The sequence below is a fragment of the Temnothorax curvispinosus genome, unplaced genomic scaffold (genome assembly GCF_003070985.1).
Source record: "Temnothorax curvispinosus isolate PA1 unplaced genomic scaffold, ASM307098v1 QBEX01004747.1, whole genome shotgun sequence".
NCBI classification, from domain to species: Eukaryota; Metazoa; Arthropoda; class Insecta; order Hymenoptera; family Formicidae; genus Temnothorax; species Temnothorax curvispinosus.
In genome coordinates, this window is record NW_020214527.1 from 614523 (window position 1) to 686611 (window position 72089).

General features: G+C 42.2%; 1 protein-coding gene across 1 annotated transcript; it reads left to right on the forward strand.

Moving 5' to 3' along the window:
• The first annotated feature begins 312 nt into the window (after window positions 1-312).
• On the forward strand, window positions 313-52972 carry LOC112453872 (toll-like receptor 6). Its single transcript, XM_025014874.1, has 3 exons — window positions 313-4969; window positions 51101-51164; window positions 51598-52972. The coding sequence occupies exon 1, from the start codon at window positions 1282-1284 to the stop codon at window positions 4951-4953; it is 3672 nt and encodes a 1223-aa protein (XP_024870642.1). The 5' UTR covers window positions 313-1281; the 3' UTR covers window positions 4954-4969; window positions 51101-51164; window positions 51598-52972.
• Window positions 52973-72089: the final 19117 nt, after the last annotated feature.

A 72089-nucleotide genomic window follows, 5' to 3' on the forward strand; every position in this document is an offset into this window, starting at 1 on the left:
GCTCGTCGCACATCGCACGTCCGTACGTCGATCGCGTGTAATGGTAACGTGGCGTTCGCCCGTGTGCGTGCGTTACACCGTAGGGCGCGCGTATACGCGCAAGAAAGACGCTGCGCTTCGCGTACGAAACGCAGGACGTCCTCGTCCTACCCCGAGGTCCTGCGGTAGGCGCGTGCTCACTCCACTTGGGTGCCGCCGCTCGCCGCCGCTATGTGTGAGTGCTGCCGCCACCGGTCTCGGTGGGGGTAGAAACGATTGGTGGACGCTGCGTCGAGTTAGATGCCGAGGAGATCTCGCTCGTCAGTCGTGCGGTGGCCGTCGTACCGAGTGTTACGGTCTCCGTCGTCGTAGGGAGACGATTTCTACTCCGATCTCTATCCTTCTGTCTGCTCATCGCGTCGTCTTCGTTACCGCGGATTGCTTGGGTCGCGAAATCGTCGATCGTTTTCTCTTATCGTTCCTTCTTTCCCCCGTCGACAGCTCTCTCATTTTTTGGAATCTCGGGGCCTGACTAATTTTTCAATGGACCCTGATCGAGAAACGGAGCGCTTTTACCTCGACACCGACATCGAGGAAGTAATGTAATGTGCGGGATCTTGTAATGGTACATCTCGGGACGCGATTCGAGAAGTTTGTACGAGACGTCAATGTCGCGCGGATAACAGGGCACGTCCCCCTCGTCCAAATGCGGGATGTCGTAGCGAGACGCGACATCAGTTTGTCAGCGAACCACCGTAAGCGGATAACATTCTGATACAGGGTTGATGCCTGTTAAGCGACTTGGACGTGACGTGGCTCGGTAATCACTGTCGATCGTTCTGAAGAACTGAGTCCGAGTCGAATGCGGAATTTAGAGAAGACCGCGAACAATAGAATAGCTTATTTTTGTCTGTAAGGAAACGTATATTATACGGAGCACCCGTGCCGCGTCGAACAAGTCACCGACGCTTTAAATCAAGTGATGTCATAGTGTAAACAATCTTGGATATAATTTAAAGTGTCACTACGTGATAATAGTTGCGATTTCGAGATCACGTTGACGAACCGACTATTGTTGATTTATTGTGGGCATTCGACGTCCGTAAACGCTCACCGCTAATCGGATCGGAGTGAATCTTGTTGTTGAGCGACGGAGCGAGTGGTTTTAGTGACACGTCTCGACCAGGCTTGCATGAATAGACGCGCAGTGGGCAATAACCGGTAACGTGACGCGGTGTCGCGGCGTGTGATGATTAGGAGACAGAGAACCGGTACCAAGCGCAGGCAACGAGTTCACTAAAGATGCGTGGGCTCGTCGGTCGGCACGAAGGTCCCGGGAGAAGATCGCTGTCGCTGTCATTGGCCTATTACTGCCTGCTCGTGCCAGTGTACCACGTGCTCGCCGTGACCAGCGAGCTACCGCCGAGGCTCGATTTGCCCGACTATTGTTCGTGGGATTCGCGCCAGGATGGCGCGCTCACCTGCGTGCATCGTTACACGGGCAACGACTCGCTCAAGACGAATTTTTCTCAGGCCACGAGCGAGTACGTGACCTCCATGAACATCGTCTGCGAGGATTCCGATCTGGAAGACGACAGTGGCGTACTCAGCGTGGACAGCTTCCTTCACCTATGGCGGCTGCGGTCGTTGAAACTAACTGGATGCAAGTTGGTGCATTGGCCGGCCAAGTTACTCAGCAGTCTACGCGATCTTCGTAATCTGACCGTTAGAACGCTGAACGGGCACAAAACCAACTACAATCTGGAGTTGGAAAAGGGCGCTTTCGACAATATGCCGCAAATCGAAAAACTCGATCTATCATGGAACAACATCTGGCAAATACCACATCCCCTGTTCTGTTCCTTATCAAACTTGGTAACTTTGAACATCTCGTGGAATTTGCTGAAGGACATCACGGAACTCGGATTTCAAGATGTCAGTGAAGAGAAAGTATCCGAGAAGCATCCGAGACGTCAACTGGAGTCCACGTCGGCCCGTCCCTCGTGTTCCCTGGACGTGCAGTCATTGGACATGTCGAACAATCAAATCTCCGTACTGCCAATCAACGGATTTTCATCGTTGAAACGTCTCAGAGTATTGAATTTGTCCAGCAACGCGATCTCCATGGTAGCAGACGAGGCTCTGCACGGACTCAGGTCCCTCGAGAGCCTCGACCTATCTGGGAACAAAATCGTCGCTTTGCCGGCGGCGTTGTTCCGAGATGCGACCAAGTCGTTGAAGGAGCTGATATTGCAAAACAACTCTATCAGTGCGCTGCCGGGTTTAGTGACCGATATGAATCAACTAGTCACTCTCGACTTGTCAAGAAACGTCTTGACTAGCATGTGGTTGAACGCGGAGACATTTTCCGGATTGATACGCCTCGTACTCCTGAATCTATCGTACAATCGGATTAGCAGGCTCGATCCGGCAATCTTCAAAGACCTCTATACTTTGCAGATTTTAAATCTCCAATTCAACGAGATAGCAACGATATCAGCGGACACTTTCTCGCCGATGAGCAATCTACACACCCTAGAATTAGCTCACAATCGTTTGACTTATCTTGATGCTTACTCCCTGAACGGATTATTCGCGCTGTCGCTGCTGGCCTTGGACTCCAACTTGCTCGAGGGAATTCATCCGGACGCCTTTCGGAACTGCTCAAGCATGCAAGATTTAAACCTGTCCGGCAACAATCTCGACAGCATACCGGTGGCGCTAAAAGACATGAGGATATTGCGGACCCTCGATCTGGGCGAGAATCAGATCAGAAGTCTGAATAAGCCCGGTTTCCGAGGAATGTCAAGTCTGTATGGACTAAGAATGATCGGCAACGAGATCACTAACATCACGCAAGAGGATCTCGTGGAATTGCCGGCGCTACAGATCTTAAATCTGGCCAGGAACAGAATCGAATTCGTGGAGGACGGTGCGTTCGCTGCCAATCCGGCGCTTCAAGCGATTCGACTCGACTCAAATTTGTTGCAGGATATGTCCGGCATTTTTGCAAGCGCGCCCGGTCTTTTGTATCTGAACATGTCTGACAACATGATCACGCAGTTTGATTACAGCTATCTGCCTGAAAAATTACAGTGGATGGATCTACATAAAAATCTTATTACGGATCTTGGCGTCGCGCCACGGAATATGAGATTGCAGACGCTCGATATGTCGTTTAACCGGCTAACAAGGATACATTCTCGGTCGATCCCGGATTCCATCGAGCTACTGTTCGTCAACAATAATTTGATATCTGCCGTGGAGCCGCAAACATTCTTCGCCAAGACGAATCTCACTCGAGTGGATCTCTATGCGAATCTGATCGTCAAGATGAACCTCTCGGCGTTCCAACTTACTCCGGTGCCATCTAACAGGCAACTTCCGGCGTTCTACATTGGCGGAAATCCCTTTATATGCGACTGCACCACGGAGTGGTTGCAGAGGATCAATTCGCTTACGCTGAGACAGCATCCAAGGGTGATGGATCTCGAGTCCGTTTACTGTAGATTACCTTACGATCGTCACAAGTCGTTTATACCGCTGCTGGAAGCCAAATCCTCGCAATTCTTATGCACTTACAAGGCGCACTGCTTCGCTCTCTGCCATTGCTGCGACTTCGACGCTTGCGACTGCGAGATGACATGCCCGACGAACTGCACGTGTTATCACGATCAATCCTGGTCGGCGAATGTCGTCGACTGTTCCAGCTCGGGCTATAAAACTTTGCCGGGTCGATTACCGATGGATGCGACGGAGGTTTATCTCGACGGGAACAATTTCGGGGAACTGAATTCTCATTCGTTCATTGGCCGGAAGAACTTGCAGATTCTTTACGCGAACGATAGCAACATCATCGCGATCCGCAATCACACTTTCAGTGGTTTGAAGCGGCTGCTTGTGCTACATTTGGAAAACAACAAGATAAGCGTGCTTAACGGCGTGGAACTGATGCCGTTGGAAAATTTGAAGGAGCTGTATCTGCAGAATAATCTGTTGACATATATCGATAACGGTACATTCTTGCCACTGCGTCAGCTAGAGGTCTTGCGTCTGGAGAACAATCGACTCGGCACTTTCGCCCTCTGGCAACTGGGCCAGAATCCATATCTAGTCGACATCGGTTTGTCCAGTAATCCGTGGAACTGCGAGTGCTCGTATTTAGATCGCGTACGGGAGTGGATGTCCCGTAACCGGGCGAAAATCAACGACTGGCGTAGCGTCACCTGTTCTCTCGGTGTGCCCATAACTCTCCCAGCGAACGGATCGGTCATAAATTGCGCGGCATTAACGGGCACGACTTCCGTCGTCGAGGCGCATCCGCTCGAGGCTTATCTGCCGCTGCTGCTCGCCACAGTCGTGCTGATTTTCGCAGCAGTCGCTTTGGTGTGCGGGGCAATCAGACATCGTCGTACTCTGAGAACCTGGGCCGCCAGCAGATGCGGTCTGCGGGCGTGCTACAAGACCGCAGCCTTCGAGGATCAGGAGAAACCGTTCGACGCCTACATCTCCTATTCTGCGGTCGACGAGGCCTTCGTCTCGACGATTCTCGTACCGGGTCTTGAAACTTCGTATAGGCTGTGCTTACATTATCGAGATCTCGGTGCCGGCAGCAACGTCGCCGACGCCGTAGCCGAAGCCGCCGACTCATCAAGGCGCACTATTCTCGTATTGTCGAAGAACTTTCTGCACGGCGAGTGGTCCAGGTTCGAATTCAAGGCGGCCCTGAGGGACGCTCTCAAGGGAAAGGGCCGTTCGGTAATTTTGCTTCTGGTGGGCGGTGTGTGCCCACGGGATCTCGACGCCGATCTTAAAAAGAGAATCTCGTCGCACACCGTGCTGGTATGGGGAGACAAGTTGTTCTGGCAGAAGCTGAGGTTCGCCATGCCGGACGTGTCTCCCGTTCCCGTTTTAGAGAGACCCCTGCCGTTGCCGCCGCCGCCGCCACCTCCGGTGCATCATCAATGGACGTAGAGCTGCCGTTATTTAGGTGAGAGAGAAAGAAAAAAAATATGTTCTGTCGTTTTTAGAGTAGTATATGCGCTAGTGTTCGTCATATAACAGCATCTCTTTCATAAATTCGTACTACGCGTTTATATTCATATACTAGAAAAAAAAACAATACCCCGAAAAGTTTTATAATATTAAACTTCGTACGCTTAATTCATGAAACAAGATTTTATCAAGATTCGATAAAGAATAGACTCGATATTACAAATTTAGAAATGGTTTTACAATAATTTCGAATTGATCTTCCACATAGTATACATATCTGATGAATATTTACATATGAATATCTATTGCATCGTCCAGCAGATTTCGAAATATCCGATAGTGCAATTATTGTTTATTACTGTACGAAAGAACTTTTATACAAAAGTTGTGATGTTATGTGATATAGAAATGGAATATTAAATAACATTCATTTGAATGAGGTAATTTGGGAGAAAAATAAATATAACATAATGTTTGAAATGCATTATACCATATTTTCTCTTGGACGGTTTTCCTAAACGAACAATAATTTATTCACAATTATTATATATTTGTGATCGAATATATGATATTCGTAATTGTGAATTTTTTTATATCTTTATATCTTTTAGCTACTGCAATTCTAGAATTCGCATACAATAAATTATACCGTATCGTTTAGATACACGAATTTCTGATAACATGACAGCAAGTATTATCTTGCTGAAGTATAATCTTTCTCGATGAAAGATCGTGTACATAACGCACCTTTGTGTCCCAAAATGGGAGTAACGTTGCTTCCGGTTGCTGAATACTTATACGATAGAAAGTTGGCTAAGTACAAAGTCGTTCGTCGTTAACCCAATAGAATTCATAATCGATGTTCGCGTGCCCATAAAAGCGCTGAGCGCGTGGTACGTATATAATGGTAACGGTTCAAATTATATATAATTCCTAAACGACAGGCTAACGAGGCGGTAGTCGTGCCATTGAACGCGCTTCTAGGCGACCTGTAGCCCATTTAACGGCGACACATTTCACGCTATTGTGATCGGGGGCATGAATGAGGTCATCTTTCGGCGGTCGGTTTTGCACGAACATATGGGTCGACGAGAAATATACGAAAAGTCGCATTAAATCCGTCGTTACATGTCCGCCAGAGGCCAGCGAATTAGGAAAGTCCATCAATCGTCCGGACCATTTGTGCTCTCATAACTATTCTCACTCAATTAGCGATTAAGTTCGCTTTGTTCGAATCCTGTCCCCTGCCAGAAGCACAGGAGACCGTAAACCCGCAATCGTTCATTCTTAAATGTCGATTCCGCAATCAATCTGACGAAAAGTCCTGCATGTTGTACGATTGACGCAATTATAATGAATTTATTTGCATTTTCACACACTATTAATATAAATAGATTAATAAATTGCAATAACATTATATAATGGATTCATTTAATTATAATTTACTTTTGATAATGTTGTTTTATCGGCCTCTAAATTATATGTGGTACTAGTAATAAAATTGTGGAATTATTTATATTCAAGGAAATTGTATAATGTGATTTTAAGATAACATCATAAAAGAATAATACAATAAACTTTGTCTTCGTATAGCCACAGAATTGCTAGATTAGGATATAAGAAACTCTTGTTAAGTTTTGCTATTCTTCTCGAATACTTTAACTCAGGACACATCATATTCATAAGAAATAATATCAGCAAGTTGGGGACACAATATTTTTTGACACAGTTAAAGAAAAGATCGCATTGTGTGCATTTTTAGGCTCCGAAAAAGTTTGAAGTCTAAAAATATAAAGTTAAAGGCGTGAGCACAAGTCTAAAAATATAGGTTTCATATTTAGAAAACGTTGGAAAACAAAACATCTTGCTCATTTATTATTGTCAGCTTTTCTATATTACTATAAAATATGAAAAGCGTTGCGAAATTGTGCAACGTGCAATAGTGTTAGTCATCAGAATTTACAGTTACAAAAATAGAGATGTGGCAAATACGTAGGTACGTTATTGCGTTTCTATACTGTAATAAGTGTATCTACTGTATTTATTATTTTGCTTTATTTTGCTACAATAATGAACAGTAACAGCAAATAGTAAATGCAACAGTAACAACAAATAGTAAAACATTTACTAGAGTTAAAACTGGAATTTATCTAATACGCATATATGAAGTTAAATAAATTAATTAACTCATCTAAGTCCTAGGAGATCCTACATGCATTTTTGTTTTAAATCCTTATAGCTCGGATTCTAAACAAAATTTTTAGACTACAATTGATATTTAGAAATAAAAAGAGTTGTTCTTTCTGAAAATCTAGTCGACGATAGGGTGTGATATCTGAAAAAAAAAAGACAAAGTTGAAAGTGCAGGAAAAACGTAATGACCCCTGCTTTTTTACTGACAAATGTTCAAATAATTTTGTCTTTTTGAATAGAGTTTTTGTTATTATTATATAGGTACTAGAATAAATTGATATAGGTATTTATTTTATTTGAGTAATCTATAACAAAAATTTTACTTAAAAAGGTAGAGTAGGAATCATTTACTAGTTAAATATTTGTCAGTAAAAGGCAGCGATCACTTATGCTTTTTTTTACCTTCACTTTTTTAACATATCTTTTTCTTTTCAGATATCTTACATATTTCATTGCCGACTAGATTTTCGGAAAAAAAATTTTTTTTTTTTTAATGCCAATTGTCTAAAAATTTTGAACAGGATCCGAGTTACAAGGATTTAAAACAGAAAAGCGCGTAGAGACCTCCTAGGACTTAATAGGTTAAGGAACTTGAACTTTCGCTTTTTACCAATTTCTAAAAATTTTGAATAAGATCCGAGTACAAGGATTCAAAAGAAAAAGCGCATAGAGACCTCCTAGGACTAAATGGGTTAAGAAACTTTCACTATTAAATCTACTTAAATATTTTTTTTCCCAATATTTTTGTAACAAAGCCTTCTGTCTTTATCATAAATGACAAAAATCTCTCTTTTTCGCTTTAAGTTAATGATAATTAAATTATATTTTATTCTCTTTGTTTTCACGTATTCTCTGAAAGAAAATTTTAACCGCAATTATTTAGTGGTAATAATGTAATAATTGTCTAAAATAACTCATTATTGCACATTTAACAGCAATTTTATTTCGCATTCTGTTCTCCCGCATCGGGAAATGACGAACAATTTCGTGATCCGCCTATTCGTCCGCCCGACTCGTGCCTTTGTAATCACCAGCCGAATAGAATTATCTCTGTCACGCAGATCGGCAACGTGGAAAAGGGAGGCCGAATGCGACGGACGTTACATTAATGCCAGCGCGACGCGCGGGAAAATTAGGAAAGTCAATTGATCGTCCGATTCCCCGCAATCCCGCAACAATGCCTTTCTCCCCTGACCACAGACTGCCAGACAGGCTCTCGATTTTCTTTGTATCAGGTGACCGACCATTCGCCGCGTTAACTTTCCGCGACACGCTTCAGTTTCAGCTGTTACCCGAGAGCTCCGCGCGAAATGGTGGTCATGGCTCGAAAGGGCGAGCTGAAAATACGAGAGGGGCTGGGGAGAGAAGTCCGGAAGGGCCCTTTTTACCCCATAAACTTTCAGGTTTAGACCAGGCGCCTGCGTGGTCGACGCCTCCATTAAAAGCTAAGCCGCCGATAAGCCGCATCGATATCAGCTCTCTTACTCTCTTCCTCTTTTTCTCTCTTTCTCTCTTTTTCTCTCTCTTTCTTTCCCTCCCAACGGGATTACGTAAAGAAGTTATTTAGCCGGAACACGGAAATGCTTATTGTCACGTTAGCTCGCGAGTGCAGCGGCCCGTCTATTCTCACAATAGTGTGCCGTAGCCGTTCTTTCTGCCGGATAGACCGCAAATGGATGCGATTTGCAAAATCTCGAGACACTTGCGCGGAGAAGTCGAACGGAGAATCTCACGTTTTTTTATCGTGATTTATCGCGTCCTATACGCCTACCGTTAAAGTCGGGATTTTGTTGTCAGTTTTCGGTTTCGAGTATGATGATGTACGACGCGGACGTCGCGGCTGGAAACAACTTTTTATCGATTGAGCTATCATATGGTAGTCCGTAACGAGCTAAGCACCCGTCGCGCGGCAATTTGACGTTCGTCGTGCCATCGTCGTCGAATTCAGCCCCTTTTCTCGACTTCGGACGGAAACTTACGGCCATGTAGAATAGGACTCGTTAAGGGTAGTTTCTCGCGTATTTTCGGTGATGGAATTTCCGAACGTTCGCGACCTTTTCCCCCTTCCCGTGCGATCCTTCGGGGAAACCATTTAACTGCTCGTCGCGCGATAACGTCATCGCAAAGGCAGGGCCACGGAGCTTTTCAATCTTCGTAGAGAAAAAAGCGCCAGGCGGTCGCAAAGTAAAACGCCTTAATAGAACTCCCGTCGACGGAAGAGCGTACTCGAATTGTCTACGAAAGAGCAGGTAGAATCTTCGATCGTAGGTATACCTGCCTGCGCCATTCGTTCTTGTACTTGACAAGGGCGCGCCCGAGTCCAGAAGACAAATGGGTTGGCTGTCGACCTTGCATACTCTCTTGGAGAAAACGAACAAGAAATTGAAAAGTGATTTGTATACTAATTCGTTTCTCGCACGCACGTTGGTGGGCGAGCATATATTTCGGTGTTCTAGGCGTACCTCCGGCGCGAGATGGTCGTTCATTACGCTCTCCATACACGCCACGTCTTAGTCATATTAGGGAAACAAGTGTAGCTGAAATATGCTCTCAACTTCCACCTAAGCGCGTGTCTCCTAATGGGATCTCGTTTAAAATCGTGGGAACGAGACAGGAATGTTCCGAATAATTTTGGATCAGATTGTATCATGAATATAATATAAGAAAAAACATATACATATTTCAATATAGCACATGTTAAGCCATCTTATTTAGAACGGCGCCTAGAAAAACCGAAAAAACTACATGTCGTGGCTAATGTCTGCGCGCTGACTTCGCGTTGATTTTTGCAACAGCACGATCTCCACGCTTCGTTACATGCCTTATCCGAAATAGCGCTCGCATACGTAATCTAATGGATTACGTGTCTAAAAGTCACGCATCGTGAAAGGAAATAAGAGTGACGGCGGGTCTGTTCGAGTAGTTGAGCGCGCGAGTTTTTCGTACGTGCGATGCAAGTAAATAAGCGTAAGCTAGACCTGCAGACTGGTAATCGATGCTCAGGAATTCCTGCGAGAAAATGTATCGCGAGAGACGAGATCTAACGATGGGAATGGCCAACCATCCGGGGATGCCAAGTTTCTTAATTATTAGTTTCATAATTACGCCCGAGTTAATTGTAATATCGCGAGCTCGGTGTATATATATATATTTTTTTTTCTTCGTCTGGATCGATTACTTATTCGTGCGCGTCTGAAAGCATCGCGCCTCCAAATTAATTACAGTAGATGCTACGTCTTTAGTATACCTTCGCTCATTATAATTTTCTACACGTTGTACAAACTACGCGATAAACTTTATGGCACGTATTACGAGGAAGATTATATCTGAGCGTCAATTATGAACGCGTTGAGAAAGAGTTGCATCGTTAATCAAAATGTGAAGATCACAGCAGCTTACACCAAACAGACGAAATCGAAAAAAAATTGATTAATGGAACGAGATAGAGGATTCTAAAAACAGAATAGTAATAAGCCATACTGCTAAGATTAGCGAAAATTCTGTATCAACGAAATTAAAATGGAGTATTAAATTATCTCACGGTTCTACTTCGAGTTATAATTCTGTATTAATATTTCTTGGCCTTGAATCAAAAATATTTTAAATTTATTCACGTTATATTATTGCTCATCTGTCTCATTATTTTCATATATCATGTTGTTAACCAGATTCATTAATATTACAGCTAAATGGGTTATCAATGAAAATCTATTATGATAATTGTCATCCATTTCCATTAGCCTCTAAATTATTAACTTGCTTAAATTGATTAAATTTTAACATAAAGAAATAAAAATAGAATTTCTAATAATTGTGTCAAATACAACATCTGTCCTTATTCAATTTTTCCATTTACACAAATGCTTGATAATAGCAGATTATCTTAGCATGATGTAAACTACTAAAAATTTGTAATTCTTTGTAACTTAATACTTTTAGTTAAAATTGCGTGTACTTTTGTTTTATCTGTGCATACAAAAATTGAAGTATATAGCCTAAATATCTAAAATACTTTCAATCATCTTCAGTGTTTAGTGCTTTCCAACTAGCAATTTTAAAAATTGATTTTATAAGTTAATCAAAAACTCTAGATTTAATTTAAGTTAAAGAAATTTATATTTATTAATTTAATTTAATGTAAAAGATATGTACTGTTTTTAATGACATTTATTTGATTATCTTTTAGAAGCAACTGAATTGATATAGATAAAAAATAATAAGTGTCAATCGATATTATAAAATCAGAAGGTATTGGCAAAATTCATCTCATTGTAGACTGTTCGTTCACGCGTGTGTACGCGACTCGCAAAAGAATCGATTCTCACAGACACAGAAGGTCGTGCAGGCGTATACTGACATCCTCAGAGTATGAGTCAATGATCCGGAAGACTTGTTCCCGGTGATTCTGGAAAGAGCGACTGACGAGGGACGACGAGGGTTTTCGCGTATCGACGCGAGTACGGTATTACATTTCCGAGATTGGCATATCGCTCGCCAATACACCGCGGGTGCATTGTCCATCGTCGTTGTCGTCGTCATCGTCGTACCCGGCAAAATGCACCTCGGAAGCGTCCCCGAGCCCTCTTGCCCTTTCATTGTCGGTTCGACGCGCGGTGTTTTACGGCGAGCTTCCCCGTTCTTCCGCCAATGCATTCCGAATTGTACGCCCCGTTGTCGTATACCTTCGGGAGGTCCTATTCTCTCTCCGGCTGTTCACCATTGTGCCCGCCTTTAGTGCGGGCTGCCGTCGGAAGCCGGTGGAAATGTAACTCGTGATGCCCGCGCACGAAACGAGTCAAATAAGCCGGCGACGAGTGCACCTTCTTCACAATACCCGGGAAAACTCCCGAGAGCGTCCAACGTTGACATTTCAAGCGAACGGGGCCGCTCGTAAAAGTATAGTACGCAGTCGGAAGATCGGTTTCGGGTTTCACATTCGGTGACAGACGAAACGCGTTATCGACATTCAACGTTATCGGCATGCAATGTTACCGGATTAACCATCACTGTGGAATGGAGAAGTAATGATCAAGTTCGTGAGACTGATATGCGAGTATTTCAATCTATAATATCGCGAATAATGTATCATTCTGTATCAGATACATTTATAACTAATTAAGAAATCTCTGAAGTTTCGTTTTTTAATTATGACTATCATATGACAGGTTATTATGCAATCAGATGTATCTTCTTACTTCCAAGTAGAAGTTTAAATTAGTATTATACTGGATTAACTTATTTCGTCTCTAGAATCTTATCTTGTTACATAGTTCAGAAACTACTGATATCTCGACGTTTTATTTAAGGAAAGAGCGATTCTAATTTAGTCGAGAAATCTGTTAAAGATAAAATCGGAAATTTCAAAATAGTTTGCACATCGCGCCTAAGGAATTTAAAAGAGAAGGCTTAGAAAGAAGCTGGAAATTCATGGCTGTAATGTTTTCAAAATGAGATGCGTGACGGATTCGTTCGTTCCGGAGACGGTGACGTGGCGCGCGAAGTTATGCGGTTTTATGACGACGGCTCGCTATACGGTTGCTTCTTAGAATCTTCTTCACTAATCTTATCGAGTGCTGCCGGTATGCCCATAAAACACCTGCATCCGTGCGACATTTGAGGAGGTCGCGGAACGCTTTTATAGTGCTTTTAGCTCGACTTGTACTCGCGGCACTGTCATCGTCACTTCGCGGCTTTTCTCTCAAGCCCGGCGCGCGCGACGCGGAAGAACAGCGGGACAGCTTCCCAGTAAAGCCGTTAAACGACTTATCTGTCGGTGTATTTGGTCAATTTGGAGAGCATCTTTTCCCTTTAGCACCCCACGATTTTCTACGGTCGCGAATACCGCACCACGCCCCGGTATATAGCCTTTATCCGAGTTTCCCCCGCGTCTCACTTAAGCACCACTCCGACTTTTAATTCGTGCTGCTTTTCATCTTATCGCGCGACGCTTCTCTCCCTCCTTTTTATTAGCGTTTCTGACTCGCCCTTTGCGTTCTTCGAGGCTCTTTCCCTTGAACAATGGAAAACGGGCGACAGCTCGCGCGGCATGACGATGCGACTCGAGGGGAGTGCTCTTGAAAAAATTTACGCGGCCCTCCTTAGACACTCCGCGCGATTTGTATACTTTATTTCGAGCCCCTTCAGCTTTTGCTCAGCCACGGCTCGCGAATCTTAATAGCAAAATATTTGTCGTATTAATGGATTCTTCTTGTACGGCGCTGAAAACCGTATTACCGATATATTTATACTCGTAAAGATACGCATGAATGTATAATGGCGCTCCGCGCACGCGATTACACGCGATCGATGCGGCGCGGAATGGAGCGGTTATGATATAAATGCCAGCACCATAAAATATGGTTACATTGACTACTTTTTTTTCTCTCTCGGTGTACTTACGAGCCACTCAGTGGTATATCAACGGATATAACGTTTGGGTGCGTTTTCCCCTCGCGAGTCGTCGCCGACTTAGTGCCGAAGGAACCGATGTGACTCACCGCAAGGGACCAGACGAATTTTCGGTGGATTCATAGCCACGCATAAATCGATACGCTTCCACCATAAGGTACTGGGCGGCGGCATGGGAGAGAACGAGATATATATATATATATAATTCTTTTTTGTACGCTACCTCACGTACGCGTCCCGCGAAAGCCGATTCCCCCGTACGTGATTTACAAATTTACGAGTTAGAGTTAATTTGCAATTTACGCGTTGCGGATCCGTGCCGGTTACAGCGCGCGAGGCAACGCGGTAACAAATATCGGAGTTAATTCGCTCTCGATTCTGCAATAAACGAAGTTAGCGCGCGGGCATGCCGGCGATACTCGGGCGAGAGGCCGGCCTTAACGCGAATACCGAGCGAGAAAAGGGTTTCGTATGTTATGAATGAAAACAACGCGCGGAGCTGCGCGCCACATGTATATATACCTACTACATACATACATACTGTTTTATTTCTAAAAGACTAGAATACTTTGCTGCGCCGCTGGCAAAATGAATCCCTTTCAGATGTCTTGTAGTCTTGTCCGCTTTTTGAGCGTCGCCACAAAAGTATCTCGATTTTCACCAAGGAAATATTTATAACTCCGCGTATAATACAGTATACAACTATTTTCATACCTTAAAAAGAGAACTTTTTAAGATGCGTTTTCTTGATACTGAGCTTTATTTTGAATAAGAAATATAAGGGAGTAATAATAAATTCCTCTCAACTTCGACACACAAGATTCTCAATTAACACATTCAACTGTTATGTTATTCAATTTTTATTTTACTCAAAACGTACAATTTAAAATAATAGCTAATTTGTCTCTGGCCACGTTATTATATAAACGTGCAATGACATAATATTAATATCTCTGAAATTTCATACGCGAAAGTTTTTGTAAGCAGCGCAATGAACTTGACTACGTAGTCTCAAGAGTTAATAAAGAGCTATAAATAATATCTATTATCGTGAACGTCTTAGCGCGATTCGAAGGGCGCACGCATGTTCGTTCACCCGCGGTTTTCCAAAGTGCTTACGCAGGTGACGCGAGACGCAATGCGACGATTTTCCGCTGCGCTGCCGCCGTCGTGTAATTAACACAACTGTAATGCCGCAACGTTGCGGCCGAAGTTTCAGAAATGTAGAAGGCGGGTCAAGTCTATTACGGCGCGCACAGCCGGCAATGGCAGACTAATTACTGAAGCTGCGAGCGGCTGACGCACGCGTTGCAACGTCGTCATCGTCATCGTCGTCGCCGTTGTCGTCGTCGTCGTCGTCGTTGGTTAGGCAAATGCCGCGCTGTGTCGGGATTATTACATATCTCGTTTAGTTTTAAGTAGGGCACACGTCTTTCCGCGATGTCAGGTCCGTGATCCAGAATTCCGACCGCAGAAAGGACGGATATTCTACGACGGGTGACGGGCAGTGGTGCGCGACATTAAGAAGAGGTGTAGTTCCGTACAAAATCATAACGGAGCGCACCGATGGAAATTCAGTCGAGCTGTACTAACAGCAGCTGCAACGCGCCGAAGAGAATTCCGAAACGCAATCAATTTATCAGCAGCGGGTGCGCGAACGTGACCAGACTTAAGTATATGGCCGATTTAACGACGTCGGGGCCGGGGAAAGGGATCCATGACTACTCTTAGCGCCGGGAGATTATGCGTTCACGCTGATCCTGGAATATATTTTCCACGTCCGACACAAAGCTGCGAGAACGAGAGAGAGAGAGAGAGAGAGAGAGAGAGAACGCGCGCGCGAAAGAGAGGAATGCCCCCAATTATGCACCGCACCAGCGACGAATTTGTTACGGCGCGCATTGTTAGCCGAACGTAACAATGAGGGACGTCGCACCTCCCTCTGCCGGCCACGTTCGATGGGGGTGGAAATTTTCGAATTACCCGACGTATTCCCATCCCTCCCATCGGGCTTGCGTCGGCTTTCACATCGGTTAGTCCCGTCCGAGCTTCGGCGATCAAATTTTCTGTATCGGTGATTTCACGATTTCGGAGGAGCGCGTGACTTTCGGCGTAACGAGTCACATGCGCATTTAAAAGTCAACGCGTTTTTTTTCTTTGTGTATCGATACAAAAGTCTGATTTACAGTATAAATAAAATAGGATAGACTGGAATTTTGGTTGGTATATTTTTGGAGTAAAAATTCTCCTAGGAATTTTACATATAAATTCACAAGAAAAAACACGCATATTAATAATAAATTGAAAGATAATACATATAATAAATGACGATAAAGTTAGATATATAAAGGTGGGACAAAAATGTAGTTTAAAATTGAACATTGTGATTATTTTATCGTCTTAGATTAGTTTTTGTTCATATTTATTTAGGAAAATATTTTTCCATTTTAAATATGAAAGAAAGTTAAAATAAACTTCCACTCGATAATTTTCCTCTTATTCGCAATTTCCATAATTAATAGTAATTAAAAAATTACAAGAATGCCGGTGTTGCGATGGCTGAAAAAGCTATGAAAGAAACTTATGAAAATGTCAGGTAGTTTGCCGTTCTAACGCTGAACAATCAAGCTGCTTAGAAAACGGCTTAGAAGTTACGAATAGGCTAATATTCGTGCGAAAGGATTCAATTGTATCGGATCTTGGCCACATTGTGAAATTGGTTTGAAAAGGGACAAATTTTTCGAGGACACTTCGCAATCATCGTATCTAGGACGGAAGACGGGTGGATTCTTTTCAAAGAAACTTCGGGATTCGCTCGGCAGAGCGGCCGCCACGTCGCTCGTTCTCATGCCGGCTTCCTCCTTAACGTTCTCTTGTTATTTCAATTGCCGTCTCTCTTACCTGTCACCGTAGCGTTAGTCTGGCCGAGATGCCTGAAAAGAGCAAGCGGGAAGCGGAGAATTTTCTGCGTCCATTGAAAGTAAGATAAGCGTGAGCGGGATCCGATGCCTCCGGGGGGTGGAAGCTCGACAAGGGAGAGCGAAAGAGAGACAGTGTGAGAGAGAGAAAGAGTCCGTCGTTCTCTTGCATGGTTTTCTCTTCTTGGGAATCCGCAAAATGGAGCGCGGTGCCTATCATAACATCCTCGTTTTACGGTAACAATGCAGAAGTAACAAGACATTCGCCGAAGGACATCGAGCGTGAAAAAATAACGCGAGCGGATGATTCGCGACGGAACGCTGGCGGACAGGAAAAACAGCCGCATAATTTTGCGGTCTGCACGGAGAGAGCTACATGAGCGGTGGAATAATTTTATAATATTACCGAATGTTTTCAGAATTTTTCTATGCTGGTGCTCGGCCGTGTCATATCAAAGCAAGAAATTTTCTATTTCGAGTTTCATTCGTTTTGCTTAAGTATATAAAAGGAAACGCGCAAAATATACAAGACTGCTCTTTCCAAAAATTACTAGCCTACATTTCCGCACGTCTCACGCGAGAATACAAATGACTCCCAGGCATAAAAATGTAGCGTACTTTTAGAGAAATAGAATTTTTACATATCCCATTTCCCATATTTTTTCCATGAAAATATCTTTGTTGTCTTGTTAGAAATTTGTAAAGTATAAGCATATATCGGTCTACGCTGTAGTTCTTTTTATTCTAGCGACTGCAACGTATTCAACACGAATAGCATAAGATAGGGACCAAACACAAAGCATTTGTCCGGTCTGTGCTAGAAAGGAAAAAAAAGTTACACGCAAAATAGCCATTTTCCCGGATATAATTTAAAAATACGGGAAATGTTTCGAAGGTATTTACGGGCGCAGAAGCAAACCGGGAAAAATTGCGACGGAAACGAAAAGTCGAAACACGATATGCTCGCGGTGGAACGAGTCATCATTAGGGTCTTTGAGCCCGCGGACGAAATTACGCTCGGATCTCCGTATGATCTGCGCTTTATTATATCCACTATGTAATTTTCATTCCATCCGTTCCACTTTGGACTGCATGCGTGCCTTCGGTCCGTTAGATGCTTTTTAACATGCATTTCCCGCGGCATTTTCTTCCCGATGTTTTCCTTGTACGCTGCTTTACGCATAGTCTTTGTTTTAGTATTCCCAGTTAATTGAATTGATACTCGATGTAAATGTCTAGTTTTAAACAAGGAGGACGAAGAAATGGAGAGAATATATTTAAATTCTAAAGATAATATGTTCAAATATCTCGCTAGTAGTAATAATATTAAAACGAAATAAAACTAGTGACGAGAGCGAATAAATTTGCAACGAAATTAAACGATTACGGAAGAGTGATGGAGAACTACGCGGATGGAGAGCTTCTCGATATTTCTTTTCTAGTTCGATAGTCCAGGCATGTAGCCGTAACGGAATTCTTAAGTACAAATTTAAGGAGCCTCAATGGTTCGCGCCGCGAACGAATAAAACCGTGGAAAGTTTCGATTGATTTTTCAAGCTGAATTCACAAGCACTCATAATCCAAAGTTTCGAGGGTTTTCAAGAGAGGAGGAAGAAAGTGCGAACCGAAATGAGATCCCGTGACGGAGATAGCCGCGTGGTGGGAACCGTGGAAACAAAACTAATGTCGTTAACGTAAATTTTAAAGAAAATAGAGGGGAAACTCTATTTCTCTTATGGGTCCGCTTTAATTAATAACTGAGTATATATTTGCGCGTTCGTTTGTACAAAGAGCTTGTACGCCGGGGAATAACATTTCACGTCTAATATATTTACTCTCTCGCTTTAAAGTACATTTACATTTATGGAAAATAAGTGTTCCGTGCAAATCCTCTTTGCTTAAGGATGAAGACGCTTGTCGTTCGATACTTTCAAGAGATTAAAATTAAACAATCATCTGATTCTTGTATTAGAAACGATTAGAAATAAAAACTGGAAATATTTCGATATTTACCGAGTAACCCGGTAATGTTCAGAACTAGACGCGTTCCGATCATTTGTTTCACTTTCGCGAATGTAAGTCAAGGGCCAATATGGCAATGGGATGATAAATAGGTTAAATTGGAATATTTAATGAGTACGCAATTCATCAATTGATCGCCGTAGAATCTTGTAGATTAATCTTTATTGAATAACAACTGTTTCAAGCGAGTCTCGAGATCCGTTCCGAGGCAAGCTATTGCACGATATTTACGCGGAAATACCGTCGTCGCGTCGTCGTCGCTAGCAATTGCCTTCCACGTTTTCATTCTCCCTTTGACATTAATTCCCGTGCTCGGGGAAATTAATTGGCGTTACACCGCGGGATATGCATGCCGAGTGCCGCCGTAATTAATAAGGCACAGTAACGGCATAGAAAACGAGCTAGTGGAAACCGGCTTGGCGGCGGATGATTAGCCCGGAGGAAATCACGGTGCGATAGCTCAAGATCTCGCGAAACAACGATCCGTCGTACTGGTTTTTACACGGTTTTGTCGCGCCGCGCCGCGCCGTTCTTTTTATTGTGGGTCGGCGCGACGAGAACCGTGCGTTCTGCGGAGAAGGAGAGAGAGGATGAAGAAGAGGAAGAGAGAAAAAAAGAGTGGGACGGGGTGAAAGACGGGGAACAGAAGCGGACGGACAACGAGGCATTGTTCGCCTCGCATGAGATTGGTGAAACAAGGATTACTTTACATGATGGTGTAGTGGTCGCGGGCATTAGGCAGGTGTTACGAGACAGTCTCGTAATCTCGTAACAGAGTTTCGCCCGGCGCAATAATCGTTAGAACCGCGCATAATTGCGACCATCGTACGCGCAGTTTGCATAGCATTTCGTTACGGAGAATCTCTCTGATTTTATGATCGCCGTCCGCGATGCTGCGCACGGTACCGTAAAAATAGTTCGCAGCTCAATGGAACTCGATTCTCGCGATTCTCTTTGGTAAGAGACGCAGGGTGAGCAGTCTCGTCAGAACGAAATTTTTGCGCTCTCGGCACCGCATTCGTTCGGTTCATTGGTGTCCATCGGTGAAGCCGCGATTGTATAGGTGGTCTAAGTTTGCTCGTGTAATCGCCTTGTTCGCGGTATCATTCTCCGTTCTCGCCGCCCACGCGGCCGAACTTTGCCATACACGGACGCCATAAAGCCACGTGTAATTGTGCAAACGCGTTGGCGGTATAATTGAAACAGGAGCCGGAACAGCGAGGCGGAAACAAACGCATCTCGACAGTTATTCGATTATTCGTGCGAAAAAATCGTAAATGCGCTAATTAACTTCGAAAGCATTACGTTACGTATGCGCGCATGAGCTTGGAAAAACGTATAATCTTAACTTTACAACGGTATTTTTGTAGCTTCCCTGGCATTTGCGCGGATACTGTGAGATATTTATTGCCGAGCTATAAAAAATCTTTCTACATATAAAGGACCGATATTGACCTGTATTTTTTTTTATTTATAAAAATGATATTTATTCTAGAGATGGGAAAACTAATGGGGAAAACGAATGAAATGTTAAAAAGAAGAATTTTATGTTTTATTATTTTCACATTTCTCGCTTATTTTTTATTTGAGCAAGTTAATATTGTTTAGTTCAGAAATTTTATACAAATTTGCTTTAAATGCTTTACGAAAAATGAAACGGGTGTATCTAAAATTAAGATTTAAAATAATCGGTATTGAGAGTATACGGAAGATATAATAATGTAAAAGAAGGAAATTTTATTTATTCAAATATATGATACTTAGAACTAAAAAACAATACATATATATACATTCATATATACATATACATCGTATCTTCCTATATGTTTCATAAAATTTATCTACAGCATTTATCGTGACATCAATCGAGTATACTCGTCATCGAGATACATGAAAATAGCTCTTTGTAAAATGGAATCCGATGCTTTCAATTGTGCGTAAATAATGGCGCCACTCATTAATGCGACAAACTCGCGCCATTATACACGAAACGCGAAACGTAACACGGTCAAAAATGAGCGATAATGAAGCTCGGCTTTAAACGTACTCGACGAAAACTCGATTACCGGTGCATAAATTCGCCGCGTCGGTTAAATTCGCGAGTACGCGCACATTAAAAAGTGGCTGAAATCGGAGGATTTATCTTCGCATTGAGATTCGACTGAACTTATAAAAAGGAAGGGTCAATTTTCCCGAGTATATATCTGAGAAGGTGAGAGTGGCCAATCTCTCATTTCCAACCTTTCGAAAGTAACGCGTACCATAACGTGTTTGCCATCGACTCTACGCTATCAGAGTGTACATCGGTCGGGCGAATGACATCTCTTTGCTTTTTTTCCCCCTCCTCGTTGCAACGACCGTCGAGGTTGTCCCGTGGCAGCAATATTTCGCGCGCATGATTGGACAAAAAGCAGCCTCGAGTGGTCTCGGGGAGTGGAAGCGGAGAGCGGGTGCATGCCGCGCGAAGAGGATCGGAGGGAGGGCAGATGCTCACTCCGCAGCCTCACGCCCCGATACAATGGGGCTGGATGTACGGGGAAAATAATGGCAGTAAACCTATGGACCGACTCAATAGGGTTCCACCTTTCTCCTTCTTTCCTCGCCGCTGCGCTCCATCGAGATATCTCTCTTCCTTTCGCTTTCCTCTTGTTCACCCACTCGTTTGGTCCTGCTCTTCCTTCGCCCTGTCTTTCTCTCTGTTTACGCCAAGAGAAATCCGAAATCGCTATATAATAGTATACGATCTGCACCCTGTGTGTACGATTTTTCCAGCAAACATTTATGCAGCTTTCGACAGACATAAAGTGATGGTAACACGTATAAAGAGCCGCAAGGATCTTTTGCACATTATTCGACTGCTATTGTATTAATTTATTTATTTCAAATCTTTGTAATGCTCATTTTTGTTATCAACATTTTTCTTTCACCTTTCACTTAATAATTTTCACGTGAAGTTAATGGTAATTGAAAATATAGGATCTTAAGTGATAACCCGCAAATAAGTATAAGATGAAAATACCGTTTAATTTATGTTGGCTTGATGATACTCTTTAGCCGATTATTTACTGATGCATCTATCCTGCTATAAAATCAAGCTCTACTATTATTATTTGCTCTCACCGCTCCGCCGCACATCGACCGTTTTTACCTCGTGCGTCATCAGCAAAAGCTACAAAAGTTGCACGGATGTAACAGATATCCACCTTCCTCGTCAAAGCGTCTCACCTTTCCTCGGATCTCTTTCAGTCCCGTACCTTTCCCCATCCCCTCCTTTCCCCTCTCGTATTGTCTTTTTCTTCCCATCTATCTCGCTCGCTCTCGCTCTCGCTCTCGCTCGTCGTTCCGTACTGTCTGCCAGGTCAGGAGAAGGCATACGCCCGGCATTGTGCTGATCCTGAGTTACGTCGCAGCGGCAATTGTGTCAAGTTTACGGTCGAGCGCTATTCCATTGACTGCGGCGTATGTATCTAATGCGTGTCGCGGCATGAGCGGCGACTCACTTAGAAAGGTAGAGTAGGGAAGGCGGCAGGGACGCCGAGAATGCAACGTGGTTCGCATCAAAGGAGGAATTACTGGGAACTAGTTTTCTATGGCCTATGTGCCGGCTTCCTTAGGTGAGGTAAGGTCAGAAGGATGATTCCATTATAAGTTTCGCCGGCTCATCGGGCTCTTTCTCCCCTCCCTTTTTCTCTCTCTCGCTCTGTCTCTCGTTCACAACGCTCTCTTCCCCGTCTTTTTCTCTCGTTTCCGTATCGCCGTCCGTTCGTTCGGCCGGCACGTCGGCTCCTACAAATTGCTGCGGCCATCGCACTCGGTAGCGCTTATTCCATCAGCGGTATGATTCATCTTTTTCCGGGGTATAATGTATTCCGTGTTTCCAGCCCTTCCGCTCTCGCTCCGCGTTTTATTTTCTCCGCCTTTCTGTCTTCCCGTTACATCTCTCGCCTTTCCTCCCCACTTTCTTTTCTTTCCGTCGCACGTCGCACCCCACGTCCTTCCCCGGCATATCCTCACGCGCATGTATAACGACGAAATTTCAACTGTCACGCCCGTATTTCCCGTCGCCCATTAATTAACAGCTATCTCGCGTTCGTTCGTTCGTTTGACATCCGGCGCCGGCAGCTCGCGACATTGCCGGGCAAAGAGTTGCCCGTCATGCACGAGACAACTCGAGATCGCGTGAGTTCCCTCGCATATCAAATGAAACCGGGATTGTCGGCGTCTTTGTGCACATCTGGTTTGCTGAATCGCAAGTTAATTCACCAGTTGTCATGCAACTTTTCAACGCGGGAATTAATACATTCGTGATCACATGTCGGTGGCAGGATTCACAACTTGTCGGATAGATTAAGGGAGGAGATTGGTACGTTTGATTGTGTCGGTATCAGAACTCGTTATATCCGAAAAATTTCGATATAGCGAAAATTTCTAATGGCTCATAGCTTGCAGTGGCAAAAATCACATGGCGGATCGTTTACCTTGTGTTTATCGATAAATCGAGCGTAGAATGGATAACATTGATGGTTTGATTCTCGTGACGGTTATATTATATTTTTATATTTTATATACCAAAATTGAACAAAAAAAAAAGAGATTTGTTTACTTAATAGTGTCTACCATTCGCCACTGCATTGTTTGTTTATTTTTTTCTGAACCAAGTAAATAAACTGCATGCATTATTTTTAATTTAATATGACTGACGTATAATTTTTGTTTTTAAACGCATAAAAAAAGATATTGATTTCATATTTTCTGATTCTACGAAATTTAACACTTTGAGTGCCAAGCGTTGAAGTTAATAAATCTAATATTATTTTAATATTTTACTACTTTAATGTCTTAATAAAATTTATAATATTATTTCTTTAATATCTTAAATATTTAGTAAAATTATTCTTAATTGGGTAAATAAGACCGTCGTTCACAAATGGATGACATGACATTCAAAGTGTTAATGGGGATAATCCGAGTTATGAAATAACTCAATGCAATCTTTCTAAATATTTAATGCAATTATTCGTAAGATTACATTGCACCAATAAATCTGGTGAAATAAATTTTGAGAAAAACTGCAACTTCTCAAAGCTCTTAATTGCAAACTTTTTATTTGAGGTTCCTATTAATAGTTCCTCATGAAAGAAACGTTACGTGAGAGTTCGCGACATCATGGCAATCGCAGTTTCTTCTGGTTCGGCTTCTATTATCTGTGGTTGCGCCATCCAGAAACGACGCGACGTCTGATACATCCTATACATAGATACCGGCGGTTATAGATGGCCTTGCGATTCTCGGGCAACAAATATTCGAGTATCTCTTTTCCTCCGAGGAAACGCGCCCAGGGGTCCAGACGGGACGTGACCAAGATAACGAAACGGGGAGGAGGCCCACGTTCTATTCCACTGGCTTCGCGTGGTGAAGTCGACGCCCGGCATTTTAGTGGCGCCGAAATCTTGAGACCACCGCGCATCTCAAACTTTCCGGTGTGCCCTACGTAGTATAGCGACCGATGTGGCGTGGTACCGGAGGATCCGTACCGACGGTAACGTTTTCTCGTTCGAGTATATCTTCCTTTTATGCGGCGCGATACGCCGCACGTGGTGCACATCGAGCATCGCCCGCCAAGAAATATTTATTAGACCATCCTCGCGCTGAATTCTTACGAGCTCGACGACGCGGCTTTCACACGAGGCGTAAGCGTAAACGTAAAAAGTATGCCGATGCACCGTGAAATTACGCACACGCCACGATATAAGATGAAAATTATGATCGCACCTACATAAATTGCCGACTGCGAGATACCGTAAAATGGAATTAGCTATAACTTTGCGTTGGTATAAAAAATGTTTTCAACGTAATATTCAAGGAAATTAATAAATAAAGGTTTTTGTGTAAATATTTAAAAAGGGAAAAACACACGCACACACACTAAGCTATGAAACATTTTCTTTTATATAAATAAAATAATAAAAAGAAACTTTTATTTATTATGACGTAAAATTACATGCTACATGCAATTACATTAGCAACGTAGAAACCATTCTTAATAATGCAATAACCTAATGGACACATCGCGTTATCATTCGCTCTGTATATTTAATTACACATAATCCGTACGTAAAAAATTATTATATTTATTTTTAGTTCTGTTATGGATATCCACTATCCGTACGCTTATATTATGTTCTACAGAACAATATGGTGACTCATTCGAGGCATCTCGCTGGTCCAGACTCCAGACACCCACACGCCATACTTATGCTCTTATGTAAATTTGTATGCGATGGGCTTTTACGCTCAGCATCCGCGGTACAGTTTTTTTCCTTCCGTCGCTTCCATGGCAACGCATTAAATCGATGAGGGATTGCGACGTTTTTGTCGTGCTTATTTCACGTCATTATTTATACGTTTGTTCTTGTACCGCGTGTAATTTCCGCACGTGAGCGGGAAAGTCTGGAAGGAAAAATCGATTAACGCGCGGCTGGGATCGTGCCAAATTTTAAGACGGCGCGCATATTCTGAATCTAATATTTCGAATCCAGGTATCGAGTACCTACTTAATTTTCGCGCCGAGAGCAATGTAAATTCGATTTATAAAACGATAGATAAGTATTAGATTTGAGAGCACAAGAGGAATTTAAAATATTCCATAATTCGCAGCAGATTAATGTAAATGTAAAGTTTGAAATATTTATATCGACGCAGACACATGATTGATAGCCAACTGATGTGATACAAAACTTGAATACGGATGTTTTTACTTTTTCGCACCTCAACCTTTCGCTTGGCGCGCATTCGCATCAGACATACCTATCACAAATGACAATACTTGAAATAGCATAACTGCTTTTTAATGGAAATATCTCAAACTTGCTGCGCAATCTATTCCTACCCGTTCCCTCTATTTTGTCAGCTCGCTCTCCAAAGTTACTGGTAGATATTGGTTTGAGCGCCATCGCTGTTACATCGTGCGGTCCGATGCGGGAGAAACCGCGCACGAAACTGCGGCACGGCATTTATCTAGCTAACCGAGCCGTGTCTGTCGCCTGGAATTGCGATTCGTGTCCCATTGTACTTAAACAGTCCGAAATGTCGCCGGTCGATTTAATTTCGGGATACGGCAACTATTTCCATTTACGAGATTTATGTTTACCGCCTCCGCGCCCCATCGCGCGCTGCCACGCGCGCAATTGCTTGTTCGCGGAAAATATCCGCGTCGGGAAATTTTACGACGCTCTATTACGCGACGAGAGAGCCGATTTGCTAATGTTTATTAACTTTCCGGAGGGAACGCGACAGGCGAAAATTCTCTTACACTCGCGAACTTCGGAGCGACTTAGAAATTGCCTTTGCAGTCACGGTGTTCCAGATAAAACAGGACGGAGACAATTCTCCGCCCTCCGGCAGGATAATGCTAAACACCTCCAAAGTGCAGTTCGACGTTTCGTCCATTAGGCACAGTGCCTAGAATTCAGGAACGTCAATCTTCAAAACCTGAAAAGAATATTTATTGAATTAAAAGTAAAATAGAAAAAAAGAAATTGCCGCGATTAATTAATGTCATTAACTCAAATTATTAGCAACACTCACAGTTACACAACAAGACAATTTTGCAATTATTTTTAGATCGACAAATACTCAAAACTTCTCGTTGGCATTTAGCACTAACCGTGTTATTTCGCATACAGATTAACATAGTGGTCATTCACGCTGAAGACTTGCTCGATATGTTTCCATGATTTAATTTCGTTGATTCCCACGTGAATCTGCCGTTGCTACTTCGGCCGTTTGCGTTGCAATGTCGAGGAATTTCCGCGCGTCGTGGAACGACCGAATGCACGATTATGCGACGACCGGGAATACAAATATCTTTATGAATTTAAAATAGCCCTCGTAAATTTCGCGGGAGGATACAGTACGGATGTGTCGGCGGTCGTCGCGGGCTATATGTCTCCCCTCTTTGCGCTTCCACCGACTCGTCGGGAAATTTATTCGTCGGCGGTCCATCACCATCCGAACAATAACGAGTAAGGGGTAAGTCTCTAGATACGAACCCCGATCCATGTATGGCCTTTTAGTAGGAGAGCCGGCTGCACAAAACCCTCCCTCATCGAACATCCGGCTGAATTTTATTCGAATAGATAGCTTTTTTAGTGGTTAACCCTGTGCCGGGTTTTATATGCCCTGAAACTTGACCGAAGTGTTAAAAAAAGGGCCACTTCCGGTATGATTTTTTGAGATGAAACCCCCTCAAAGAACATCCGGCTGAAACTTGTGCCAATCGATTCAGGATGTCAAGCACATTGATAAAAAAATATGCTGCCACCCCCCACCTTGACAGGAACCATGGCAGCAACCCTTAAACGTGACATATTTTCGTACCGTACCTCCCTCACAGAACATCCGATTTTTTTTTTTTGGAAATGTAGCTCGAACATTCCTGAACATAAAAAAACAATGCTGCCATCGCTGGCCTTGACCAAAAATTTTTGTGCCACCTGTAAGTCGCGCGAATTTTAGCTGCCAATTTGTAACGGGTCAATATTTCCTTCACAGAACATACGATTTTTTTTTTTTTTGGAAATGTAGCTCGAACATTACTAAACATAAAAAAACAATGCTGCCATCACTGGCCTTGACCAAAAATTTTTGTGCCACCCGTAAGTCGCGCGACTTTTGGCTGCCAATTTGTAACGGGTCAATACTTCTCTCACAGAACATACAGGTAATCTCTTGCCATGTATTTAAATAGAAAATAAGACAATCTTTGACGAGAACGATCTTAAGAACCGATTATGAATACCGTCCATACTAGCGCGAAAATTCCCATCGAATATTTTGTGGAAAAAATAGTTTGTGATAAACAAGCTGCGCGTACATTGGTAGAGATATGGAATGAAACAAGGTAAGTTCATATAACATTCACGTATTTTTATTTATTTATTTTTTATTCTTATTTTTTTGTATTTAAAATCTTAAAAGTAAGATATAAAACATAAATTTAAATCACGAGATTTTTTTAAATCGCTATTGCTGTTGGAACTATCGACAGTATAGTCCTCGTCGTCACTATCATTATGCTCTATGACTAATTATGCTCTTATGCTCTATGCTCTATGAAGATTCAACTCTTAATGGAGTTGGATCTTCGTGGAACCATAGCTCTACTGTAACTCTTATTTTTAAGATTTTAAATACAAAAGAATAAGAATAAAGAATAAATAAATAAAAATACGTGATTGTTATGTGAACTTACCTTGTGCCATTCCATACCTCTACCAATGTACGCGCAGCTTGTTTATCACAAACTATTTTTTCCACAAAATATTTGATGGGAATTTTCGCGCTAGTATGGACGGTATTCATAGTCGGTTCTTAAGATCGTTCTCGTCAAACATTGTCTTATTTTCTATTTAAATACATGGCAAGAGATTACCCGTATGTTCTGTGAGAGAAGTATTGATCCGTTACAAATTGGCAGCCAAAAGTCGCGCGACTTACGGGTGGCACAAACATTTTTGGTCAAGGCCAGTGATGGCAGCATTGATTTTTTATGTTTAGTAATGTTCGAGCTACATTTCCAACAAAAAAAAATCGTATGTTCTGTGAAGGAAGTATTGACCCGTTACAAATTGGCAGCTAAAAGTCGCGCGACTTACAGGTGGCACAAAAAATTTTGGTCAAGGCCAGCGATGGCAGCATTGTTTTTTTATGTTCAGGAATGTTCGAGCTACATTTCCAAAAAAAAAAAAATCGGATGTTTTGTGAGGGAGGTACGGTACGAAAATATGTCACGTTTAAGGGTTGCTGCCATGGTTCCTGTCAAGGTGGGGGGTGGCAGCATATTTTTTTATCAATGTGCTTGACATCCTGAATCGATTGGCACAAGTTTCAGCCGGATGTTCTTTGAAGGAGTTTCATCTCAAAAAATCATACCGGAAGTGGCCCTTTTTGTAACACTTCGGTCAAGTTTCAGGGCATATAAAACCCGGCACAGGGTTAACCACTAAAAAAGCTATTTATTCAAATAAAATTCAGCCGGATGTTCGATGAGGGAGGGTTTTGTGCAGCCGGCTCTTGGACTATTTCTTGATCTATTACTTCAAGTAAATGAAGTATTCGTACGTGGCACTAGAAACAGACACGTTTTCTCGTAATGGCATATTCAAATTGTCAGAGAAGGGAGCATATCGCGCTCGAAGAGTGCCGCTGAAATTTAATATTGACAATAAATTCTTATAAGCAGTTTATTAATAATTTGCAGCCGTCATATAACAAATTTTTGCAGCTATTTCTTACGACACGCTTATCTCATGTTTCATACTTGCCGTATTTATACTTGTAACGTACGTTTATATTTGATTCTTTATTTGATTATAACTGAAACTACAAAAAATATCTTTCTATTTTATTATTTATTATAATAAAATAACCTATTTAAAACTGATAAGTTATGATAAATATACTTGACTACATATATCTGTAATTTTATTCGTTTTGTCGCATTTGAAACTGCTACAGCGAAGAAATAAAAAGAGATCGTATTTGGCGCATATCTTAATCTATAAATTCACTGCCACGACTTATGCATGACTTTCCAAAGAGAGATCGATTTTCCATCAAGCGTTAGTATCGGAACATTCGGAACGTTTACAACGCCGTTTGCGTCACCGTTCCGTCAACATTCTGATAACTTTATTGCGTTTTTGTGCAGCATTTTTATAAAGTCTTATTATGTCATTGCGAGTCAGTGCGGCCGGTCGAAGAGAAGGAGTCTATCGTAGAAAAATTCGTCACGTGCGAATTACGTCGTGCGCTTCAAAAAGGCATAAAGCTACACGCGCGGGGGCTTTTAAAGTCGTCAGCGCGAATAGGCGGCCGACCCGCCCTATGCCGGCAGTGGCACGTGTCTGACCATTGAAATCGGGAAATCATAATCGCGAAAAGTTTTTAATGCGACCGCCATCTGGTCCACGAAGCGCCAACGGCATTGTGTTCGTTGGGGAGGCTGCGACGGGCGCGCCGGCGAGATGAGTGATAACCACTCGACGACGAAGAAAACTACTAAATTCCTGCCGCTCCGCCCCCGCTGTTTCTCACGCCCGAGAACGTCGCCGATCCTGACGATGGGGGCCGCGGAGTTAGCCGGTTCTTCGGAAATGTTTAAGCGCGATGTGAGAGAGGGAGACGGGACCGGCTCGAGAGGAGAGGAAGGCATGCCGCTGCTGCTGGTAGTGGTTTGCGAGTGTTCCCGAGCGTCGTATAACGCCGGCCGAGAGAGCAGCAGGTGTTCGCTGCCACGGGTCCCTCTCTCGACGAACGCCGTGCACACAGCTTGCCCGGCAATTTCTTTCGCCTTCGCCTCACGACCCCCGAAAATGATTGGTCGCACCTTGCATCGGCTATGCAGTTTTTACTGCGCCGTGTGCGCCGTCCGGGCTTCCGCGCCCGGACCCGCGCAGAAGCTAATAATTTCGGGATCCGGGTCGAGCTGAGCGAGAGGGCGAGAGACGGACACGTTGAGAGACGCTCGAGTCCTTTCGTGGAAGAGAGAGTGCGTGTTCACGGCCGCGGACCCGTGCGCACGATCGGCGTCCATTAGAAAGGCCATCTCTTCTCGTAAAAGGTGAGAGAGTAGATAATAACGACGGGGAGAATCTTGCCTTTTAACGGGGAGATGATAATGAGCGGTTACGAGTTTCTCGATCGGGCGGTAATTACGTTTATGCCGTTGTCCGAATTAACGTCCCACCGTTTTTTTTCTCTTTTTTTTTTAGATTACGCCCGTGTTTTGCGCCTCATTGTCGTAACATTGTTGCTTCGCGCTCTGCATTTTGCCTGCATATAATTAAACGACCCCGGTCGTCTTCGACATTTATTTTACGTAATCCGCCTCTGGACAATGCTTTTACTGCCTGTACGCAGTCGTAAGAGGCCGTGACAGCAAGAAAATAGAATCAAAGAGCGAATCGAATTTTAAATTGAAAACTCCGTTCATTGAATTACCTGGAAGTATCGCTTCGGGGCAGGTCTCTTATCTCCACCAGTATTATTTTCTTGAGACGCTAGTTGTTAACTATAATTCAGTTCATCGTCCAATCTTGTTTACTCGTTATTGCAACGTTAAGTATTCGTAAAGGAAGATAATTAAAAGTCAGCATCTTAGAAACACATAAACAATTAATTTTAAAGCAGATTAACCGCAATTTATACGTTTCGGTTAAAGCAATGTGTCTAAAGTGTCAGCAAAGAAAAAAATACCTTGAATTGCGCTTTGAGAAAAGATGTAAAAAAATACCTTAAAATATGTATCTTGATATGAGGAGAAAAGTATGGGATAGAACGCTCGTATGTAGGTTTAATAAAGTCGTAACGTTTGCAGAGTCGTACGGGGCGGCGGTTTAATGGAATTGCGATGACGCCAGTTAGAGGCGAGCCGCATGGCAAACACGCGCGCGCGATTCATCACGGGACGCTGCATGTTTTATGCGACCGAATGTCGGACGACACACCCCGACGTACCGATTAAATCATCGTTTCTGCCTCTGGCCCACTGGCCCACAATTCGCCATTGTTTGTACGTGGCTGGGCACCCTCTCGCTCGGCAGGTACGCGTTTCCGCCAAACGTACCAATTTGTGAAATATGAAAGGAGTGATTCCGCCGCAGATTATCGAATACCCGGCGGTGTCTCGCGCGAGAAAACGCGCGGGACGAAATCGTTCGGCTCTCGAATTCTCCCCGGGTTACGAGAGAGAGAGAGAGAGAGAGAGAGAGAGAGAGAGAGCTTTTTAGCCCTTCGATACTCGTCATGCATCATTGAAACGCTATCGCGCGGAATTGATTCGGTTTTCGATATGATTTCTTGTCGTCATGTAAGTAAATGTCTCCGAATTCGAATTCACGGAATTATTTCCCTGCGGTGCTTGACAATGGTTCAACAAAATAGAGTTTGCTTTTGATTTACGTATTAAAAGAATATGTATATATAGAGACTGTTCCGTGATAAGACATTCATAATTCAACTTGCTCCGGAATTATTCCGAGCCGGAAAGTTTCAATAGATAACAAGATCTAATTTGTGACGCTTGCTCAATTAAAGAGGTTTGAGGTTTAATTGAAAATCATGCGACAGTGGCCTTACATTTGAAAATATAAAATGACTTGGTTTATAAATAATAATTTTATTTATTAGAATTTGTTTAAACATTTTAAAAGTTACAAATTTATTCACGCTCAGTTGGACTTTTCTTAAAATAGCTTTCGCGAACATGTAATTGAGATACGATCGTTCCATCCCAAAACAGAGTACGTAAACAACAGTGTAATAAAATCGGAAACGAATTCACAAGCTCCGTTAACCGTTCAGTCGGAGGGAATCCATATGTCGCAATCTCGATGTTCGCGGCGTCCTGATCCACGCGATGCACTTAAAAGATTTTCGTCCTTGCCTTTGGCGCAAGAAGGTCTTGGATGGCGTAATTGCAATTGGACAAACAACGTCAGAAGTCTCCTTTCTGCTTCGATCTTCCCTTCCCCGCTTTGGTTCTCTAACCCCCCTCGATGCGTTTTTCGCTCTCTTTTTCCCGCGTCTCTCTACCTTCCTATCTCTATCTATCCTTTTATCTGTCTCCCTCTTCTTCCCTATTTCACTATCTCACTCTATCTCAGCCGTTCCATTTCGCTCTGTCGTTGCATCAACCGGAATCTGATCGTAAAGGTCAAAACGACTGTCTCTGATTGATTTACCCACGGTCAATACACGGTGAAGAATTGTTTGAGAGTACCATCGATTCCGTTTCTTTTCCCCCTTCGCCTTCTTCTCCTCCTCTCTCCTCTTTTTCTCTCTTTCTGTGCCTCTCTTTCTCGCTCTCTCTTATCCCGAACATCCAATTCCGTATCCAATGGAGAGCTTTTCCGGCGAACAGTACTTATTCCTTGGCGCTATCGTTCAACCTGGAATAACCCCTCCGGTCGTTCTGGATTGCTGCGAACGTTCCTTCTTCCTTCGATCGTACATTAACCGTTTGCGCTCTCCCGCGAAACGCGATCCAACTTCTTCCCTTGGCTCCGCCAAGACCGCCCCCGTGTCGCTTGTCGTTCTCCCGTTCCTCCAGTTCCCCTATCGCGACAGGAAGAGTCGTTAAGTTCGGGGACTAACTTGGCCGGGAACTCGCGACTCTCGGATCATCTCAACCCATTTCCGAATGTCCGTATATTTCCGCCCGGTTGGCCTCTTGTTTCCGCGAGTGTTCTCTCGATAACGGTGTATGCGCGCGCGCGCGAGAGAGAGAGAGATTGCGGTAAAATATTACGGGACCGACGGTTTTATGAGCCACGTCAGAAAGGGATAAACTGCGACTGTTCCGTCATTTCGGGTTCTCCATCCGCTGTTATCTGCCACCTATTATCTACTCTCTCTTTATCTCTTTCTCTGTCTCTCTCTTTCTCTTTCTATCCCACAGTTGCACTATTGTCGTATGGAAACGTATGACCGTGTGCATTCGGCCGTCCGGCTGGTTGCGTCGCGTGATTTGTGACTCTCGTCGAAGAGAAAGTTACGCACGATGCATGCGAGGAACCTATCTGTTTACGCGTTTTGTCCGCGGCGTGGACGAAGAGCAATTTCGTTTGACGTCGTACTGACTTCGCTACGAATGGATCGTCGAAAATTTCGGGAGCGTCGAAACGAGCCTGCCGCGCCGCGAGTTCCGCGGAGTGGAAGCGAAAAATAACGTGCCCAGAGGGTCCAGACACAATAAAATGCAGCACCAGTTCGGACTGCGTCCCTCCCAACTTTTGAATACGTCGAAATAAACGATTTCCCTTCCGTGACTTCTGGACAAAAAAATCTCTCCCTCGAAAGATATCGTCAATTTTGCCTAATGCCATTATGTTCAACATTTCGACTGTTTATATTAACCCTGTTCAAATTTTAAATAAGAGCGAACGCTAATTTTGATCTCTCTGTGACTCAATTGTGCATTTTATGAATCTAATTGTAAGTAAAGTGGCGAATGAAGAGAATAAAGTATAATATTGATATAAGCAGTCAATAACAACAAAGAAATAAACGAGACGCGCGTTACGTTTATCCGCGGAGAAATATAAAGAATCATTTTGATATTACATGATTGATTACAAATAAAATGTGAAGACCATGAAGAAATATCCGTTCAAACGAATGTCTGCATTGTGTATCGATATACTGTTTACTGTGGGATGGAAAGCTATATTTATTCTTTCTTCCTTATATTCGTTTTCTCTATCGAGCCAACGGTTATCTTCCACTCGTGGTACGTGCATGCATCTCATTTATCATCGTGTAACTTTCTGCAGGAAATACTTGTTACGCTATTACTTTATTTTCTATCGATCTTTGTTATTTTCCCGAAGTATTCGCACCTTTTTTTTTTATTGAAGCATCCTCAGTTAAGAATGAATGCATACTTTTTTGAGTTTCTCGACTGTAATGCCGATGATGAACATGTTTCTGCATTCTCGGACGACCAATTTTCACCCACCGTCAGGAGTAGTAATTATTTCCTCGGGCTCGAATGGAGGGAATGGCGTACCGCGAAAACTTTTCAGCCCCCTACGTAGGGGGGTCTGAAGTTACTTTCCGAACTTTTGCATAATGCCGAACCGAAAAGCGCACGTGTGTGTACGTGCTGGCGATCGCGAGGCGTGTAAGTTCACACGAGCGTACGTGCGTAAGGGGCGTAGAGGGACCCGGCGCTTAAGCGCACTTTCCAAGTAGTTGCCGAAATGCAATTGTGCGCGGCGGAACGTGGCCGCGATAACGGAAATCGTGACATACGCCATTTTCTCTTGGTACAATATAGACTGGGGAACAATGGGTACCATTTTATCTATCGAATTTAGGCAGTTCGAGGGCGTTCGTACATAGCGACGAGCGCCCCAGCCAGCGCCAGCGCAACGAATATTCCTGTACTCTCTGTTTAATCGAGCACGTTTTGCGATGTAGATTCCGCAGGCGAACAAATTAAACGAACTCCTTCAGACTAGTCAAATTTAAGCACGGCGCACGACTAACATCTTGACGTGTGATTTCGTTTGCGCGTGAACGAGCAAACTACTCAAAAGGAAGTCTCGATCTCTCGGGAGGGGAAAAAAGAGGATCGAACTAAACGAGCTAAGATTTGAAGTTTCTGATTACTTCGTAAGCTTCAATTCAACTTGGGCCATTACGAATTACGTTATGCGTTCCTGAACCCTTTCGGGGTCGCGTGGTCGGAAAAATGCTGCCGCGAAGCGTATCGAGCACAGCGAAGAAATTCCGAGACCGCCATTAAGGAGGGATTAAACGCGACGAATATTGTTTTTATTCGGACTTGTCGCCAGCCTCGGTCGATCCAATTACCCGGCTAATCCCGCAAAAAAAGTCCGCGCAGATTTCACACGGCGACGGAATCACCGCCGCTAGCTCTCCGCGCGTACTTGGCTAAAACTTTGGAGAAAACCCGAAATCCGCGAATGGGGCTGCAACCCCGATCACTATTTAAATTCAACTGCGCGAACTATGTTAATTTGACAGAGAGGAAGAGAGCACAGCGGGAGCGAGAAAGAGATTGAGAGAGGGTCAGACGTGAGGAGGATAGCGAGAGAGGTAGCTGTGTCAGGTGAAGCGGAAAATCTAGTAACAGTTTTCAGGGGCGGATCCAAAGCTTTATCCGGTAGAGTTGAAGCGAGTTTGGGAAGGAGGGTTAGGTGGCGAGCAAGAACAAAGCTGCGGAAAAAGGGAAAGTAAAGGGCGCTTGAAAAAATTTATCGAGTGCAGCACTTAACTGCAGGCACGCTTTAAACCAACTCGCGAGATTGTCGGAGACCTTTCTCGATAGGTTTATTTGACAATGAGATTCCTGATTCCGTGCAAATTGTCTTTTTTCATCGGAGATGAAATTAGATTTTTAAAATTTATCCTATTACGCAAAATTTTGAGCTCTAAATGTATTTAATTATATATAAAAAAATATATGTCTAAAAAAGTTAAGTACTAGGCATTTTTATAATTATTATATATATATTAATTACATATATGCTACTAAGCGCAAAAAAATATATTCTTATAGCAAATGATGTAAATAATGTCTTGTACTAAGTTGATGTTTTTTTTATTATGATCAAACTGTATAATTATTTGTTCAATTATTTTTGTTAATAAGAAAATAATAGATACACTATATCTGTAAAAACATTTCGACGGAATCTTTGTCGGTGATTTCAATCTAAAAATACATCTCCAATTTATAAAGTTTCAGCTGATATAGAAAATAAAGAATGTTCAAAATCAGGTTAGAGAAATGTGATTATAAATATACTTTTAATTTTTTACAAAAAGATGAATATTGTTGTCGCATCTTGTTTATGTTAACGTTATTCCAGTGAGAAAACTTGTATTATAACCTCGTATAAAATAAACACATAAAACAGTGTAAAATGTTAAACACCTTTGTAACGCGTTGTTTCCGAAACATAGCAGACCGAGAATGGTGTACGTGTATTATACAATTCTTTCATAGCGTGCGTAGTGTTTCCTCTGGAGTTGTAAAATTCAGTATTAAAGTAGTTCAGCCCGGATAATCCTTGAATGAAGGGACGACCGTAAAAGAAAAAAGTGGGATAAATTATCAAACAGTACGTACGAAAGAATTAAAGATCGGCGCGGCGCGGGCGCGGCGTGGCGCGTTTCACGATCCGCGTGTATGTGCGAGCGCAAAAGTTAAAAACACAAAGGAGAAATATAGCCGGCGGAGAGAAAGGAGCAAAATGCCGTAGATTACGTTCTTTCGACCTAATACATAATTTCGCAGTGTTTCGCGGAGAGACCGGGCTCGTTACTCTTTTTTTTTCCCCCGCAGTCGCGGAGAATAGGAGCGGGGAAAATGTGAAAGAGCCGCGCCATCCATCCCGCTTCCGGCGACGACGCCGTACGTACAGGCGTGCAGCTGTGTCACTGGCCCTACCGACAAATCCCGAGCTCGTTTGCACGAAATGACTCTTACATCGTGTCAGCCCGGGATGGCTCAATCCGGATCACTGAGCGTGGCCGCAGGATCGGAGCGACGAAACACGAGCTTCATACGTTCCTGCGTATCGTCGTGTTTATCCGAAATTTAATTTTCAGTCGCTGTATATGTGTACATTGCCGCAGGAATGTATATCCAATTTTGCGCGGTATCGTGTATATTACAGTTTGCAGTTACGTAGTAAATAGTTTATAACCGTATAGCTTATGACGATTATTATTAGCTGGTCAGGATTTACCAACGAAAATATATGCATATTTGAATAATGAAACAAAATTAATAACATCAACATTTTTTAAACTGATTTTACTTTAATGAAATATTTGTTGTTTCGTTTTGAAGTAGGGAGATTTAGAGTCGAAATCATTGAGAACTAGAAACTGTCGCCAGAGAATTGCATTTTACAATTACTATACATAATTACAACATTATTATTCGTTATCTCATCGCGAAGGCAACATGGTTGGTCAAGTACAAGTACAGATATCGCTCGAACATTTCAGTCGCCGCTCGTTTTAACTTCAGTTCTCACTTTTTACAAATTTTTGACGTTATGTCGCATGTCGCGCCGGAAATGGAGAGCGTTACGTGACGCAAAAAGAACGCGCTTATTATTGCTTTCCGGCCGTTGCGCCCTCCCGCATATCCGACGAAAATGTTTTTCAATTCTCGCTCGTACACAACTTCGTGCCGCGAACGAATGTGAACTTTATATCTCTCCCTTCTTCCCCTCCTCCCTCCCTGCGCGACGCTTTGCGAAAGAATCAACTTTATCCCGCTATTTCCATAGAACTGCATGCGAAAATGTCAACTTTATATTGCTACCATTGCCATATTATACGCGATATCGGTACATCTCACTTCCCGGTCGGTGGCTGCGGGATCGAGCGCGCGTTCGCGCTGACCGCGGCCGCGAAGCCGATCAAACGGCAAATCGCGCGATATCGAAAGAGCTTTTGCACGTCGCGTATTTCCTCGGTCGGAACGCTGCACAATTCGCATAAAAATCGGTAACCTACACACAATGGGCGGAGAACTCGCGTCGCAACCCCAGAATCTAGTCCACCATTGTTCGGGCCAAATCATCTTGTCGCTCCAAAATCCGCTACATTTTTCAATCAAGCTATATTTAACTCGTTAACACCGACATATGCGGAGCTTGCATATAGCAGTGATCATTTTCTCAATAATAATCATTTAATTATTAAAGCTCTAATTACACGATGTTATGTTAGTCTCCCTCGGACACGGCTGTGAGAGATGAAATTAATGAATCCCCTCGATTATTCCCGAATTGAATTCTCTTGATTGTTTCGCTAATCAAGCTGTTTTCGTTAACTTGAATCATATAACAATTACATAAACTCGAAATCATTTTTCTGCATCGGTGAACAATCGCAATACATCCATTGTGCTATTCCATGAATGCGCGAAGTTTTGTATAAGAATCTAGATTTTCAAAGTTGGCAAAGTTTCTCGTGAAACAGAATGGTAATTCTGCTACCTTTTATTGTAACTGTTATTTGGTCAACGGCTATGAAACTGCGTTTTTGTAAACAGAGTTATTTGCCATTCCTTAACTACTTGATTAAATGCCGTACCATCTCACTATATTTTATACCGCGAAAGGATATAATTTTAATTACAAAAAATTTAGAAAAGTTTATCAATATTATTTTTAACAGCCCATGCATAAATGTGACATCCAGCATTATTCTTGTTCATCGTTTTTTCACGCCTGCTTTCATGTAATAAACAATTAAGGAATGAAAAATATTAGCGAGAACAAGCTCAGGCATTAATTATAAAGTTAATTAACGGGGAGAACACATTTTGAGATTTGTCTTAAAAACAATTTATAATTGATATGTCGGTTTTGATATATTGCGGCGTGTCATCCGATATAGTCAATTACTATATGCTGATCAATCATTGTACCTGTTACCCTATTCGGGCTTTATCACTCCCTGTCGCGCTAAAGTACGATTTATAAATAATGTACAACTCATTAGCGAATGATTAATAGAACTTGAACGAAGAACATGTCGATCACGAGTTGTACGTACTGGGCGAGCATTTCATCTCGCGACGACGCATCAAAAATAGGCGAACAGTCGTAAGTTTGACAGCTGGTTGTGAAAATAAATGAAAATTGAAATGCCATCGTCACACAGCGCGAGAACGATCGTCCGAGAGTGAGGCGGAGCGCCGCGCCGCTCGTTAGCGCTCTGCCTTCGTGGAATGTGCGAGAGATTTTAATGATCGAGCCTATCGCAAGGAAGTCGAAACACGCGGGGCTCTAACTGCGTGGCGGATCCGCGCACGTATCTCGTTGTACCTTCATTAGCGGAAATTCGCCTCCGGAATGCGAGAGAGAAAAAAAAAACGGCGAGAACGGGCGTGTCGAGTTACTCGGTTGGAAGAGAAATCGCTAATCGAAACTAGGGATATACGGGGAAAGTATTGAACTTCGCTAATTGCTTCCTTCGGACATGGAGAATTTGTTACTCGATTCTGCTGTAATATTTCTATTCATTCCTACCTACACACTGATATATCATGCAAATATAAAAAAGCTGTTATATATTTTTAAAACTCTAGGCTAGATCTAGCAAAAACTTTTCAGCAACACGTACTTACAAATGATTCGTAATTATATTAATTATTATATAGCGGTTTATTTTTTACCGAAAAAATTAATAATGAAATTTTCATACTTTACCTAAATAACAATCTATCATATTCATACTTTTATTTATCTATCTATTTAATGTAAATTAGTGATGCTCTTTTTTTGATGATGGCAATGAGTGATAATGAATATCGCTGCCGTTTTCTCTCGATGCTCTATCTTTAATCCAAACGACGTCTGACCGGCGACAAGCCTAATTGTTCGCTGAGCATGAAAAGCGCTGATGTGCTCGCGCTAGTAAACCCGAAACGCGCCCGGATCGACGTAAACATCGAATCGAAAACGGCGAGGACAATTGGCGCAGGGGCGTCGATTCTATGCGTCATTCGACATCAAAGAGCACCTCGCCGACCGAAGGGCCGAAATTTGCATAGCGCGTTTCCCCTCCCTCTCATCTACTTGGCTACTAACTACTTGTCTGCTCGTTTATTCGGGTACTCGTAACGCATTTAAAAATTATTTGTACGAGAGTCCGGCGTTCAATGACACCTATTGTGCGCTTTTCACATTCTTTCTCTAAAATATTCCCTTTCTCTCGCTCTCTCTCTCCCTCTCTCTTCGAAAGCTTTGTGAGTTCGACATTCGTCTTTCGCTTTTGGGGCGGGGAATAGCGCTCGGGGTAACCGGTGTCCTTAAAACATGTACCTTTGTAAGGGCACTTTTGTTAATGGACGTCGCGTTCGGTTCGCAAACTGCTATCGTATCGCCCTTAATGGACTTTATCTATTCAACGGCACAAGTATTAATAACACTGCGGTCATGGGGTCCCCGTAAGCGATACTTTGAATATGGATAGGGTTACGTTTGTTTTGCTATATGAAGGCGAGCGGTGTATGTATACAAGTGGTCATATGTACAAGTTAATACTACCATCAACTGGAGGGGTGATCGTTCTGATAGATTGAACTCCGCAATCTAACGCTCAACAAGCTTCACAATTCCAATTTCTACGGAAATATTAGTTAATTACCTTAGGTAACTTACATTATATACTTGAAAAAAAATATCTCTTTAACGAGAAGAGTTATAAATGAACGTTAATGGTATTTCTTTAATTATCTCCAGATTTTGCGAGATTTATGTAGTACTGGAACAGTATTTAAAAAACGTGTCGCGGGTCTATGGGTTTAATTATCAAACCTGATTTTTGCCGTCGCATCGCACAATTCGTGCATTCGTTTATTTATTGCATTTTCGATACGGGCATTCGTATGCGTATCGCGCATCACGTAATGCATTCATCGTTGAAAACTTGCGGTACGGAATGTATCCGTGGGCGAGCGAAAAATACATGCGCGCATGTGAACGTGAACCTGCTCGTTTACACGAGAAAGATGCACTATTGTGCTCGGTCGGACGGCTCAACTTGTATCCGTATCCGCTTAAATGACAAATGGAAGCGTACAGAATGCGTATCGGGTACACCGTTTTACCGAGTCTCGAAACCCGCTCGATCGGTACTGTAACCGAAATTAGAACGTATTTCAGGCAACGATATTCCGTCTCTACCCTCGTCGTCGATTTCTGTATTTATTTTCGTTCCGAATTACGCTCTCCAAATCTCCCAATTCAGAAAACAGCACGCCGATTTAATACAACACTGCACAAAATGGAAAACAGTATCTTTCCCGAGTTGTTAATCGGGGGGGGAGGGGCCGTTTATACATTTAAAACGTTTGTTTCGTTGCTTTTTTACATGTGTATAGATTTTTGTTAATTTGGAACTGCCTTTGTCGATACGTGTACCATATAGGTATATAAAGAACGCTTTCTCGCGAGAGATAAACGTGGTGTCTTTTATAAACAAAGCATCCGTAATCGGATTATTTTGTTCTAATTGTAAGTAGAATTAATATCGGTCGTTAATCCCTTTGAAACTTCATATCGGATCATTTTCTAGTTGCCGTTGCAAATGAGAGATAATTTATCGTTAAAGTGCATTTATCTAAATTCGAACATCGCACTGTAAATTATTCCTCAACATTTTCTCTTTCTCTTTCTCCTTCTCTCTCTGTCTTTATTCCAAGATGTTATCTCGATATCTTGGGGATATTCTCCGGCGCGGATAAAGTCGTTCAAGCGCATACCGTCGCCCGTATCTGAAATAATGATCTCTGTTCCGAAGGAAAATCATCGAATTCTAATGCATCCACGATCGAACGACAAATCCGAACACGCCTGATCTCGTTCACGCTAAACAGTCTTTTACGTTGCGTCCAACGATATAGCGGGAATCACATCGGAAATAGCGGCTCGAAATGGCCAGAATCAAAATTGGCATCATCTCGTAACATCATTACCTTTCAGAGAATGCTATTACGCGAACCAATTTCAAAGTCCAATGATGCGTTATACGACCGTGTCTCTTTTCTTCTTACCCGTTTCCAATTCTTCCATCCCTTTATTTCCTTATTTAGGATTACTCCAAAAACAATCATACTTCGATTACATAGAATACATTTTATCGATTAAATCAATATAATCATTTTTTCCATTAGATTAATCGATTGTCATGGCGATTATTTTAAAACGCAAAATATATATTCATGTCCACTTTACCATTTTATTTTTATTCAAGATAAATCAAGTTTTTACGTTTAAAAAAAACACAAATTTAGCTGAATAACAAATATAATATATTTTTTTGTAACAAACTTACATTTAAAACACAATCACGTAAAAAAATAACAGGAATATTAATATCTTAAAAATAAAATATAATGTCTCTGATAATCGAGATAATTAATCGAGTTATATTTTGTTATAACCGATTAATAGATACAATTGCTTTTCACGAATTGGCCAGCAACGACTCCGTTTTCATCTGTCCCATTCCTCCTTGCCTTTTCTACCGCTCCCGTTGACCACGACGGACGGCAAAATTGTCCCTTTCGTTCTCTTCGATCTGCAACGTCCAATCTTTTTGTCGTCAGCGAAACGAATCCAGTTCGTTGTTGCGGCGCACATCTCTGGCGATTTCCATTCCACTATTTTCTTCCGTTTTCCCGCCCTCTCTCTCTCGCCCAGCTCGCTTTGTCCGCTTGCCGGCCGCGCGTTAGCCAGGCCAATTTTGCGATTAAGCAATCTGACGCTCGAACGGCGATAGTAATGACGGTGAAAAAAGGGGTGAGGGGAAAGGGAGGAAGATCGAACCGGTTCGCGCGCAGATTACGACTAATTTAAAGCGTTTCGTCTCTCATGCACGCGGAAGAGGAAAGGTTTCGCGGCGAATCGCGTTTATCACACGATGCTCTCCATGCATCGAGCGTGCGTTTTTCGCGCGGCGTTATTTATTGAAAGTTGGTTCGTCCGTTCGCGCGATGAAATCCGTCTCCCGACGTTTGGCGTTTTGTTTCCCGTGGAAAATTGTGTTTACGTATCGCGTTAGGTACTGGATCATGCTGTTCTCGTCGATCGAAATGTCCATAGTCCTGAAGCGATGCCGGATGCCCGTTGGATCGATTCCCTGAATAAACAGTGTCTCCCGTGCGACAAAAGCGAATCCATCGATCTGACTTAATGACGCGAGAGGCTTACCTGGAGTATATCGTTTTTCCGAATAAGTGCCCTTTAACATTTCTTTATTCCGCCTCGATTGGTCGACTAGCTTACAATTATCCTCTATACAACTTTGCACTGTATTCATGACCTACTAAAGTTACGCATCGAAATCTGTATCTGAGTATTCTAGACAATCCATCGATTTGGTACATTTTTTAGGTATATTAAAAGAAATAATTTGAATTTGAATGTAGTTTAATAATTTTCGAAGAAATATGAAAAATTCATGTATGGTATATCTCGGAGCTCTGTCGCCATTTCTCTTTTAACATCGTATAAAATAAATTAAAAAGTGCCTGGCGTTCTAATGTCGAAGCATCATGGTTTTTCAATAAGTATATTTGGATATTAAAAACAAGTTATGCTTTAGGGAATTGCGATTAATAGCAAAAGTTACCTTCAGATTTTAATTTATTTTTGTCTTAACAGAATTTTAACTCGAAGATTAGGAAGATTTTATTAATTTAAAAATTGAAAATTAAAAATAAATAGGATAACAGAGAAAGTAAATGTACGATCAAATTGTCATTAAAGAAATACAATTTCTGGCTGATGTGGAAAAGAAGTAACTGTAGTTTTTGATTATTGTAAATGTACAATAATAATTATCACATTATCACTGACCGAAAATGCTAACAATAAGTATAATACTATACGAGTAATACTATACGATTTCTGTCGCGATCAATACTTCTAACTAATGTCAGTGTCCATATAGCGATTATGATAGAGTAAATAGACGGTATCAGGAAACGTTCCGGACTTTCCGAAGGATTTTCCCCGCGCAACAACAACTTTTCGCGATGCTGAAAGCCGAGATCCAAGTTTCTTCCTCTTCGCGTATACTTTCGTGCCGCCGAAGCCGAAGCCTGTGAGAGGAAAGTCGACTTGGTTTTAAATACAGCGACGAAATAACCGTACAGCACCGTGTCGCGCTCGTTGGCGTCGCGTCATGATGCAAGGGAAAACTGAGAACGACTCCGAGTCGAGCCGAGCGAGCGAGCGAGCGAGCTTTCCGTAGACTTTCGTCTTGGCTACGGCGGCAACGAGGAACCTTCAATTTTAATGAAGCAAGCGCGGATGAGAGGGAGAAAGAGAGAAAGAGGAAGTATACGAGGGAGAGTAAAGGCGGCGCCATGGCCCTCTCGGGCTGAAGAAAGTTTCACCCCGGATTGCTCCCTGAAATCCTACCGGCAAATTTCAGAGTCGCTCTGAATATTCGACCCGAAGTTTCGCCCGAAAATACGCAACGACCGCCCCCGGAGCGTGCCCGGCGCTCGCGCGAAAGAACCGGAATAATACGAAGAGCGACTATTGAGAGCCCGCTATTAATTCGGACCGGTGCTGCGATCCCTATCCGGTTATAGAAACGGCCTACACGAACGAATAGTATTACGTCGCGTCGCGTTGGTATAATAACAGCGGCGTGGGCATGATAATAACGCGCCGCGCGTGAATTTTGTAGAATAATCCGGTCGGATAATAACGGGCGCCGATCTCTCGCGCGACGAGTTCAATCGTCGAATCACGATTCGGTTATAATCACGGCAGCGCGATGTGTTGCCTTTAGATATTCGAACGAGATGTCGCCCGTTTTAATTCGCGCTATGATTTCACGGTGCCATCGTGTGTGGCTGAAACGCGTTGTTAGAAATGGGATCAGCTTTATTATAGGGACTGTGTGTAGGAATTTAAAAAGAAATTACATATTGATTCCATGTTATTACATGAAGTGTCAAAGAGAAGGAATAGAAACAGATACGGATTGCTATCTTCTTTGATTCGGACCTATTCATTAAAAACTGAAGGCAAAATATCCAACTGGAATATTTAAATGTAAGATAGGTAAGCGCACGTTCCAAAATTCTCGAAGCTTAATTTTAAATGACAGACTGTTTGGTTAATTGAAAATTTATCTAATAGAAGCTGCTACATCATAAATTGAAATGAGTTTAATTAAAGTTTACATATAAACTTAATCCTTAACTTAAGTCCTTACCTAAAGTCAAAATGTCCTGAATTATTATCTCGCAAAGAAGCCTATAATTCACACACTAATTTAATAGGAATACCTACAAATATAGGAAGAACTTTAATTTTCCAATTTGGTGTAATAAAATATTGTTACATTCCACGGTAATCATCCTGTCGGTCTTATAAAACCAGAACGATTAATCGAGAGATTTCCGGGGCATAACATAATTCGCCGAAAGATCACCTTGAGAAATCTGATTCGAGAGTTCTTTTAGCACCGATGGACACGGCGGATAAGAATATCGGGGATTTATGGCGAGCGAGCGAATGTGCGCGCCACGAACGCGCCGCGCCGCGCCGCGCCGGCGAAAAGTCCAGATTTTCGTCCGATACTTCTTCACAGCGCGTATACGCCTATCCCACCGGGGTCGGTCGGTCGGTCTTAATTAACACACTCGCGTTATATCCTCCCTTGGGCTGAATGGTTGAAACAAAGGATAGCGCCGCTTTGTTCCTCCCATCGACGGAGGCTCTTTCGCACGGTCGCTCAGCCCGTAGGATAGGGCGTGTCCGCTCGCATAAGCGCTCCCTTCGGAACCAGTTTCACTTGTTTGTAAACACACGGGAGGATTTCCATTCACCCGGAGGAATTCTGCCTCAAGACCACGTCGTCGTCGTGCTTCGCCCTCGGTCCATTTCATTACTTCTCGACGCGAACCCGGATCGCCATTGTCGCTCGCCCAAAAGTTCCGCGCCGCCCCGAATTGTCAATACGGTCGGTGCCCGTGCTCCTTTCTCTCTTTCTTTTTCTTTTTCTCTCTCCCTCTGTTCCTCTCGTTTCTCCGCTTTTCTACTTAAAAACAATCGCCGTGTCGCCGAACTTGCGCGTGGTGAGCGAAGGCGAGCGGACAAGGCGTCTCTCGGAAGCGAGTAAAACCACGAGCTGCAAATTGACTCGTAACGCTTACAGGAAATCCGCCGGCCTCTTCTCTCATCGTGCTCGCCTTCGACGAACCGAACACGTCGTCTCGTCGGTACCGTCGGTCGTGCGCAAGGATATAATTTCATTTTCCGCTCTTTGAACGCTTTGTTTTGCGGATTATTCACGCCTCCGTCGGTTCACGCTCGGAGATTCCTTCCCGAGGAAAGGCCTGTTCTGCAGCCTTTCGCATTATAGCCCCCCATTGACTCCCGAAACGATCCCGACGATGGCGTAAAGTGAGCGGATTTAGAAATTGCAAGAGCGGAACATGTTTTAACCACCGACCCTTTTCTCTAAAAAAAGAAACATATAAAGTATAAACAGTTACAATGATCGAGAACTCGAATGAAACATAATATTTATTATATCTTTTAATTTTTTAGAAAAAATTAAGTCCGTAATATAGTTTTTTTTATTTTCTAAAATGTCTAACAACGATAACAACGTTATGCATTATTTCAGAAGAAAAAATACAAATTCTTAACTATAAAGTACGAATCGTCAATTATTTTTATTATAAATTAGACAAGTATAAGCGGAATATGAAAGATCGATCGAGAGATTCGCTCAGATGAGAAACGTGGATGGATCTCAAATAACATAAAATACAATCTGTTCGACAATTGCGTTTCCCGCAAATAGACATCTCACGCACACCCCGCCGGGGTTTATTGCTGGACGAGATCTTCTGTCCGCGTACAGTACAATTTAAGTTATCCCGAGTTCTCGCGTTCTCCCAAGTAACGCCGCACCGCGCGGTCCTAGAAAACACAAAGGGGTGTCCATTTGCCATCTGATAATAATTGGAAAAGTTATCGTCGGGATGGAGTTTTGCCCGCAACTAACATTTTCCCTCGAAACTATTCCGGCCGATGTAAAATGGAGAAACTTTCGCATCAAGGAATAACTTCCGCCGCTTTTGAATGATATTACTTCTTTCCGCCCGCAAATTCCCAGGAAGTGCCTCCGCGCGGCTTCTTGGAGGGACTTAAACGCGCCCAGTGATTTGTCTGGGCGGGAAGGGGAGAGAGTGAGAGAGCCTTCTCCACCGCCGTCATGTATACCGAAGCGCGTTACCTCTTGAGAAGGGAAACTTGTTGTTCGTGAAATATAGAATATTTAATCTGTCGGATGGTGGGTTCCGCTCGGCGGTTTCGCTCCGAAACTGTATCTTGAGGTGCCGGTTTCGAGTAGCTTTGATAGCGCTGCCGCGCTTCGAGGACTAAGGTGCTTTTAGAGAGCGGAACCACGGATCCCCAAAGTGTTAAATGATAACAATCGCTGAGCGAATTCGAGGATCACAGAAAGATGGCGAGACATTTGGTTCTTCTCGCGGAGTCGCATTAAGCTCGATCTACGATAAAGACTTCACGAACGTCCGCAGAGCGGGATTTATATCCTGGAAATTGCAATTTTAACTTTAATGCTGAGTTCTTTCGCGAATTCTCGGGCAATTTTTCTTTGGAGAAGATTGCAAAATATCATCAGTTTTTTAATACTCAACATTAAATGGTTTTTGGTTAAAATTCCAAATTAAAAGGGCTGTATTAAAGGAAACTTATAATTCAGTATAAATAAAAAATAAAACTGTTATTTAATTGCATCTCAAAATTTCGTAGAAAATTCTTTATTATTTAGACTCAATATGTTCGTATTTTAACTGAGGAAAAAATTATACAAGCACATCCTATTATTATCTTTATTACATAATTATGCAAGAAAATATAACTATATACGATCACAAACATGGTATATAAATAGCAATTATCGAGAGTTATCTATTATGAACGGAGAGAAAAAATAAGAGTGGCAACAGTGCAAATTTAAATTTTTTTCTCACCGAAGGAAATCTGAATAAATTCGCATTTTGCAGCTAAAGTTGATAGCAGTAAAATAAACTGCTCGCAAGCCCGTCGTTCGTGCCTTTTTAGTAGAATATTGGTGACGATCGCGTAATCGTGCCTTGAGAAAAGTAAGGATAAAAAATAAAAATGTTCTCGTGAATGTGCCAAAACGATGACTATGTAACTTTTTTCAACGTAAAGCAATGATGTTTGATTGTCTGAAATTCACGTGAGATTTGAAAGGCTGAAATGCGAAAATTGAGAAAGTTTTACTGATGATCGCGCGTGATTGACTCTGGAGACAGATGTGTGCCATCGACAGAACGCGGATCACTTGCGGAGCCCAAGCAACTTGCAGGGTGTGCTTGGAGATTTTATAGAAAGTTGAATTATCCTTCAATCTTTCCCTCAATCCAGCAAATCTTTCAAGGAAAAGAAAATTCGATCGAAATTCTTCGCTCTGGATACATTCGCAAAAATATATGTTATTATTCTGCACTAATAAAAGAAATTCTGTGTCTTTATCATTAGTCTTTATCATATTGTGGTTAATTAAGATTTAAAAAGAGCGAGCGGACGACCGTTCTTAAAGTCGCCGTTAATTTTCGATACATTTGCGGCAACGGAAAATCGACAGATACGCCGAAGCTTATGCGCCGCGCACGGCGCATCGCGAATCCGACGCTTTCATTACCCAGCCAAATTGAATTTCGCGAGGATTGTGTTACTTTGTCACCTCGCGGCTCCGCTATTTCCATTTTGGTCAACTATCCGCGAATATAATGCCGTAGCAGTACCCTCGAATGTACGGTTCGTTTATTGCTACTTGACGTTGGCTTGGCAAAAAGAGAACGAGATAGCAGCGATGTGTGAACGATTTGCTCGTGAAAGGAAGAAAAACAGGGACATACATATGCGTGTTGTGTTCGAATAAAATGGCATTTGACATCTCTTTTACTGTTGCTGCGTTTGTGAAGACTTCAAACGCAATAAATAATTCTTCAAGAAAGATAAACGTAACTACAAATAGATATCATATTCGCATTGCCATGGATATCTTCTGAATTTTACAAATATTGTAACTGTTTTCTAAAACATATTTTCTATTTGACATACCTATCGTTTGTATTTTGAAATGTCAGTTTTAACGTATTTGAGAACAATATAAAAATGATATACGTTTTTCAAATTAAATTTACTCAACAACAAACAATATTCGTCTTTAACAAACACACCGAAGAGATTTGATTAAAAGGTGATTTTTGTAGAGAGACAAAGCTCCTTTAACACATGTTAAACATTCATAGATCGCTTTTGAAATTATCATCTCTCGTAACAAAGCACTCCTCATTGTTTCGCGGTAAAAAAAATAACGTTTACGTCATTTTCAGAAAACGACGAATAAAAGAGCGTTTCAATCACACTCCTAACGGGGTTCGCGGCGCATCCGCATCCCGACGTGTTAAATAATCGTCGCGTCGTCGGTCGCCGATTGTGATCGCGGGATCGCGTTATTACTTTCAATCGGCGTAATCCGGAGCGCCAATCGCGGCCGCATTGTGCCGGGGCACGCACTGACGAGTTGACGCGTCATTTACGGAAATTGTAAACGCTATGAAATTTTCGCGGATGTCCCGCGGAGCCCCGCGCGGATCGACGCGGAGGAGGATTAACGATCGACGAGCGATCGACATCGGGGTGCGTCGCGTCGCCCCGGTCACTCGAAACCGTCGACAGCGCAGGGGGATCCAATCAGACCTTGGTATTCCGGCTGTGTTCTGCCGCCGTTATTGTTGCCGAGCTGCACTCGGTCAAGAGTGATTTTTCGCAATCAATAACTTGGCTGTTTACGCACCGCTTCCTGTGCAGCGCCGCTCTCTTCGCTGACCCCGCGGGCACGGCAGTGTAATTACATTTGCACCGCGTGACGCGGCGCCGCAAAGCTTTCAGAATTCTCTTGACGGAATTTCATCGATCCGCCCGCCCGTTGGTGCGATCGCGCGTGATAGAGGCGACCAGCGATCGGTCGCTGGCACGTCTATAAACAGGCCAGACGCTAGACGAAAGACAGCGCGACGTGACCGACTATTTGTTGCTTCTTTGAACGTTTAATTAAACTCGCGCGCGGATGCAAGCAAATTTCTCTTATTTCATTCGATCCTCCTCAGCCACGCCGGCAAACAGAAATGAGTATCGCCTCTGTAATAATTCTTCCTCTCTCGTGTCGCGCGGTATTACCCGGACGTGCTTTATATACAAAGCTGTACACATCAATCTGATTTTCAGCGTCTGAAGATTTACTTGGGTGCGAAATTACTTTGTTTGCGAAACTGTAACATATAACATCTTTTTAATTATGCTCACAATTTTGCAATATATTACAGGTTTACAGAATATTTAAAATAAAATTATTATTATGAGATATAATAATTATTTAAGCAAAAAAAAAACAGGTTTTATATATCGATACTTTTCATATTTTTATATTAATTTGTTGAATTTATATTATTCTTGCACTATATTTCGGAAATAAAATTTGATGACTTTTAAAGATTTTGTACAAACTTTCATGTTCTAGTTAGAAAGTTATTAATTATTATTACATATTGCAATAAAAGCATTATCTCTCTCCTACGTTTTTTTTTTTAAATACTTTTTTCCTAAAATTAGAATTATTTTTAGATTATTGTTATTATATTAAAATTGATTGGACGAAGACTTATAATTTAGATGATAAACGCACAACTTTAACGATACTTTGACGATGATCACTTCTATTCATGATAGAAGTACGTTTGGAGAGGCATCTCCAACTTTTTTGAAAATCGAGATTTTGTCCACCTAGGCACAACTACACGTCACGCCGCTGTGCCGCTCGACACGTTCACCGAAGCGTAACACAGTTCGAGCCAGCAGAATTTCAAAACGGCGGACATTTCCGCCGCGATGTCTAGCGCCGCTGCGGCCGTGACACTGCACAAATGTGTGGCATCGGTTTTTCGTGCGTACTCTCTCGCCGCACTCCGCGTCGCGCGAAAGAATCTCTCTGATGCGACGCGACGTGTCGGGGGCGCAAAAAGGAAATGCATTTTGACACGGAGCACAACCAAGCGGAAGTTTAAATGCATTTCTAAAACCACGGAGAAACTTTCAGCATCGCGTCGCCCGCGCCGTCGCGTCGTGAGGAAAAATTAAAAAATATAACTTGTTAAAACTACCCGGTAGCGGGAAAAAGTTTAATCCTCTGTATTTAAAAGAGTCTACCAAGAATAGAACGTTTTTCGCAAAACGCAACACCCCAATTCTCTAATTTTCTGCTTATTTTTATCATGCGCTAGACTTTTACCTCATGTACCGTATCTTCTTTCACGTTTCTATTAAAAAAATGGATATTGAAATCTTTTTACATTTAACTTATCATTGTCATATATATTTTCGCGCGATCGTTGGACATTGATTAATTTAGTGTGATCCTTTTTGTTTCAGATGTTTCCAAAAGTATTATTGAATCACGTTACGCAAGGAGTAATCGGAAATCGCAGTAAGGAAGGTAAGCTGTTATTTAATAGGCGCAATTGCAATATAAATATCTGAAAATTGTGGAAACACACATATTTTTCGAAATATAAATATACGTGATCGCAGTAATAATCAGCTTTGGCACTGTAATCGTACTCCAGCTACGCAAATGAAGCAATATAGTGTACATTTACAGCGATTATAGATAATGATTGATCGCTCGCTTATTGAAATTTACATTACAATAATAAACCGCTTTATTATTATCATGCAGTATTTATTAACGCAATATATTATTGTTAATGAATAATTTTTTCTGCGTGATCGATAATTGTATCACATATTGCGCGCGACATCAAAGCGATTTCGATTATTCGTTTTGTTAAAGTGCATCTTGCCTATAATTGAAGTGATTAATGGGAAACCCTCTCGCGTAACTCGCATCCTCTGTTTTTCTGTTCCAGGACTCCTGACTGCCGCGACTTTTCTCTCTACTTATTATCAGAAGCATTTCTTACTATTGCAATGTAACCTGTAACACGGTGTCCGAATAAATAAGCGGTTATTCGTATTTTTGAGAATCGTGATAGCTTCGTAGTGAGCAAATGTAATTAGCGCGAGAGGAGAAAAAAAAAAAGAAAATTGAAGCATACTACCTGTAACTCGTATTGCAACGAAGTAACGTTTTTTCCTCTTTCTACTCGATGCTAGTTTAATCGACGATAATCGATTTATTAAAGTTCTTCGGTAATTCTCTTGTTTAGTCAAAAGCGGAGATCGATGTATGTACATAGCGAGAGTTTTGTATATTTGTAAAATAGATAGGGCATTTTATTATAAATATACATATATATATATACATATAAATATACATAAACAATAAAGTTATTTATATATATTTTAATCACAAAAGGTAAGCGTACTTCTTTTTTTCATCCTGGCACACTCGCGCGATACAACTTCGCCTATCGCCGTCGTCCGCGTCTCATTGTTCCGTTTAAGCGGCGGGGCGGACGGGTCCGACCGGTAGATTGCGACGCTTAATCTAAAATTCTATCAGCCGTTGTGTGTATAATGTATATCCATTTGTACAAAGTTGCGCGAGAGCATTAATATCATTAACGCCGGCGAAAGGCCGATTCGTTTGTTTGAATGGGCCGAGCCCTCCGCCCCGCGAACGCCCTGCAACGGCAACGGCAAGTCGGCAAAAGTCCGGCGAAGTCGGCGCCAAAAGCATTAAATATTATTACATCCGGCATTACGTTTGCCGCTACAGTTGCTGCTACGGCGCGCGTCGATGATTAATAGGGATACTCTCCGCGTAGCGTGACGTCGAGTAATATGTGCGCATTGTAATAATAATAACTCAGTACGAGAGGCATAAATTCGCGGATGGGTTAATTAGTACAAATTACTGCGGTATCAATTCTCGCCTGCTGTTATATCGCAAGCGGTCCGGCGCGCGCGATGGCGTACGCGCGCGCGGACCGATGAATTAATTCCGTTAAGTCATGTCTTGCGACGCGACAAATTGTAGAGCTCGCCGAACGAAATCGAGACTATGTGTAAATATTAATTTTCTGTTGTATCGATGTATCATAATTGTATTAAAAGCTAATGTCCCCTTTGTAAATGTTGCCGCCTGTCGAGGCGGCAGCAATTAATGGTGATTACTTGCGTTTCGCAATAAAAAGAAGGCTAAAGTGACAACGATGGCGTCCTTAACTCACCCAGAATACTTTACCCGGGAGAAATGTTTAATTGTGCTTTCCTTAACTTTGTGTTTATTACGAAACTCCCGGTATTGAAACGTCAACGTTATTTCTTCCATATACAGCGATGTCTGCTTTGTAATAAAATTAAATACAAAGAAAACTTGTTTACTTTATATACGTATTATATATATATTTCACTGTTTTATTTTTCAGATTTCACGTGTTATTAAATCGTTGGGAGACACCAAAGGCGTTAACAGATTTTAGATTAAGAGATACGTAAAACATTCGTCTGAGAGCTACGGCCGTAACGTTTTCCGGCTCGGAATATTCCTCGCAGCGCACTTTTGTACGTGAGCTTTCTACAACACATCATAAAGAGGAATTCTTCGCACAGTTTTATTACGCGACTTGACGGGAAGCTGCTCATATACCTGAAAAAGCAGTTTCGTATTTTTGTAATTATTTGGACCCGAGAAATTGTAGAGCCGAGGAGCGGCTGGCAGCGTAATAATATCCCACGAAGAAACTTAATATCTTTGATCTCTCTGCTATCGACAGCTTCAACCGATGCCAAGTAGGTATCTTTTTTTGGCAAATCTCTTTTAAAGACCAGCGCGAAATAGAGCGCAATTAAATCTTTTAATCGAAACAATGCATAATGGCTATAATTTATACTTTTGGAGTGTAAATTTGTGAAATTCTTCAACAAATTTTAAATTTCTCAACCTTTGGAATAATAACGAAGTTTTTTAAATTGAATTTTGTGCGTGTGTAGTTTTAGTTACAAGTATAAATTGATCATAATGACTATATTTAAAACTAGAAAAAAAAACAAGTACTATATTTAAAGCTAGAAAAAAAACAGGAACGAAAAAAGAAATTTGTATTGTCATGAAGATGAAGGTAGACCTACATTAAAAGGAACAATTTCTATTGTCGACTTATAAAACGAGCCATGCGAATCGCTTTCGTGATATCCGCGAATGAATGCAATGCGAGATCGATCGCGATACAATGGCGACAGATCGTTCCTTCGTGCAAGGCTCACCTTTCGGATCTCGATCCTCGTCTCTCTTTCTCTCTCTCTCTCTCTCCCGCCCCACTTTTGGTTGCCATTTGTGTCGTGCAATGGAGTGCACTGGTCCTGACAGCACTTCAGTCCCCTGCTTTCGCTTTGTCCGCCGCTCCGCTCCGACAATGAGACTCGGCTTCGCGATATGAATGAATCCTTCCCAAGCCCCGGGTACATCCCCTTCGGGCTGGAAGTGCTGCAGGTCCCCTCCCCACGCACATCCGATTCCCGGCGTACCGGGAATACCGCCCAGAGCACTGCCAGAGCACCCGCTCATATTTCCTCCAATAAAGTCAAACGTTCTCGGGCATGACCCCTTCGGGCGGATCAACCGGCGATTCGTCCATATCAACACCTCAGGCGCCTCTCGAACGGTACGTACATGCGTCTCATCCGAAAGCGATATTTCGAGAGTGTGCGAAACTGCTTCGGGATTATTCTCATAGTATCATTAAGCGATCTCTCACTGCGATTAAATATATTAGAAGATATTATTTTGCGTTATAGAAATTCCCTACATATTTTACCTTTAAGCTTAAACCTGGTATATTTTGTCGACTTTGGAATCGCGAATTTCTAAAATCTTTGCGATTTTATCTCTTGCAATTTTTTAATATTAGACGGTGGGGAATAATTTAATAACGCTTTCGAGTACACACCTTGGCAAATAAAAAACGAGAACGATTACGAGAGAGACTGATCGTATTATAAACGGCGTAAATTTATGTAACATGATAAATCGGCGCGCGTTTTCAAAAATAATATAGATACGTATACTTGAAACGGGAAGTAGACACGAACAAAAAAGACTTTTTTCGAAAGAGCGCACCTGTATAAAAATTGCAGGTTTATTTATACCTATCTAATGGATTCTATCGAGCTCTCCCGGAGTTTTTTCAGATGCGCTTTAACGTTCACGTCAATTTTGTTATTTGCCCGATCCATTAGCGCTCAACGTCACGCACATGTGACGCTCAATTTTCGCCAATTGCGATATTTTCATCCCGCGCTGCTTCCAAATTTTCGCCCGTATGCTTTTGCTTCTCGCGAGACCTCAGACGAAACGTATAACGCGCGCGACACGAACTATATTAACACCGCATAAAACCGGGAGAATCGCGGTGAAATTTATGTGGTTATTTGTCCCCCGGGTGGCTGTTACGTGCGTCAAGGCGAACGGACTATACAGTGGTCTATATATCTTCCCTTTGGAAGGTTGCTTTCTTTTCCCCCCTCCGCCTCCCCCTCCGCGTTTGGCATCAAGCCCCAACGAAAAAGGGCTCTCGCAGAGGGCTAGGTCGCCGTCTGGCCAGAGCCTGAAAATGGTACCAGATAATAAGGCGACCATTTTTTCTTATTTCCCGAGCAAAGCACGGGAATACTGATTTATTTCGCGGCACGCGCAGAAGTCGCCGGAGCGCTGAAAGTATATTCCATTTCCTCGACGTCGCGGCCGTCGCTCGAGATACCAGGCAGATATGGCGGGTACAGGGAGGTGGTGGGCATTCTCGTCTCGCGCCCGCCTGACGTTGATGCTCATTTAATGATAATGTCGACTATCGCTTTTCCCCTTTATTTCCCCTCCCCCGCAGACCCCGCTCCCCTCCGCGTCGGAAATACTTTTCTCGATCGGAAGATCGAGGCTCTCGATATCTACCGCTTACGTCTGCGTTTTTCTTGTTTGTTCCATCTGCTATATCTGCCGATCGTCGCCGCCGCGTTCGCAGTATTTTCAGATGCATGATGAACGAGCTTTCATTATCATTACGTCCGCGCGGATAACTCAATCTGATCGATCGCCATATCTCATCCCGATCTCACGTCGATCCTGCGGCTGTTATTAACCGCTGACGCAACAAGAACGCGCTAGGCGACTTTACGGCTATTAAAAGTTGCGGGAGAGACTAATTAAGACGCGGGCAATCATTATGCGGTATAAAGAACAGTCGAGATTAATTGCTCAAGTTCCGCGCTTGCATGAGGCGAGAGGTGTCGACGAGCGGCGCTCTCTCTTTCGTTGCCCCCGAGTACGGTGCAATAATAGTGTAAATTGCGACGTAATGAATGCAACCTGACAGAAAGTAACGAAGCTCGTCGTCGGCCACTTCTCTATTCCGCTTGTGACATGATCTACGGCAAACGGAGACGGTATAGCGTACAGCTGTATGCACGGATGCGTGTGAGAGATGCCGTGCGAGCGTTAAAGCGGGTACGCTATCTTCCTTGTCTTCGTACTCTCGCAAATTAATCCCATCGTGTAACGGTATTTACGCGCCACAGATCGCAACTTTCTAATTTTGACACAATTTTTTTCTGCCACTTCACGTAATGAAGATAAATTTGTTTTTCACAAACAGCACAAAATTCAGCTTTGTTATTGAAGAAAAATGCTGGGTTTTCATTAAATTAAATAACGTGTCTTTCTCCCGCAATAACTTGTGATAAGTAAACCTGATTTTTAGCCGTCTCTAATCCGGGAATCGCAATTAAATATCGTTACAACCTGGTTAGCTGCGTGATAAATTTATTTTACGACGGTGAAGCAAAGTCCCCGCAGTTAATTTGTATTTGGGAACAGGACGGGCGTTAGAATTCGGGTCTACGGTGAAACGCAAATAATTATTTACGACAATCACTAGCGCAAACTCCGCGCTTCATTGGGAGACCGGGAACGAGGGGATATTGAATTATTTAGCAGGATTAATGTACCTACTCGTAGTCGTCGTTACCCCGCTCGAGTTACCGTGTGACGTAGGCGCGAGGTACAGGAGATAGGTTTTCAGGCAAATCCGCGAGCCGGATCCAAGGTGGTACAACACGTTCGACGTTGCTGGAGAGGTCCGCGTTTCGCAGCGCTTCTCCTGCAATCTACTTAGACGTGTGCGCGGCATAATGTAGAAGCCGGCTGTGCGGCTTAACGTAAGTAAAGCGATTGGAGCGCAAGAAAGTATAAATGAGAATAATTGTTCCCTCGTTAGGAACGATATTCTTGCACAACGTACGCTGAGTGTCGTAACTGCATTTCGTGATTGGATACATAGATTTCAACCGAAATGTAAGATTAAGCATTTCGAGTGAAGAGAAAAAGATATAAATATGGAAAACTGGTAACAGACACGATTGCAACGTGTCTCTCTGATAAAGAACTTGTCGAGAATACCGAATTTCTCATTTTCTTTTTCATTCTTTTTCCTCGTCTCGTAGACACCGCGTACGCGAGCATGCAGATGGGCGCAACACGTAACGCGGCAACCCGCGTATGTTTCGCAGTTCAAGGCGTGAAGAATGTCGAAAATAATTGAGCTCGTCGACTCTACTCTCGGTAATTGTTGCGCTCGCAGTTGTAGCCGTGAGCGTGCGAGTTGCCCGGCAGTTGCCGACCGACAACTGCCGCATAAAAGCAAGCAACAGTGCCGCGTGCAAGAGGAAAAATAAAACAAGGAAGGCAGGGACGCGGCACGGCACCTTTCTTGAAGAGCGAGAGAATGCGAGGGAATGCTAAGGAGCACACGCGAAACCGGAGTAACCGAAAGTTTGTCACTTTGTGTGTCGGGGGAGAAAAATACTTTCATCAATACTTGCGCGAGTAGGTACCCCGCTTCCTTGCTACGTTCTGCATTAACATCATTTCTGCGAGTGCAATTCGCTGCGCGTGCCGTGCAACTCGATCTTTCTCTCTTTTACAATGTATTTGAGATGCCTCGTCATTCGATATTATTCTTTAAAAAGCATCAGTTTTTATCCTACAAATTAAGATACTTTTGTAAAGTATTATTTTTAACAGAATAATTTCGCGCTTTTTAATGATTTATATTTCTCTCGCCTAAATTCGAATGAATACATAATTAATATATCGAAAATAATATACAATTGAATTATATATTACACAAATAATTAGATATATATAATTAATGACGTATTAAAGGATGAGTTAATTTTAATAATTGAAAAAATTAATTTATATTTATAGCTCTCAGATTATATTTATTTTTATTATACTCCAAATTAGATTTTTTATTTATCTGTAATCTGTAATATATCTGTAAGAGCTCGCGGCATTTCGATCATAACTATTCTTGTCTTTTTAGGACACGATCAGAACGCAAAGCGCAAATTGGATCACAATTTACATGATTTTCTCGATTCGATTCAAGTTAGCTCTTTGAGTTCGATTCAAGCATTTGTAACGTTGATATATTGTGCGAGACAATCGCTAACAAAGACAAGCTCATCAAATTATATTTTATTTTGCAATATGTGTGACCGTTATCAATAGCGACAAGTTAAAAAGTTACAATTGAATCACAGTTTAAATTGCGGCAAAGCTCGCGCACGCGAAAGCAACGTGCGCCGTTTAACAATTTCCCGACATTCGGCGGCTATTGTTAACTTTTTACACGCGGTATTGCGCTATTATTTAGCGAGTTTGGAATAGCCGCAAGTCATAAAATGGAACACTTTGCTATAGCTCCGTGAAACGTATGCGATAACCGTTTTACTTAAAATGCGCACGACTATTTTTTTTTAGCAGTTTACATACATATAAATTCCGTATGCGTAATTCAAAATTGTTACGCTGAATAATTTTAACGTCGGATTGCCTACACTTTACAAGAGATGTGACGCACATTTAAAAATAACTCGTTGATTCTATTGAAAGGATAAATATTGGAATACTTGTCGCGAGATGGCCCAACCAATCCTGCCGTCGCGATGTCATAAAAATTTCATATATTTTGACACAGAAGTTTTGTCTCAAACCAACGCGCGGATTTTTATCAACATTTACCGTTCCTCGTGCAATAACGCGGCGGTCGTCACAACGTTATCTCCGGGAACGCCGTGATTCCTCCAGAACGACGGTGTAAGTACTAACTATAAGTATCCGTGATAAGTGACTGCTGCATTCTAGACGGCGGCGGCATGGAAGTGCCGGAAGTACACCGCTTTTGGCGGAAGAAGAATGCATACTGCGAATTGCCAAGTTACAACTGGTTGCGTTATGCTGCTCTCGTGTTAGCGACTCCGCTCGCGATACGGCCGCTCGAACTGCCTTTTCGCGTACACAGAAAGAAGACGTTTAAGCCACCTCTCTCTCTATCTCTCGCCGCAATTCTGTATTATCTTTATATATAATATTTTCTACACGGCGCCACATAATGTCAGACAGCTCTTTGTACGCCCGCTCGTCGGATCCGAGAAAATGATCTCTTCTCCACGACGACGTATGTCGTTAAAGCGTATTCCATCCATCGGACTTGTTACCAGTACCCTTTGTGCAATATCCGGCATTAAATATTATTTATACGCTTCCTTTTTCCCTCGATAATAACGTCGAAAATATTATCAGACTATATATGATTTAGTTCGATGATACACAAGTTAGTGTGCGATGTGAAAACGTGCTGAAATATCTTTTATGAGATTAACGAACTTGTTTTGTTCTACACAATCGACGTGTTACACAATCGTTATATAGCGCTAACACGATATCGGATTGGTATCTGAGACTATCGAACATATTACACAGAGCGACTCTTTGATTTGTTATGTGTATACCGCGATTCGAGCGCAACCACAATTTCCTATCTACGTGTGCACGTTGATGCACCCGCAACGATGATCGACCAGACGTGCCATTATTTGACAGGAAATACTGAAGTTCGTCAGTTTGTCAGTACGAGGAGGAAGGGACGTAGTCTCTCTCTCTATGTCTGTATCAAAGTATCGTTACACAACTCTGTTAGCTCTTTGCTATACGCGTACAAATCTCGATCGCTGTTTGCATACTTTCCGTATATCGTTACGAATAGCAATTTCGCCTTATCTTCAACGCTGCCTCCGCCGGAACACGTCGCGCGCATCTCGAAAACCTGCCTTCGTCAATATCCCCGTGGAATTCCGCGAATCAACGGTCCGCGTAATGGAATATGTGCTACCGACGATACATTTGACGATTATATAATCATCTCTCGGACAATACGCGCACACCATCAATGGTACGCGGAACGGCTTCAATGCGATCGTTAATTGCTTCGCTCAAAGTGCCGATAGATTTTCCGTAACGGTGAGACGCTTGATAATAGCGAACCGCGACGAAATACGACACGGTAACTTATAACAGAAATCTGGCCATTGAAAAATTAAGGAGCATATTTGCCGTTTATATTGTAAGTATTGCTACGCAAATTTTCGCGATATTATGCCGTTTTTCACAATATCGAAGTCGCATAATTTATGGCATAATGTAATTTATACTCGTGCGACAGTATCTATATAAAGTGTTACAATATATAGGAGTTTCTTCACCTTTAAATTTTATAAACGTACGAAGATAAACAATATAATTTGATTTCCAGACATTTGCATATATTTTTCAAGCGAAAGCTTCTCAAGATTACGTATAGTCCTTCCTAGAAATGCACTATAGCCACCTTGCTTTATTTTTTGACCCAGTTTACTTTCGTAGTCTTCACAGCAAGAAAAGCTTCTGCATGAGGAAGTACAGGATCTCTGAAATCTGTTCCGGCACTCGAGAAGAGATTCACATTCCTCTCTGCCTTTTTTTCTCTGTACATTCATAATAAGAGGTATGAGAAGTGCTCGACGCTGGCTTTATGATTGATTAAGCAGCCAATGTGTATTCATATTTATGACGTGATATTACCTGAATTTCGGAGCAGTATAACCGTGATCTTTACACGATTTTTTTTTTACACAATTTATATTATTTTATCGAAGTGTTTCCGGATCAGTAATATTTCAAGAATTTGGAACATCTTGATTCGTTACGTATGCGTACACGTGTTCATGGGAATCATGCGATAGCGTATGTTATTCAAATGTCTGTTTTACATACGATAATGGAATCGGTTCTGGAAAATCTTACGGGAGGCTCCTGAATCTTTTCGCGGTAATTTTGCTTACGATTTCGTTATTACGGAAACATTGCTGCACGCAGAAACGTTGAAAGTATATTTAAAAAAAAACCCGCTATGGAACTGTCATGTTATTCACGGAGAGCCTCGTTATCATTCAGCAAATCTGGATACGTATATACGTGCGGAATCTTTTTCGTTATATACATTTGAATGATCCTCTTGAATAAGACAGCGAGTGTAGGTATATAATATGCGAACGCTCGGCGACTTTGTAGCGATGGTCAAATTCTTGCGGATGATTCACAGAGGGAAGATATTCTTAGTATGCTCCATTTAATGTGGAGGACCGCAAACGCCACGGAAATAAAATATGTGATATCCGTAAGAGTATGCGCAAGATTGAAGAGCGCGAGACCGGAATATCAAAATTTTGCCGGTTCGTCGAGGAAGAAAAATGCCTGGTATCGCTGCGACCGTGCATGACTCTTATATACAGTTGTACATCAGTTTCAAAGTATACAGTCAGCTTCCTTTCTCAGTTCCGTACTGTGGCAGAGTCGAGCTATCGCGCATTTCTGACTATCTCGTATAGGACGACGAGGCGGACGAGGACATTCTTGCGGAAAGTTTATAGCATCTTTAATTTGATTTGCTGGAACTGTTATAGGCAAGCAAGCGAAACGCATCTTTGAGCTATTATTTTTCGGAAAGAGCTTTAATATTATAGATTTATCATTTCTCGGGCGATATTTTTACGTTTATACTTGTTACAGTTATTTATATATTACTCGGTTTTTTTTTTTACGTTTATATTTCGTTTCATATAATTTATTGACGTTCTGTGTGACTCACCAGAGATATAGTTAATCGCATTTGACATGTATTTCAAATGAGACGCATCAATATTAATAGGTTAGGTTAATCACCAGTGATTATTAGTAACAACGTGTAACATATTAATGACTTCTTGTCATTTATACGATTGAATATGCGGCGAAGAAAAATTAAAATCAGGAAATCTTTTCTATCTTAAATTTAAGCTGGGCTTAACTCTTGAATTTTAATTCAATATATAATGACCGAAATATTCTATTTCAAATAGTCGCAATGATAGGATAGTCTTGCTCTAAGTTAAAGAAAAAAAAGACATTTACTTTGTGTTTATCAATCAAAAAATTTGTCTGCAACCCTCCGTATTCCCGAGTCTGAAATATTCATGTCTCATCTACAAAATGTCGACCTCCTGCGTCTTACGTATTCACGAAGAACAAGGTACCGGCGAATGTACACCGAGGGGAGGAAGAATAATACGAATGCCAAATGTTCGTCAGTATACCGTGGATGGAGTATACCTGATATACTATCGTGGTAACGTTGCTCTCACGACGTCCTATAGCGTGGTCTTTAAAGCTACTGCTGCTGCTACCGCGCTGCCGCTGCAGTCGCTGCTCCGCTCTGCATAAGACATTTGAATTGTTATGTGCATATTCTACGTGTATCTCCGTAACGCTCAAGACGTTCCAAAGCAATGCAACGCTATCAGTGATGTTTGCCTCACGGATGTGTTACGCGCATTATGAGAACATCTCGGGGGCATTTCGAAAATCGACAAGGGTTTATTATCTACGTATCGTCTCCCGTTATTAGCGCATTAAACTTGACGAATGCGGCGTTTTCTCTTTAAATTTCTATCACTTTCGTATACAATAGCCACAGCTTAAATTTGTAATTTTCGTTCGCTCGACAAGTAAAGTAGGTCGAATGCTGAATAGACGGAACAAAGTCGATCTTAATTAACAGGTTGACCTTTTCTTGGAAAAACGTTCCCGTCCTTTTGTTACAGCTATTAAATATTTAATATTGAGTATCTTGGTAATTACGCTAACTAGAATGTACGAAGGTGTGATATTCCTTCCGATCTGTTCTTGAATAAATTTCACGGCGTGAAAAATTAACTCGGTTGGGGTAATTGCTGCTTGGTACATACCGCGATGTGTGTGCGTACACCGTATCTCTTGATAGTAGCGGTAAAGCCTTTGTTGCTCGTTATGAACCCCCTATGCATGCTCTCCCCCGATACCCTTTATCCTCTAAACGAGGTTCCTGTCGCCAAAGGTACATGCATTCCGGGTCAAGTCTTGTTGCTTTCGTGCTTTCCACTAACTTCGAGGCAACAATGCCCGCGGCCGATATAGGTAAGGTGCACGCAAAAATACGACGGGGGCGAATTAGAATTGCGCTCCAGTTACATACATTTGTCCCGCGATGTTCTCCTTTCCGTGAAACATTCTTTCGCTAGTTTATCCTTTCCGAGAATCGCATTTCCGCGAAAACAGAAGAGTGTTATCTGAACCGCGATTCTTAATTTAAAAGCAAATTAAAACTGCGTTAAAATATACAGAAGCAAATATTCCAGATTAGTCGCGCGTAAAAGATTCGCAGACTCGTAATCATAAATTGTAGCAGAGACGTTTTAAATACATTACGAATATTAATAAAGCATTTAATCGTTCATGATGATAAAATTATTATTATTATTCGATGTCGGTGTACCTAACGTTATCGAAACCGTTAGAAATCAGGTGTTATGATAACGTGTACGATTACGAGATGCATTAGCATCCAAATCACCTTGATATTCAATATTTCCAGCATCTGCACAAGAGGTACCATAAATCCGCGCCTCCGAAGCTCACACTTGGGCACGTTAAATTACACAAAGTGTAATTAAATTTTATCGCCGCCGCCGTGAATTATGTTGTAATCGTTTTCCGATACCCCGCGCGCAGCCGCGCGCGCGTAACCATGTAATGATACCCTGGAAATATTCCCAAATATTATTCTAATATCGAAACAGACCAATCCGGTAAATCGACATTGTGCAACGAAGCTGTAGCTTGCAGCCACGAGTCCGTTGCGAATTTATGTCAAGTGCACACATTATTATTGCCGCGCGCATGTTTGTTTCGCAACAAAATACGTCTATCAGTTGATTAGCATAATTTTCAATGGAAAAGTATCGTAGAATAGCGCATAAACATACATATATAACTTTCTCTCATATTATTATGACGAAGAGAAATTTTATGGCGTTACGGTTGAAGAGAGATCCCAGTTCCATATCAAATGGAATAGCGCCATAAACGCTATACTAATTTCGTAAGCTTCTACCGTGCCGCGACTCTCTTTCCTTCACGTACAACTGCGGTCCAACGCGCACGGTCCTTCGATCATTACATAGGAATATCGCTCGGCCGAGTAGCCCCAATCAGGAGGCTAATCGCAAAACCAGTTCAGCGAGTCTGGCGCGCGCGAATGCAACCTTTGTGCATCCACCGAACCGCGCCTAAACTTCCACCGCACTTTCACTTCCTTCGGATATATGTAGCGCACGAACGTGCCTTCGTTTTGACGATTATCATCTGTAATACGCGTCCGTAAATTGTTCAGTGATCTTAATACGCGCCGTAAAACATTTACATAATTTATTTCCGAAATAATATGCATATCTAAATATATTTTTCAAACATCGTACATGTTTCAAGTGCGTTATAAACTCACGTGTATATACTGTTAAACATTAAAGGATGAAATTTAAACCAATACCTTGAGAGTTAAATAACATTTTGTTATTTTAACTATTATGTGTGTCGAAATTTGTTATTTTAACACAAAGCAGTATTATTTTAACTCTATTGATTTAGTTAAATTAACATTGTTTTGGTTGAATTAACTATATATATTGAGTAGGAGCAGCGGCGACCTATATAGGAATAATTAAAAATGATTAAAATTGAGTATAATTTAACACTACAGTGAATTTAACAGTGTAAATATGAGGAAAAAAATTCAGAACAATAACCGACTTATTTAGAAAACGATACCGTTTTAATAGGAAGCGATCTATATAAAGTATAACTAAGTTCACGATAAAGTTTATGATATAATGCAATGCTCGTTAAATATCTTAACGCAGATTGCACTTTTCCATCTGGCACGCCGGCGGATTCGACGAACGTTTCGCACGGTTAAAACGAATTAAAAAATAATAACCGCGCGGACGTGCGAAATTAGCGCGGACGTCCGAGAGGTAAGCTCAATTCGTAGTTGTTTCCATCCACGTATTTTTTATCATTACGTCATGCCGGCGCCCGCGGGATTAATTAAATGAATAAAAGGCGTGTATTTACATGACGCGGCACCGGCCGGGCCAAAGTTCGCGCGCGCGGACAGAGTGCGATATTGTAACCGAGCGGAACTATTTCTACGACTGTCAGGCTGTCAGGACCGCCGCAGAAGTTCTCCCAGAATTTAATGTCCCACGTGTTCGTAACGATCCGAATACCTGCCTGCCTGCCTGCCCGCTCGCTCACTCGCTCGCCTGCCTCGTACGTTCTGTCGCGGAATTTAATACAGTAACGTGCGTGTAATTTAGACCCGCGGCGTCCGGTATACTGCAAATACATTGCAACGCAACGCAACGCAACGCAACGCAACGCTATGCGCAAACGGCAACGGGTATCGCCCGCCTGGAATTCGGCGGGCAAATTATATCGGTAGAACGTAATGCTAGCCCATCAGCATTCGTTCTGCCCCGACACGGGCCTCAGACGATCATTTCCCATTCGCCTCTCGCCATTCGGCTCCCGGACCGATCGGGAAGCGCTGCGCGAGGCGGGGAAGGCGGGGGGAAATAAATAGGCACGTAGGCGGGATCCGATCGCGCGTTGCGGAAACTCGCGTCAGCAGGTGGCATTCTCGCACGACATTATACCAGGCGGGGATGGTGAAGGAAAAAAACGGGCGAGGTGTTTTTCACCGTGGGGAAGAGAGAGAGAGAGAGAGAGAGAGAGAGAGAGAGAGAGAGAGAACGAGAGGGTGGGCGCGATATAGGGAAAATACTTCCGTACGCAAATACCAGCGTTTAATACGCCGAAGAGAGAAAATACGGGCGGGATACGCGCCGATCGTGCGTGCATTTTTTTCCCCCGCGTCCGCGTGGGATTAATTCGATTTCCCCGTCGCGTTTAATAAATTCACCTCCACGGGAAATATATATCATTGTTTCTAGCGCGATTGCGGTTACTATCGGTAATTACCGCGCGTTCAAACGCGGAAGTGCGCGGTCCCGGCTGGCGATATTCGCCTTTTTCTCCGCGTTTTCCGGATTCTTTTGAGATCGCGGAATTATTCGCAAAAATACCGCTCTCCGGTACGACACCGGTGCTTAATTACACGCGCAAAAGGAGAGCGATTTAATCTGCCGTATAACAATAGGATAATTACGGCAACGTAAAGGATTCGCTGAAAGCAATCCGTGAAATTATCACCGTTAACGATATGGGCGAACAATAAAATATTATTTCGACGTCTCGCCATGCCTTAGTGCCTTAGTTTCTGAGAGTGGATAGATGAACGCATGGGAGTCGCGACTAGAACAATAACTCCGTGAAAGAGTCTAGTTTAATGAGACAATATACGATAGGATATCTCGCGACAGCTGGTAATATTTTTTATGGCGGCCTACGATATACGCGGGTTCTGCCGCACGCATAGTCGAAGGCACGAGTCACGCTATATGTTGAGGATGATTCAGTAATATGTCTGGATATACAGGGTGTCCTGCAATAACGTTTATAGTATTTTCATTTATGTATTTTCTTAGTTTTCAACGGTTTTATATTGCATTTTTGTGCTAATAAGTAATCTACAAATATTAAAATAAAATAAGTTGTACATGTATGAACCAGGCCACATTTCGCATCTTCAAATATACAAACATATTTACAGTTCATGCAAATATTAAATTTTTTAGCAAACATTATGTAAATTACTCTTTCTAGTCTTTATTCGAATTTTTCGACCTCGCAGAGTTTATCTTCCCGATATACAGCAAAGCCAGAGTATGGAGAAGCCGGGAATATCTTGTATACACGGCATCGCTTGTCCTCGAAACAGTAATGATTATTTACGAAGGCAGGCGGTGGAGGCGAGAGTAATTACGAGGGCGTAGTTGGCGCCCGAACTACTTCGGCTTCGGCGAGATAAGCGCGCCGTTAACATCCAGAACGATACACCGGGCCGAACAGGAAGGAGGAGTGAGGACGCGTGCGATCGAAACTCTCGCGAAGGTGGCTGCGCGATTTCTGCGCAAAATGGGGAATCTTAGACCGAAGGGCGTAAACGATGGCGAGAAAGAAATGTGGAAGAGAAATAATATCTTCTCAAGTTGTCGGATCGCACGCATCGGGTTGAGCGGAACGCGCGAACGCTTCAAGGAAAATAATAGTCTTACTTTGGGGCGTGAGTTGGCGTATCGTTGGGGCGGATATCCTCGGAGAGTCGCTTGAGGATAACGCCGTTGATGTATATGCTCGGATTACGTTATTTTTCTCGGCTCGTCGGAAGCAACGAGCCGAGAGTTGCAACGGAGAATGACAGTCGAGATAATTTGAGATTCGGGCACGTTCGCAAATTTCACTATTTTTTCGTCATTTATACAATGGCTATTGTATTCAGGAGAGTTACAGGAAAGCCTACTGGAGAAATGTGTGTCATTGACCAAAAGATGAATATAATTAGAAAGAAAAATAATTATATAATAAAAATATATTCTGCTTTGTAGACAATTAAAGAAAAAAAAGGAATAAACGTTCCCAGGCTGGATGGTAAAATATAAAAAAAGTGTTAAATAATGCTAAGTAAATCTCGTTGTAGGCTTCTGAACGTTGTGACCGCGTATAAACCTTTCAATTATTTGGACAAACAAATCGATAACTCGTTCTGGATACGTGTATATCCTATGAGTGTATATCCTATTATTTTCGAGTGTTCGACGCCGGTATTTATCGCGAGATTTTTGCGTGCAATCGATTCGCGTCGGAAAACTCTGTTTTTCACAATTCGCGCGAATATCGCTTAAAAAAAAATCACGCGTGCCACGCAAGCCGACCTGCAAGCGTCAACGGCGTCGCCGGTCCGTTTGCGAAATGTCAGCCGTCAACTTATATGCTCGCGCAAATTCGCGGCGTCAGAATCGGTTTTTAAAAATCGGTGATTCGGAGATTGGCTCCTATCGCGAACAGCGCGACAATGTGCAAAATCGCTCTCGCGCCACGAATGATTTAATTTGTCCACGGCGACAGGCTCCCCGTTGTTTTTCGTTGCTCTATGACGGAGGGAGATGGGGGCGCCGGTATATATACGTATGTATTCGCCGCGTCTCCCGCAATAATTAACGGAGATCGTTGTGCAGGACCTACGAACACAGTGAACCGATTGTACATTGCGATGGCGGTGATGGGTGCGAGAGGAAGGGGTACGGGGGCAGTCAGGCTTCAACATTCGCGTTTGCCAAGCATATACGGGACACTGATTCGTGAAACTCGGCAGATGCGAAGGGGGCGATGACCAGGGGATTGACCAGGGGCATAATTGACATGTTCAGATAGTGTGTTCTCCCCGGACGCGTATCGGATGTAATAGAAGATCTGTCTGTAAACTGAATGTGCGATTTCGCTCTGTCGAGAGCTACTTATCGGTGACGCATCAGTAATGAATATATTCCTGTCGTTAAACCCCTTTCTGACGAACGTACATTTCCGACTTTTTTTTTTGTCCTTTACCTGCCAACGTGCATTCGGGAATATAAATGCTGGCAAAGCGTAAAAATTAAAAAGTATTACAAGTGTATGTTGGAATAATATTCTTGTTAATATACACCTTATAGATAATTAATATTTAAATTAATATTTAAATATTGTCCCTTTTTATTTCTATTTTGCTTTCTCTCTCTCTCTTTTTCAACATTTTATTATCTTTTATCTGTAACGTAATTTGTGTGACATCACTACTAATAAATAGCAGAGTTTGTAATCCACAACAATGCAGTAGATTAAAAATATGAGATGTCCATTGAGGCACTTTGGCATTAATTTGCTTTAAAAATTTCTCCGAAAAGGCTGATGAGCATGATAAGCAATTCCATGTTAGATTTTACAATGCATTCCGAGAACTCGTAGCTTTTAATTTCGTAAAATGAGATGTAAGTGATAAATACATCTAGAGAGAGAGTCTGTCGACCACCAGCAAGATTAATTTATCGCTGGATGATGGCCAAATTTATTCCGGAACATCACCGGAGGTATGTTTTCCAAATATTGTTGAACATAGTATTTTTGTTCATATGCGCGTTTTTTGTTCGTATGTTACGTAATAGTTTACGTTCCATATGTTACGTAATAGTAAAATTTTGTTAAGAGATTCTGCGGTCGGATAGCAAAAGCCATCTGTGTTAACATTTGCTATCAGTATAATATCACATATCAATACTTTGCAATTTAAATATTCATTTTTGCAACGCATGCTAACTCATATGCTAATTTTAACGTGTACGCTAGCTTTATAAGATATAAAATTTCCTGCTTCCAGCCTTTACGCTCTGATTTATATTAAAAAATGGATAATTCAAATTATCCCATTATAATTTTATACTGAAAGGCCATAGCTACGTTTTTATGAATTCATTCATATCTGTTTATAAAAGAATAATGTAACGTGAGGTAATTGAGAAATTTGTTGAAATTGAGCCACATAGTGATTTTCTAACAATAAAATTAAAAGTTGTCCCTTTTTATGAGATTTATTAAATAAATATTTATCATATATTTCAATAAATTTTTTATTTATGAATTTAATCATCGGAAAATTACAGGTGGAAAAATATACTATTACGAATGCGAGGATAGATTTTTTTAATGATCATATTCTGATAAAAAATAATCATGTACATATGTGATTAGCTGCAGAGATTAATAAATTAAATTGGAAATTCTCTTGGCGATATATAGTTTTTCACTATCTAGTCTATTCAAATCGGTATCGCGATCGCTATAAGCGTGATTTAAGCCCGCAGCTCCGGAATCGCAAGCTGGTATCGCGCGATAGGCACAAAGTTTGATAAACCACAAACACTGCTAAATCGAATCTTACGCCGCACGACATAACCATAGGTCAGAGCTGTATCTATCCAATGCCGCCCTCGCACAGTGCACACTCAGATTGGGCACGTACGTATTTGCGCATGGCTCATGAAGGCAATATAACATGGGTCGGTACGAGCTGCGTGCGTTGAACCGGATGTTAAGTGTACTCGGTGGTTCGGACAATCTTGATGTTGCGCGAGCCAGGTGGTTTTGCCCGGTTTAATAATGGGATAGAATTGATCCACCGATATCCACCGCGAACGGCTGTATAGAATTATATTGCATCGGCGTTTCTGTAGTTGCAACGGTTATGAGTTTATTGCCTCATTGAGAAATTGTAACCGAATGATGTTATGATCTTTGATCTTCGATCTTCGATTTTCGATGGTTCTAAAATTTAGAGGGTTTATGCAAAGAGAAAGAGACTTACCCATCGATTATGAGATAAGTTAAATTGAGGTCACGGCCGGCGAAAATTTCTCCCGGATTTCCCCTTTTATCGGCGAGAGAAATCTATGGAAAGGCAATCTCGGAGATAGGAGCTTCTCTAAAATTTATACGATAATTTAAGCACTGATGAAACGCGTGGGATTCTCGTATTACGAACGACGTTTAATGAAAATGGAAACGTAGCTATGAAAAAAATATAACGATGTATCTCACATTTCACAGAAGCAGTAGAGATACGCACATATATATATTCTTCTCCGGCGCTCTACCGAAAGGGACGCGCACCCGCGTATTTTCGGGCTCCCTCATTGCGCGCAACAGCGACCCTTCAATTTGCGAACGCGTTATTAATCGTCGCTCGCCGCGTTCCGGGCGTATAGCCGCGGACGTAAAATTTGCTGGCTATCGTAAAGCCATTTTTGCGAATAGCTCCCACCCGAGCTGTAGACGATAACGGCCCGGTCGCGCCGGTCGCGAAAGTAAAAACTTTATCTTCATTATTATTAAAGTCGCCTAGATGAAAATGAGCCACGAAATTGGTCCCTCAATGGCAGTAGTCGGAGGGTGGCCAATAACTGCGCAGGGGCCAATAACTATATAACTTCCCCGACTCTCTTCCTCCTCTCGCGCGCGCTCCTTGGTACCGACACCTAGATCGATATGGAACTGTCGCGGACACTCCACCGTGACACTTTCCACGCGAGCCTGCGAAGCACCCGTTTTCTTCGCGAAACGTTTAGTAAGCTAACGATCTCGAACGAGCGAATTACGTTGTCACGAGGAGCGAGCGCTACCCCTCAGCGCCAAGAAATGAAGTTTGATGTTAACTTTCAAAGGCGAAACAATGGCCTTTGAGATTGCACCGTGCCGTGGAACGGTTACGAGATCCTTTTGGCATGTAACTTATAAAAATACGATGTCGTTACCTCGCGAAACTCACTTAGCGCTCCCACGAAGCAAACCGAGCGCGCATTATTACATCACTGTACACATGTCCTCCGCGCAAACGGTTCTGATTATTTTTATTCCTCTTTTCCACAGAACATGCCCGGCATCGTTTTCCAGCTCATCCGTTCTAAAATTCTAATTTTATGTTTTAACTTTCGTTCGTACAAAATAAAATTTATCTCTTTCCGATTGTATCATTTTTCTCGTTTTTAGATTATTTTTCGCGTGCAATGGCTCATGAGAATATTCGAACGACAATATACCTATAAACGAAGCTGTTCGGGCACTTTTATGAACCACTGTATATGATCGTAGTTATTCGAAAAATCTGGAAACCTATTTTTTGCGGGTTAATTTCGAAGCATTAAAGTTTTAGGTGTTATTTGCTACAATTTTGTTGCGAGATAGCTTTTACACGAATATTCATGTACCTGATGAAGTTGTATCATGTAAGCGAGTTAGAAATTCACAAAATGTGCCGAATATGATGAAGTTCAAAGGTCGCTGTAAAAGGTAGTATGTTATTACAATCGCAGGAAATAATTCTCTCGCGTAATATGCGCAAGCGGTTGAATAGATTATTGCATTTTCAACTGCAGAAAGATATATTAAGAACACACATTCGCTTAAATAAATATAACAAATTGAACAAAAAAGATACAAATGCAATTATCTCTAAACTTTTTAATGAAAATAGCATTCACGAGGACACATATCGCTCATTTTTTCGCGAGCAAGACGAGAAACTAGCTTTATCGTCAATACCAAATAAATGAGGAGTTTTCCTTTAAAGTTCAGAATTCTCTGCAGGAATCCAGAAAAACCAGAGACCCATCAATTGTATCAAAATTTCAAAAGCGTGACGGTAACTTCGCAGAGCTTGAGCTGAAAGAGCCATGCGAA

Bases quoted from the DNA above. Each gene is read 5' to 3' on its own strand.
- LOC112453872 (XM_025014874.1), top strand. From the start codon at position 1,282: ATGCGTGGGCTCGTCGGTCGGCACGAAGGTCCCGGGAGAAGATCGCTG.